Source organism: Protomyctophum parallelum (assembly GCF_964188405.1).
Source record: "Protomyctophum parallelum genome assembly, chromosome: 5".
Lineage (NCBI taxonomy): Eukaryota > Metazoa > Chordata > Actinopteri > Myctophiformes > Myctophidae > Protomyctophum > Protomyctophum parallelum.
The window spans coordinates 1,548,846-1,620,934 of NC_139702.1; the positions used below are offsets into that span (position 1 = coordinate 1,548,846).

At 42.6% G+C, this 72,089-nt stretch overlaps 1 protein-coding gene and 3 long non-coding RNA genes across 4 annotated transcripts in view; 3 read left to right on the forward strand and 1 right to left on the reverse strand.

Annotated features, from left to right (window-relative positions):
• Positions 1 to 17,338: 17,338 nt before the first annotated feature.
• Positions 17,339 to 21,826, forward strand: hmgb2a (high mobility group box 2a). The gene is made up of 5 exons (XM_083765257.1): positions 17,339 to 17,360; positions 18,919 to 19,078; positions 19,541 to 19,692; positions 20,355 to 20,529; positions 20,762 to 21,826. The coding sequence occupies exons 2-5, from the start codon at positions 18,932 to 18,934 to the stop codon at positions 20,936 to 20,938; spliced, it is 651 nt and encodes a 216-aa protein (XP_083621383.1). The 5' UTR covers positions 17,339 to 17,360; positions 18,919 to 18,931; the 3' UTR covers positions 20,939 to 21,826.
• A 6,913-nt stretch (positions 21,827 to 28,739) lies between these two features.
• On the forward strand, positions 28,740 to 37,375 carry LOC310858950. Its single transcript, XR_014569255.1, has 3 exons — positions 28,740 to 28,807; positions 33,728 to 33,826; positions 37,274 to 37,375. It is a non-coding gene; the product is annotated as an uncharacterized lncRNA (long non-coding RNA).
• A 7,527-nt stretch (positions 37,376 to 44,902) lies between these two features.
• LOC310858949 lies at positions 44,903 to 56,205 on the reverse strand. Its single transcript, XR_014569254.1, has 2 exons — positions 56,136 to 56,205; positions 44,903 to 45,871 (listed from the first exon to the last, which is right to left on the reverse strand). It is a non-coding gene; the product is annotated as an uncharacterized lncRNA (long non-coding RNA).
• Positions 56,206 to 67,581: 11,376 nt separating this feature from the next.
• The window catches only part of LOC310858951, a 6,199-nt gene continuing 1,691 nt past the window's right edge, over positions 67,582 to 72,089 (forward strand). The window contains exons 1-2 of the long non-coding RNA XR_014569256.1: positions 67,582 to 67,674; positions 69,344 to 69,428. This is a non-coding gene — a long non-coding RNA (uncharacterized lncRNA). The remainder of the gene's footprint in view (positions 67,675 to 69,343; positions 69,429 to 72,089) is intronic.

The following is a 72,089-nucleotide window of genomic DNA, read 5'->3' on the forward strand; positions in this document are numbered from 1 at the left end:
CAATCATAATGTGTATCGAATGTTTCATTATATATATCATCGCTGTCAGGCAAAAAACTCTTATCTCCACTTGATCATACTGCAGCATCACACAAAAGCATCAAAAGTGTTTTGAGCTTGTAGATCTGCTCCTTCTTTGCGGCCTGCTTGCTCAGGGGATGAATTGAATCTTTACATTTGGATGGGCGTGCACCTCTTGACCACTTCGAGATTAATTGAAACTTGATCTTCAGTTCAAAATCTGTGTCAGATCCTGTGTCTCAGTGAGACATGACCTTTGACACCATCTAAGTGTCACAATAGAAGTGCATGGAGACAAAATACAATCGCCCCGATTGTACAGTATGCACTATTACCGCTATATTGTGCTATAAGGAATATTTCACTTTCAAACATGTTTGGGGTCGTTTTAACATTTAAATCATATTTGCTGTAAAAAACACTGCTTCCCATGGGGCACGGTGGCACAGTTGGTAGTGCTGTCGCCTCACAGCTAGAAGGTCCTGGGTTCGATTCCCGCTCGGGGCGCTGTGGGTGCTGGCGGCGTGTTTCCTCCTCCGCGCCATCAGTGCCCATACCCGAAGGTGGGGTTGGCGAAAGGGCCTTTCTGTGTGGAGTTTGCATGTTCTCCCCGTGTCCCCTAGGGTAGGTACCCTCACAAAAACATGCAGTAATCCTGGTCTCTATACTGCCTCCCCCTGGCCAGCCGGGGCGCCTGATGGAGGGGAAAGGAACTGGTTGGAATAACGTGTTCCTTCCAAGTGCTACGTCCAACCAGGGAAACTCCCCCCTGTCAGGTGGAAAGGAGCAACTTGGACACTCAAGCATGAAGGAAGCATGAGTTAAGTCCGTTGCTCTCCCCAGGTTGGCGGAGGGTGTGTAGAGCCCAGGATCACATTAGATGATTGACACAGGGGTGAAAAATGGGTTACAAAATCGTGGGATAAAAAATATATAAAAAAAAAAAAAACACTGCTTCAATTGTTTGCGCTCTCTCTCTCTGTCATATTCCCAGCAGGTCTCTGAGAAGCTGTATCAGTACTACCAGTCATCATCATCCTTCGAGTGCCCTCGAGATCTGCGACACAAGCTGCTTCCACTGGTCTCTGTTGCTCATCGCCACACCAAGTTCATTCACAGTCAGTCCTGTGTCCCTACTCAGGACATCTGGAAAAGTGAGAGGTCGTGTTCCTCTTGATGGGCAGGGTAGTCTCCACAGAAGAATATCCGAAATGACCTGGTCTTTTGCTCTGTGGCAGTGTCCAGCAAAGCGGAGTCTTCTTTCTGCCACCACAACTGAGATGGGGGGGGTGCCTCCATAAATCTGAGCTTTTGTGGGATGGTCCTTCCATGAGAGGTTCTGGACACGCATGAGGAGTCTTGTGTATGTTCCGTCAAGACGATCCCGAAACTCCTTATTCATTGTCCATGTTTCGGCACCATAGAGAAGGATACTTTCCACACAGGCTTTGAACAGGTTGATCTTGGTAGCTCTTGAGATGTCTGACTGCCATATAAGATGTAGCTTATTACAAGCACTCCAGGCCTGTCCTTTCCTTGTCAGGAAGTCCTTTCTGCTACTGACTACGTATGATCCAAGATATTTGAAATCCTCAGTTTCTTTGATTTCTTTGATGTCACTGCCGTCCATGGAGCGGATGGTTGGGTTGCGCTCTCTCTCTCTGTCATATTCCCAGCAGGTCTCTGAGAAGCTGTATCAGTACTACCAGTAGTCAGACGGATGTTGGACAACGACAACAGTGTCCACACGTACAAGAGGAACAGATGGACCTCGGCATCGTTCCAGACCAGGACACAAACGGTACGAACTAATTCAAGGCTTCAATGCATTACACATTGACTGCCGGTTATTATTAATTATTCCGCCACTGCCACAGCCTGGGGTTTTCATTGATTACGTTAATAAATATGATCGCGTTGTTTACTTCCGGTTCAAGGTCCGGGACCCGTTGACCTTCAAAATAAGGATCTGCAATGAAAGGATACAGCCGTAACTGCATGCACGGGAGCTGCGCATGTTCGCCCGCATGTCCGACCGTTGTTTCATGTCGGTCCATTGGTGAGTCTAATCTGCGTGTGCATCCCACATCAATGGCTGTTAATTTAAAGGTATAGTTTATAGGTTATTTCTATTACTATTTCTATCAATAAATAAATAATGTTTTTGCACAGGTAATAAAATAATAATTAAACTTTATTTGTATAGCACCTTTCATGACATGAAATGCAGCTCAAAGTGCTTTACAGAACAATGGAGAATAAAAGAAAAGCAAGGCAACGACATTAAAAAACAAGCAGTAATGCAGTTCAGTGAGGACATGAAAAAAAAAAAAAAAAAGATCAATTAAAGGCAATGTTGTAGAAGTGGGTCTTGAGCTGAGCTTTAAAAATGTCTACAGAGGCTGCCTGACGAAGGTACAGAGGGAGCTTGTTCCATGCCGATGGCCCATAGAAGCAACTTGAGGTGAGGGGACATAGGCTTATTAGGCCCACCGGCAGAGCCTGACCAGAGCATTTCGTGTCGGTTCTGGAAAACCATGGGTCCGACCGACTCGATACCTGGCGTTCTCGAGTTACGTGCATTACAACCGTGCACACACACACGCACACACACAGACACACAGAGACGGGGCGCATTTCTAGTAGGATTATGGATTTCTGTCTAAACGGACATATGATATACAGAATATGAAGACATGATAAGAGGAAAACATGGAGAAATATAATTCATAACTGATCTCAAATTATTTCCATTAATAGTTCACCCCCAAAATGCCTTTGTTTCCCTATTGGTAGGCCTATAACTATAACAAAATACATACATAAATGGATGCACCTGGGACGTATCCTCAGTGATGTATCCCAAGGTCATCGGGGTTTCGGGTCTCGCAACATCATACCCCTCACTCAGGTGACCCAGCCGGGAGTGATCAAGTCCCGACTTACATCCCAGTAGCTACCCTCGATAAGTCTCATTAGGGAAAAACCAGGGCCACACAATCCGTTCCTCCTGAACTACTCTGCCGGGACTGGGAGGTACCATTCTGGCACATGGAAGGACTAGGCTCTGTGGGTTGACACCTGTCCGGGCCCCTCCTACGTCTCACCAGGTCCACTCCTGCTCTCACCCGGTCAGGCCCTGTGCGTTGCACCAGACTCCCAGCACCAGGCACTTTATTCAGGAATGGTGGATTCTCAAGCCGCAACGGTTCCGCAGGCTCCACCTTGCCCTTGGTGGCTTGCGGCTTGCATGGCCCTCCTAAAGGCCTCACCGTGGGTTTGTTGGGCTTCTTCCTCACGGAAGACACAGACTGGGGCGCTAACCCATACTGCTCCCGGGTGCCGTCTAATTTCCGGCTGCCACCCGTCTCTCCGGTGGGACTAAGTAAGTTGTCACTTAGTCTATTCCTATGAGTCACTATAAATGGTTATTCACTCACCCCATGTGGAGACTTGAATTGATGCAATTTTTTGTATTAAGCCAATTAACTGATGACCACACAAATAGTCCCATTTGTGTGTCTATAGGGAACCGCTGCTGGTCATATATATCCTACCATACTATTTAAAAGGCCAACTAGAATAAATGTAAGCACTTCATATAGTCTCACTACAAATAATGTGCAAATAATAGAGCACTATTAATCTAATATGACTCAGTTAATCTGTCATGATTCAGTTCATCTGTCATGATTCAGTTCATCTGTCATGATTCAGTTCATCTGTCATGATTCAGTTCGTCTGTCATGATTCCGTTCGTCTGTCATGATTCAGTTCATCTGTCATGATTCAGTTCATCTGTCATGATTCAGTTCGTCTGTCATGATTCAGTTCATCTGTCATGATTCAGTTCATCTGTCATGATTCAGTTCGTCTGTCATGATTCAGTTCGTCTGTCATGATTCAGTTCATCTGTCATGATTCAGTTCATCTGTCATGATTCAGTTCATCTGTCATGATTCAGTTCATCTGTCATGATTCAGTTCATCTGTCATGATTCAGTTCATCTGTCATGATTCCGTTCATCTGTCATGATTCCGTTCATCTGTCATGATTCAGTTCATCTGTCATGATTCAGTTCATCTGTCATGATTCAGTTCATCTGTCATGATTCAGTTCATCTGTCATGATTCAGTTCGTCTGTCATGATTCCGTTCGTCTGTCATGATTCAGTTCATCTGTCATGATTCAGTTCATCTGTCATGATTCAGTTCGTCTGTCATGATTCAGTTCATCTGTCATGATTCAGTTCATCTGTCATGATTCAGTTCATCTGTCATGATTCAGTTCATCTGTCATGATTCAGTTCATCTGTCATGATTCAGTTCATCTGTCATGATTCAGTTCATCTGTCATGATTCCGTTCATCTGTCATGATTCAGTTCATCTGTCATGATTCAGTTCATCTGTCATGATTCAGTTCATCTGTCATGATTCCGTTCATCTGTCATGATTCCGTTCATCTGTCATGATTCAGTTCATCTGTCATGATTCAGTTCATCTGTCATGATTCCGTTCATCTGTCATGATTCAGTTCATCTGTCATGATTCAGTTCATCTGTCATGATTCCGTTCATCTGTCATGATTCAGTTCATCTGTCATGATTCCGTTCATCTGTCATGATTCAGTTCATCTGTCATGATTCAGTTCATCTGTCATGATTCAGTTCATCTGTCATGATTCAGTTCATCTGTCATGATTCAGTTCATCTGTCATGATTCAGTTCATCTGTCATATTGATTACCGTCCTTAATGTCTGTGGCTACTAATCGTGCAGTGGCCCTCTGGCCTGTGGTGTCTCAGGTTGTGCAACTGGGATGATCACTATTTGACCGTAGACCATCTACAATGTGTTGTGCCAGGGACCCCCAGAAACAATGATTTGAGTTAAAATGTTTGCTTAAAAAGTTACAAAAACTTTAACTTGCGTCACAAAGTTTTTGAACGTATAAAATATGGTGATGATTGTGATACTTTTGCTGGGAACACTGTAAACCACCCCAAGGTCCCCTGGGGGACCCGGACCACAGAGATCACACGAGAATTTACAACACGTGCAAAGCCTTATTTTTGTTTATTGGATTCACGTTAATGTGTAATTTTCAGACATTTAACCACTTACTACCTTTCGCTCTGTACTTGGTCTGCTCTTTTCTCCCTTCTCTCCGGAAAATAGCTGATTTACAAACTCAAAACACGTTGCGCTGCAAGGCTAACTAAGGCCCTTAAAACAAGGCTCCAGACATCCCAAAACAAATTATCATCTTTCTATATGCAAAGTTTATGTTTCATAAAAATCCACTGTAGACATGTTATGAGCTACTTCCTGTCAATTAGTTTGGAAGCGCTCGTTGAATATCACTCAACGGCCCAACGGCCCAATATGTACACATAATGCAGGAGGCAGCAGGAGGTTGCTTTACCGATAACGAGCACTTCCAATAATCATCTGCAAGGAATTTCTTGACAGGATGTAAGTCATAACATGACTTGTGGATTTTTATGAAACAAACACTTCAAGCTTTTCGTACAGCTGCAATGCTGGTGATGTTGATGTTGTTTAATACAAGCATAATTATAGGACTTTTCTGTTTGGATGAATGGTTTGTCAATAGGATATTGCAGTTACCACCTTGCTGGCTAGATGGCAGTGGTGTGCATAAGGTCAATGGGCCTGGTTTACAAGATTCGCTACACCACTAAGATACCCACTAAGCCAGGGGTACCCACACATTTTTGATTCGAGAACTACTTTTAAGCTGACCAGCTCAACAAGATGATCCCATAGTTTAAACGTTTACCTGATATGCGTTACATATAAAACAAACACACTTGGAGTGGGAAATAAAATAAAATAAATTAGGGGCATGTCATGTGGTCTACCTGCACAGCCTTTGTGATCTACGGGCACCGCTGCACCAGCTAACCATATAGCACTCTGGGACTTCTTGTGAATGAAAAGTGCAATACATAGAAAAAGTCATTATTATTTATGTACCTGTCAGGTCCACAACACCAGAGGGAGTTCAACTAACCACTTGCAAGTCAGATTCGGCTCAAACAAGGGGTTAAATTAATTTTGCTCCTATGCCACTAAACGGCCATTTAGAGACTCCTTCAAAACCACTCTCAAAGTGCACTTACGGGCGGCTGTAAAAACATTAAAGTCCCCCTTTCATGGTTATATCCTCAATAGCAGTTTTTGTATTGACCTGTATACTTTCGTTTGAACTGTACAAATTGTAAATGAAATGTTCAATCAATCAATCAGCTTTCAGATGAGCAATTTTCTGCGAATGTTGCCCCCGTGATAGGGATGCTAGGGTTCAAGTCTTTCATGGGTAAAAAATCACACCTGTGTGAAGCAAGTTGTGCAACTCCATGTGGGGGTCCCCGTAACTTCCAGACCCACAGAAACGTGTGTGTGTGTGTGTGTGTGTGTGTGTGTGTGTGTGTGTGTGTGTGTGTGTGTGTGTGTGTGTGTGTGTGTGTGTGTGTGTGTGTGTGTGTGTGTGTGTGTGTGTGTGTGTGTGTGTGTGTGTGTGTGTGTGTGTGTGTGTGTGTGTGTGTGTGTGTGTGTGTGTGTGTGTGTGTGTGTGTGTGTGTGTGAGATAGAGAGTGAATAACATCTCAGCAGTAGGTGACTGCAACAACTGGCAGACCCCCCAACACACACACACACACACACACACACACACACACACACACACACACACACACACACACACACACACACACACACACACACACACACACACAGCTCATCTCATATTCATTGTTTTCCAGTTTGAGTCATTTGCATGTTTTGTTACCATGCTCCTTGACCATCATGAATATTTAACAGAAGGTACTGTGGAATATGTTAATATACATGAGATGAAAGGATATGCTGACATTCTATGACACTTTCTATTCTAGGCCTTAACCACGTGAACCACATGCCGGGGAAATGCAGATCTACACGCTTGCAGAGTTTTTCAAAAGTATTTGATAAATCTAATCAAAACACTAAATGCATTCATATAAATAAGTATAAAACATATTAAGAAGTAGTGAAAATAGCATTTACAAGCTCACAGTGCGATGCGTTGTGAGCTTGTAGATCTGCTATTTTCACTAGTTTGGGTCCTGTTTGGGTCTTTTTAGCTAAAACGTTTGGGCGCTGCTGGGGGTCTACATTATATCTTGACATCATTGGTACCCAGGTAGTCATTTAAAAACCAAAAACACATTCCAAAGGTGTTGTTTAAAAAATATGACCCTGTAAACAAGTCTCATAATTGTTGGTTTTATCCTTGACATCTACTTAAGTTTGAACTGTAGGCTACTCATTCTACATACTATGAATGACAATTTCAATCAATCAATCAATCAATCAATAAATGGCTTCAATTTCAGAAAGCTAACTTGACAGGATGATCGAGCAAGGTTGTAGTTTCTATTAGCTTGGAATCCCCATCGATGATGGCACTCATATACAGGTAGGCAAGTTTGTGAGCCGTCTACAGTCCACCAATGAGCAATGAGCATTAGTCATATTAACATTAGGTTGAAAATGCTCATTAAATGTATCTTTCTGTACGTATACACTTTCAGAGTTCCATTTTGTTTGGCAATTGTAAAAGCTGGACTCAAAATAGAAAAACTTCAAATTAATATGATGAGGTCAGTCTGATGAATGAATATGATGAGGTCAGTCTGATAGGACCGATCTATGGCTGTGTATTTGGAATACATGATGAATGAATATGATGAGGTCAGTCTGATAGGACCCATCTATGGCTGTGTATTTGGAATACATGATGAAATGTATGTAAGATCAAACATTCTAGGCCAGGGCTTTTAAACTGATAACTATTATATTTAAACATTCATAACTCTGAGTGTACAAATTAAAACAAATATGGAACCTACATGTCTGTAACTCTGAGAGTGTACAAATGGAACCAAATGGAACCTACATGTCTGTAACTCTGAGAGTGTACAAATGGAACCAAATGGACCCTACATGTCTGTAACTCTGAGAGTGTACAAATGGAACCAAAGGGCCGATTCATACTCCTATTTTAGAGCCGAATAAAAGTCGGTTCGGCGCTGAAGAGCCTACAATTTGACGTCATTTGAGGTTCGGGGGGGCGGGTACCATCCTAAAGTCGGCTCTTCGGTGCTACTAAAAATTTCTGACGAGCCGAAATCATTTCGGCACTACAGCGCCGAAACAGCGGTAAAATAGGAGTATGAATCGGCCCCAATGGACCCTTTAACAGGTCTGTAACTCTGAGAGTGTACAAATGGACCTTTAAAAGGTCTGTAACTCTGAGAGTGTACAAATCAAATGGACCCTTACAGGTCAGTAACTCTGTATGAATTTAACCAAATTGACCCTTACAGGTCTGTAACTCTAAATGTCTACAGATGGAACCATTTGTACACTCTTAAGAGAACACACAGTACTCTACAGTGTGTAAGCTATAGCAGAGCAACAGGCATGTGGTTGTGTGTGTGTGTGTGTGTGTGTGTGTGTGTGTGTGTGTGTGTGTGTGTGTGTGTGTGTGTGTGTGTGTGTGTGTGTGTGTGTGTGGTTGTGTGTGGTGTGTGTGTGTGTGTGTGTGTGTGTGTGTGTGTGTGTGTGTGTGTGTGTGTGTGTGTGTGTGTGTGCGTGCCTGCGTGCGTGCAGAAGGGACAGCAGTCAGTGAACAAAGAAGGGGCAGGTGACAGCTGTTCACTGGCATGGCATGGGACACTGGGGCAGCATGCAGGGACTGGACGGGACTGGATATTATACCAAGTGACTGCAACATCTTGGAACTAGAAAAAGTGCTCCTCGGAGCCCAGGTCAAGTTATTGTGGCCTTCTGGTAGCGCTATAATATGCCAATGTGGAAAAAGGTGTCATTTTTATGCCTTTAACAGCAATTGGATGTTCAAATTGCATGATGAATCAGCCTGTTATAGTGCTACCATGAGGGTTATTCCAAAATCCAAGTGGCATTTCAGCCTCTGCCTATAGTGCTAATGAGCGTGTAAAAATGTGTACCCTGCGTTCATCATGGTTCGAGGCATTTTGTTCAAAACAGACCAATCCTGCAAACTTTGGAAGCCAATCTTAGCCAATCGGGATGGAATATGGAAATTTGGATGAGAAAAGGTTGAGAACCACTGGAATATAAGCTCCCCATTTACACATGAGAACTGTGTAATAGGTAAAGGATTGCACACACCAAGAATGCATTTTAAATGATTTATTCTCTACCCTTCATCAGCCTTCATCTAGCCTTCATCAGTATGAGGAGTTGTAAGTGTCAGTTAAAACCCATTCTGACCGGGCACCCATTTTGGTGTCAGCATCATGTTATGCTTTAGCTATTTAAAAATAGCAGATCTACAAGCTCATATCGCGCCGCGATACGAGCTTGTAGGTCTGCTATTTTTGAAAAATCGAAGAGCGACTGACATTTTTAGAATCTGATCTCAGGTCAGAATGGGTTCATCAAACCAGTGTGTGTCCGGCGGAAACCTCGTATGAATCTGATCTCAGGTCAGAATGGGTTAAGGGAGTGGTGACAATTTTGTGCAGGTGCACATCTTCATTGCTGATCACCTCACGGTCACACCAGAGGGGTGATTACAGACTGGGAGTAATAATAGCTGTATAGAGAGTATCTGTCAAGAAAGCAATACAATTGCCAAATATATCTCATCATACAAATATAAAAACACGATTATAAAAAATAATTAAACAAAGCTAACAAAAGGCGACATCAGACATCGCTGCCGTTCATAAATCAGTTTCAGTCATTAGAATATAGAGCAACTTATTTTCTACCGCCAATAATAAAATAATAGGGGTGGTGGTGGCTCAGGGGGGTAGAGTGCCTGGATGGTAACCGCAAGGTTGCCAGTTCGAACCCGGGCTCCCCCAGAGTTAGTGTCGAAGTGTCCTTGAGCAAGACACTGAACCCCTAATTGCTCCCGATGTGCTGGTTGGTGCCTTGCATGGTTTCCGCCGCCATCTGTATGTGTGTGTGAATGGGTGAATGTAATGCACAAACCATCTGTATGTGTGTGTGAATGGGTGAATGTAATGCACAAACCATCTGTATGTGTGTGTGAATGGGTGAATGTAATGCACAAACCATCTGTATGTGTGTGTGAATGGGTGAATGTAATGCGCAAACCATCTGTATGTGTGTGTGAATGGGTGAATGTAATGCACAAACCATCTGTATGTGTGTGTGAATGGGTGAATGTAATGCACAAACCATAAGTGCCTTGGATAAAGGCGCTATATAAATGCACCATTTACCATTTAACCAACAGACTATGTGGATGGCATATGAGGGGAATGACAATGCCCAGATATCCGTATTGTGAGATTATTTTAAATTGTTTTTAATTTTTATATATTTAACAGCCAGTAACACATTCCCTCGCAGCCCGATCCACACCAGAACGTGCCAGTGAAATCTGCAAATGAAGCACAGAAGACAGGTCACTTCTGCCCGCGCCGGAAGTGATGTTGTATCTGTAATGTAAGCAGGGAAGAAACGGACGGTGGCCCCCAGAGCAGCGATGATGATGATGAAGTGTAAATAACACTATTAACCCTGTGCGTGTGCACGTGTAATCGTGTATGCTACCGCAGATTATCATGTAGGTTGTTTCTACAAAGAGAGGCCTATCCTATGGATGCTAGCGGATGCTAACAAAAATATAAATTATCTCGTTATGGCATAGGGCCGATTCATACTCCTATTTTACCGCTCTGAGAGGAGACGGTTACATTCCACATTCATGCCCAGGGAAAAAATAGTTTTTAAACCGTGTATCCAAAAACATTCCCTTTGTAAGAGTAGTCTTTCATGGTTACCACCTCTGCTGTCGACCCATACCTTCTCAATGCCTAGACATTTGAAGTCTGCAACTTTGTGGTTGTGGCTAAGTTCACAGACGTGGCGTGCCACGGGTGACATAATGTCAGCTCTTTTAATGTGACTCCATGTGCTCATTGAGCCTAATTTAGAGTTTACGGTTATGTTACAGGTTATTATTAAAGATTTTATGCGATAGTTTTTGTCTGTGTGTTTATTGTGAAAGGTCTTAATCATATTGGCACATAAAGAGGCGCATGATCTACAAGGGAAACTGCCTAAGGTTATTGGTTAATATATCAGTCAGCCTTGGACATCTTTAAAATATAGTTTTAAGACTCACCAAGCAGGCCTTTAATTACACCGCTCTTTATGATTACAGCTTTTGTGTTGTGACATATCCTGTATTACTTTCCTCAATTTCACCAGTTGATTGGTTAAATGGAGATTTGTTTTATTTTTGTCTTTATTTTGTATTATTTTATAACAGAAATGTTATACTTCATTGTTGTGAAGCACTTTGTGACTCTGAATGTTCTGTGAAATGTGCTCTGCAAATAAACTGTATCACTTATACCTGACAAGGATAACATGGTGTAAAGCTTTTGAAACACATTTTTGCAAGATGTTGTATCACAGCTCTTGACCCATAAGCAGCAGCAGTTGTTCAAATGTAGTTGAAACAGCAGCCAAATAACAGCAGGTTTTCAAGTGTATTTAAATCACTCGTCCACAATGTCTCTTATCTCAATGGTTCTCCCAGTGAGGTTTGTGGGTGGACCCCCCAGGCAGGGGGTCCACAAACCTCCCCCTTGGGGAGGTTCCAGGATGGCCCCAACATGTGCAGCAAAATGTGTTAATACAGCATCACAATCATTAGAAGCACCTTATTCTGCTTTATACGATGCAGGCTATTCAAAAATCTTGAAAGTTTGTTTTGAATCATTTTGATCAATTGTCTTCTTCTTTACTATTATTACACAATTATTTTCTTCTTGGGGCCCCCTGGCAAAAAAACATTTTCAGAGGTGGGGATCTGTGGCCACATCTCTCTCTCTCTCTCTCTCTCTCTCTCTCTCTCTCTCTCTCTCTCTCTGTCTCTCTCTCTCTCTCTCTCTCTCTCTCTCTCTCTCTCTCTCTCTCTCTCTCTCTCTCTCTCTCTCTCTCTCTCTCTCTCTCTCTCTCTCTCTGTCTCTCTCTCTCTCTCTCTCTCTCTCTTATCTCCCCCCCCCCCCCCCCCCCCCAGAGAGACACAGACACAGATAGGTCCATACATTCTTCCCCCCATAGAGACAGATAGGCCCATGAACACACACACACACACACACACACACACACACACACACACACACACACACACACACACAGGTGTCAGCTCACTTAATTTAAGAAGCTGCCTATTGTTTTAGGTGGAGTGCTGCAGTGCTTTGCTTTTCAAATGCAACAGCACAGCAACAGTTCCACCAGCATTTAAACGCCTGCGGTTCTTCTCGCAGTATTTCCATGTCAAAGACCCTATAACCCCCCCACCCACCCCCCCCCACCCCCCCGTCTGAGAATCAGTGGTGGAAAAAGTACTCAAATGTTTTACTCAAGTAAAAGTGTCAATACAACATTGTAAATTGTAAAGTAGAAGTCTGTTTAAACTGATAAAGGATGAAAATTACTCAAATGAAGAAAGCCCAAATAAGCAACTGCGCTTATGCCCAAAAAGCATGCAACGACATTTGCATGCAACCTTACAGAAAAACACGCCCAGAGTTGCTTATAATAAGCAGACTTAATGGCAACGACATTTGCATGCAACCTTACAGAAAAACACGCCCAGAGTTGCTTATAATAAGCAGACTTAATGGCAACACAGGGGCTGTTGGTAACAGCACACCGTCAGTAACCAGGGGTTATTATGGGATGTCATTATGGCATTTAAATATACAATCATTTCATGACCTGCTTGCTGTAATCTGCACCTATATAGCCTACATACTCTAAGCATTTCATAACCACACACAGCACTTCTTCACTGTGTCTGCATGCCTCAAACACACACACACACACACACACACACACACACACACACACACACACACACACACACACACACACACACACACACCACCCCCACCCATGCCATTCCCTGTTCAGCTAGCTGTTGTAACTAGATCTGCGCTGCTCTAACCGGTTCCCGACTTGAGTGAGAATGAGAGAGAGGGGGAGGAAAACACACACACACACACACACACACACACACACACACACACACACACACACACACACACACACACACACACACAGACACACACAAGCCCTATACTGTGAAAATAGCAGATCTGCAGGCTCAAGCTTGTAGGTTTGCTAAAATAAAAATAAAAATCATGTAAACAATGCCCCAGAATAAGCTTGCTGTGAGCTTGTAGATATGCTATTTTCAGCAAAGTAGATTTTGTTTCCAGGGGAAAAGGAGGGGGCCTAATAGACCCCTAGTTGGGAGACCCGGGTCAAGAGTTAAAAAGTATTAATGTGCTTAATACACATATCCAGAACAAAAGGGTTTTTCATCTTTTTTCCTGCGGTTCACTGAATATTTCGGCTTTTACGCCACGGACAAGAACAAGTCTTTGCCGTGTACGGACATATATGACCCCTGCCCTGGACATGATGTAGCTATGGGGTTCAAGGTTCCCAGTTTGATCCCGGGCTTCCCCAGAGCTAGTGTCGAAGTGTCCTTGAGCAAGGCACTGAACCCCTAATTGCTCCCGATGTGCAGTTTGGTGTCTCGCATGGTTTCCTCCAGAGATCGAAACCCGACATCCCAATCTCAGGGTGGACACGAACCACAATGCACCATTTACCTTTTTTTTCCTTTTCTTCTTTTTGCCATATTTTAAATGCATATTACTTGCATGTTTACTTCTCAGAACATGGTTAGCACATGCTCAGAAAAACATCCACCATAATGCAATCACTAATAGACTTGAAACTTCTGACATATGACTTGATGTGAACGTCTGAGTGAGTGTAAGTTTAACTCATGTGCCAAACAGAACCAGTGAGTGTAAGTTTAACTCATGTGCCAAACAGAACCAGTGAGTGTAAGTTTAACTCATGTGCCAAACAGAACCAGATGGAAGTTGAAAAACAAACTAAGACGTTGCATGTTAAAGAGGACAGCATGTGTTTGACAAGTCTCAGTTTCTACTTAAAGGAACATAATATGTACATATTATGTACCGTGAGTGTGTGTACCTACTACCCACCAGGGGAATTTGTGCATGTGAGAAATGAATGATGGGAAATTAAGTCCTTCTAGTGGAAACTGATGAAGGCTGGATAGCCAAAACCTCGAGGCATAAATTTGGAAAAGGGAAAAATGGGTGATCTGTTGATTCTGTTCCAAGTGCAAACTATATTATGTCCATTGCAAGAAGTTTTCACTTTTAATCAAACCCACACTCCTATCTGTACGTCACGGTTTGCTAAATGGTGAACCCAAAAGCAGAGCCAAACACAGGGGCAAGTATATGTATTCACAATAAGTGAATAGGAGAATGGGGAAGGTGGCGTACAACAAACATGGGAGGCTGAGGTGGTGGAGTGAAGGGCAGGTGGCAGGCAAGCAAAACAAGCAGGCAGTGGAACAGGTGAGCCGGGTTCTGAGGCAGAGGAGGAAGGTTCAAGTTGCAAGCAGGAATCTATGAGAGCAAAACTAGATAACAGCATAGGGAGCACTAGAAAAACACTAGATCTAGAAACACTGGAAATAACTGTTGCAAAATATGCTACAGACACTATAGTACCCTAACTATACCCAGGTAAGAATCTTGAGACCAAAACTAGATCTAGAAATAACTGCCATGACTCATGCTACAGACAGTAGGCCTACTAGTACCAAGGAAGGCTTTGCAATGATCTGGCAATGAGTGAGGACCAGGGTTTAAATACTGTGAGGGTTGACGAGTTGATGGCCGGCAGGTGTGTCAATTGAGAGTGATGAGGTGAACACGGGCAGGTCAGACAGAGTTACGACAACTCTGTTCACTTCATGGGGCTTCAGTCCAATGGCGGCTCTTCTACATACGGTAGGTAGTCTTATATTGGCACATAATTATAGATTATATTAGTGACAAAGGCCCTGAACCGGAAGTTTACGAAATGCATTGGGGTCTATAGGGTTTACAGTGACAAACAAGTTACATGAACCACGTGACCAGGCTGTTTTCTGCCCCCCTCAATGTCGTAACTCTTTCTTACTCTATGGCTCAGGGACAGGTGGGTACCAAGGCTGGAAGCTGGGAGGCAAGCCCAGAGAGAGAGAGAGAGAGAGAGAGAGAGAGAGAGAGAGAGAGAGAGAGATATGACTTCTGTGGATAGGAAGAATGTCATTGGGGATATGTGAAATGTTAACTTTGACTTTAATTGAATTACAGATATCTGCAATAGGCTTACATATCCAGTCAAGATAAGTGTCCAATAAATACGTACGACCAGATCCTCAAAGTGCAATGATGTACCAAAAAATGTATCTTTGATTAACTTGCCAGTTACCAGTTCAAGGTTGTACTTTATTGTTACATTACATCTTGTACAGGTACATAAGAGTAAAACTTATTTTTGTTTGGCTTCCTTCAGACAGCAAAAACAGCAAATAAAGGGTAAATAATGTGAGAAGAGGGCGAATGCGGGGGTGGCTAGCGTTGGCCTTTTCCCTGATTCGCTCGATTTCTTACTAGTGGTGTTAACTATAAGTGCATCTACCCGAGTCACGTGCAATTTTGAGATAGGCTATTCATTATTCAGTATTTATGATTTCCAATACCTTTAGTTCTACTCCACTACATCACAGAGGCAAATATTGTACTTTTACTCCACAACAATTATACTATTATACTTTAATTGCAGATACTTTTGTACTGTAGTGTACTGTAGCATTTTGAATACGGTCCTTCTTCTTATAATAACAGAGTATTTTTCTACATTGCAACATTGATACTTTTACTTGAGGACCACTTCACCACTTTTCAACCTATCTTGAATTCCTGTTCTGTTCTTTAGCTACATAGAAGTGTCTATTTGTATGTCTCTAAATGTTTTGATGAATTGAACAATGTGGACCCTGTTGTAAACAAGTGTAATGCTTAATTGGGTCGTCCACTCACAGTTGACAGTCTTTGTATTGAGTTTGTGCTTAAAATGTACTGTAAATTCTACAAACTGTTAATAAATATTTCAATCAATCAATCGATCAATCTTCATATAATTGGTCCTTAAAAGTAAAAGTGGGCAAAGGCTAATTCATTTATATAGGAGCCACACAGTGGAAGAGTCTAGAAACCAGTGTTAAACTGACATCCAATTTGAGGACTTAAACAGAAGACTAAACAATGGCTACTGGAAAAGGTTCCCCTAAGGGTCATCTTAGACTTAGAGGGATGGTTAGGGACGTACTTGTTGTGTATGTAATGTATATGTACTGTTATGTATTTGTGATGTATTTTAAAGTATTGTTCTGTTCAGTGTGAGAGGACCTCAGTGGAAATAAGTCTTTGGACTTCACTGAGAAATCCTTGAATCGCTGATTATAATGTTGTATTATGATTGCTTTTCTAAATAAATCAAATCAAATCAAATCAAATCAAAACTAATAATCATGATAAAATAGCAAAAAGCTAAAAGTTCAGAAACTATATAGGCCTATATACTATATATAGAATAGAATAGAATACACTCTTTCTTAACGTCTGTAAGTCTGGGGACCAACATGGTTTCAAAAGCACCATCTGAGAGTGTAAGCGGAATCAAAAGGACCCTTTAGTAGTCTGTGTGTAATAATGGGTTAATTTGGTTCAATGTATCAATATATAATGTTTTAAAATCAAATGGGAGATCATGGCCTGCCCTAATGCATATTAATTAACCACTGATATAATACTATAATTACAAAATTATATAGGCCTATATATGGTGTAGTTTGTTCCATAAGGATCATGTAATTTGACAGGGTCTACTACTGTGTGTGTGTGTGTGTGTGTGTGTGTGTGTGTGTGTGTGTGTGTGTGTGTGTGTGTGTGTGTGTGTGTGTGTGTGTGTGTGTGTGTGTGTGTGTGTGTGTGTGCGTGTGCGTGTGTGCCAGTGCGCCGTCACGTGACCGCCAGTGTGTGTGAAAAACACGCACACTGGTTTTACATTCCTCACAAAGAAGAGGGGCTTGCTTCTCTTTTGGCGCCGTTCGTTTAAAACTTCCCCTCGGCCAATCGCGTCACAGCGAGCGCACACGGACATGCTGGTCACTCTGACGCGGCCTCCCGTCCCGCCCCCCGCCTATCGCCGCGTTCCAAATGCCTCTCCGCCAATCGCCTCGCGGCCGGTGGGCGGGGCGCTTTCAAGTTGGGTTGCGCCGCAGACGGTAACAAAACACGGAGAAGAAGTTCAGTATTCAGACATTTACACCTCGTGAGGCAGTGGAGACAGGTTGGTCACGATTCTTCCCCTTCTTTCTGCTTATTATATCCTTTTCTGGGTCTGTTTAACCTTCTAATGGTGATTTGTGTTGTTCGCATCTGCTTTGACGACGCTAACGCACGCTTTGTGTCGGTTTTTGCCCGTGTTTGTTGAGCTTAATGTCGGTATTTGAGTCTCGAGGCCTTGCGTTACACAGCAAGCCGAGGGAAAGGGAAGATCTGCAAGCCCACAGAGCGTCGTGCCCGCGACGCGCTGTGGGCTTGGAGCTCTGCGGTGAGTCGCTTTGCTCGACACCAGCGTCCAACTGACATGTAAATCCCCCCCCAAAGGTTTTAGCGAGCAGCAAAACTTCAGCTTTCGACGATTCTATTGCTTTGATTTGTAGTTGAAATAGTTAAACGGCCACGTTTTCTATATTCTTGTTTTACTTTTGATGGCGTCGTATGATTTTAATCAGTTTTAACCTTTTATATAGGGGGTGTTTATACGACTCTAGTTTAAACCAGTTCAGGTCAAGTTAATGAAGCCTGATTTTAGATTTAGTTCGTAGGAGGAGGGCCTCGGGTTTAAAAAGTTGCTTTTATAATAATGATGTAAAATCTTTGTCTTTATATATAAAAGACGGTTTTCAGCGCGAGCTAAAGGCGTCCGTGCGGTAGATCTGCAAGCCGCGGCGCACCGTGTGTCCGCAGGCCTTGTGCTAATGCAGATCTGCGCTCCGAGGCTCTCTCCCTGTCTCGTGCTAACCAGCTTGTGTGAACAAACGCCATTTGGTTCTGCTAGCATTTATTAGCCACGTTAGCTTCCTGTGTCGGACTTTTTCAAACCGAACTAGGCCTCCAAAGGCTCCACCGGGGGTGAGTGTGTTAGAAACGGTAATGGGTTTAGTGCCCGGTGTCTCAGTCTGGTTCAGCAGCCGGTACCAACAATGAGCAGTGAATTATTGGTTTGTTATAAAAGTTGTGCTTTTTTGTCTCGGTTTTTGGCGCTGTGTGTGTGTGTGTGTGTGTGTGTGGGGAGGGGGGGGGGGGGGGGGGGGTTTAGGCGGGAGACGAGACAAAATGGGAGCCAGTGTCTTTTTGTCCCGACGGGTTGAAAATGGCAGATCTGGTGTGAGCTTGTTGTAACTCGGGCTATTTTCGACGCACAAACAAATCCGATTAAAGTTTATTTGTTTTTGTTGTCCTGAGTGGGGCCTGTGGATTGAAAAGCCTCAACCACACGACTTGATGAATTTAAACATTTTAACTTTTAACGTTGTTTGGAAGGTTATTGGACGTTTATGCTCGGATAGGAGGTTTAAAGTGAGACAGTCGCCCCCCTTTTTTTTGCTTTATGTAACTTTATGACTGTTGCCTCTTGTCTTTGTTCACATATTAATTTAGTTTTGCCATGTTCACTTTTATACAGACCCTTGAGTCAACTTTTGAGCTTATATGGTTATTTTGTCTTGCAGTTTACATTAACCTGCATTAGTTGTATTAACTTATGTCATTTATTACCATTTTGCCTTTTATATAAAAATGTCTGCCTTCCATTTAAAACTAACTTATATTCTCTTTCATAGATATTTTGCAAACATGGCCAAGGACCCAAACAAGCCTCGTGGAAAGACCTCCTCTTATGCTTACTTCGTCCAGACGTGCCGTGAAGAACACAAAAAGAAGCACCCAGGGACATCTGTCAACTTTGCAGAGTTCTCCAAGAAATGCTCTGAGCGATGGAAGGTGTGTTTGTTTACTGTGGCTGTGTAAAGGCTTCTTGGGTTGTACAGGAAACCCTGTATTGAAAAGTGGTGAAATGGCTTGTAGATTGGCCATAACGCTCTTTTAAACAACACTTTTGGGGCTTAGTTTACATAGAGATGCATGGTTTCGGCCATCAGTTTGAACAAGCAGTCTTCTTTACATCAGTGGTAGAAACTAATTTCACTTTCTCAAGTGCTGTACAATTTATAGGCACATTCCTGTTAAATGCATTTATTCTCTGCTATTGTCAGATGTCTGCCCTACTTTATATACTAGCTTGTAGACCAGCTATTTGTACACTTGTTATGATCAGTCCAGCACTGGTTCAGTGGTTTGACATGTAATTACTATGAGTTTGCATTTCCACTTAGTAAACATCCAAAGTTGGTTTCTCAGTTGATTTTCTTTATTCATAACCCAAATGTATTCTCCCTCTTGTAGACCATGTCTGCCAAGGAGAAGGTGAAGTTTGAGGATTTGGCCAAGACTGACAAGGTCCGCTATGACCGTGAGATGGTGGGATACATCCCCCCAAAAGGTACCAAAGGTGCAGGGAAGAGAAAGAAGGACCCCAACGCACCCAAGAGGCCACCGTAAGAACCACATTATTATTTATCCCATTCTGACCTGAGATCAGATTCATACGAGGTTTCCGCCGGACACACACTGGTCTGATGAACCCATTCTGACCTGAGATCAGATTCTAAAAATGTCAGTCGTTCTTCGATTTAAAAAAAAATAGCAGACCTACAAGCTCGTATCGCGCCACTCGGTGGCGCGATATGAGCTTGTAGATCTGCTATTTTTTAATAGCTAAAGCATAACATGATGCCAACACCAAAATGGGTGCCCGTTCAGAATGGGTTATACTTGAACACTACATCACTATGGGCTGAAATGTGTCAGCTGTGCGCCGGCTTTAGTACAAGAGGGCTTGTGCCTGAACGTTTGCTGCTGATTAAATGGAAATGGTTTCTTTATTCAGCAACTTCTGAGACTTGTGTGGCTCCACAAACTCATTAGCCACCTCCCCTTTAGTTTTACATTGTATGTGTGCCATTTGCTTGTAAGATTCATGGCCTTTGTATATTGCGGCAAATAATTATTGCAACAAATGTATATGGGTCATTTTGAACTTAAGATAAACGTATGATCCGTCGCCAAATTAGTTTACAAGGCCTTGTGATGACCTGTTGGACAGCTGTAAAATGGTAGACTTTGTTATAATATATTCAATCTCTCCTCTTTCCCCCAGATCTGCATTCTTCGTGTTCTGTGCTGACCACCGTCCTAGGATCAAGGGTGAGCACCCCGGTATCGGCATCGGTGACATCGCCAAGGAGCTGGGAAAACTCTGGGGCAAGCAGGGTCCCAAAGACAAGGCTCCTTATGAGGCCAAGGCAGCCAAGCTCAAGGAGAAGTATGACAAGGTATGTACACTACTTTTTCCTGTTAGGGTGACGCTAATGTAGTTCATGTGCATTGGAGTTACATTATTAAACATCTACATTACTACAAGAACTCTACACAATTGGAAATCTTATTTTTTGGATCGGAGAAGTTAAATCTCAAATGGTGTTTATGACTCAATGATGGCTCTTGATGTGAAAGGCAGAGTACGTCCATTGAACCTACACTCACTCCTCTCTCCTCCCTGCACAGGACATCGCAGCTTACCGTGCAAAGACTGGCATGGCGGCCAGTGGCCCTGGCAAGAAGAGCGGCCCCGGCAGGCCCGCCGGCAAGAAGCCGGCACCAGTCATGGACGAAGACGACGATGATGACGATGACGACGATGATGAGGAGGAAGACGATGATGACGATGAGGATGATGACTAGATCCTCAGGGTGTTGTAGGGGGGGGGGGGTGGTGTGACCTTGTTCTGGCGTTTATTTTTACAAGGATGTGAAACCTGCAATGCAAAATGCTTGATATTGACACGAGTTGGTTCATGTTCTGGACTATGTCTCCTGTATGTCATTTTATAGGATATTGGGCCCCCAGCATCTTAATTGCAACTTTTCCCCCCTTTTTTTTGTCTTTAATACCTCTAATGATTTGTAGGTTCTGAAACAAACAGGTTTAAAGTTCTAAGGTTAAAATTTGTTCACCACCATAGTTCGATGTTAAAGATGGAACCTTGGGTAACTGGCTACTAAGTCCAAATATTTTCCTTATCAGTTCTCGATGTTTGGAGTTAAATATCACAGCCAGATGTCTATCTATTATACCCAGGGTTCTACAAAGCAGCCGACATCCAAGTTCGAGCCCCGGTTTATGCCGCCGTGTTGCGCACTGAAAATTACCCCCTATAAGTTCCAAGTCTGCGCACGTCATGGCCCAGTACATGAGCATAACTACTCTACTCACCTGTTTTGGATTCGCACATGGGGCTTATAGATGGTCTGGTTTCGGCTGACGACTGAGCATAGATGGGTTATCAGGGGGAAAAGACAACTTAGCATTTTTTTTTGTCCAAGTTCAGACACATGGTGACAGCAGTAAGACTTGTACATTTTTTTTTTTTTTTTTTAAAGCCGTTTGTTTTTCTCTCCTTTGAAAGCACTGCTTATGTTGTTTTTAGTGGTGTTTACTTTTTTACAAACCAGGAAATGTGTAGTTCAATGAGAAATAAAGTTTTTTGCAGCCATCTTTAATGTGGAGCTTTAACTTTCTCCATGTAGAGTGAAAATGTTTTTTTGTAATAAAAAGTTTGTATATTATGACTAATTCTCGTGTTGTTTAATCATTCTCTGGGTTTAATGGTGCATGTGGTATATATGTTATCAATGCTAACATTCAGTTTATCAGAATATTGAGCTAGCTGTTTTCCCTGTGTTCTCATATTGCTGTAATGTGAACACTTAATTATTATCACAATAGAGCTATTTTAATCAATCATGATCTAACTGCAGGGTGACACTAGTTCCATGCATCGCACGATGAAAATGTCTGATCTACATGATCACAAGTCAAATGCGAGTGAGCTTGTAGATCAGCTGATTTTGATACACTTTCGAAAATGTGTGTTTAATATTGACGTTGAACCAATAAAGTATAGTTTGACTTACTCCTATCTGAAAACTAGTTGGTAGATTTTGATTACAAAACATTAAGCTTCTGCTCTTTGAAAAAGTAACCCATCTTTCAATGGATTCTATTGAATTGTGTACATTGGGGTCCCTAGCCTAATAATGCATGTCAAACTGGAGGTCCCTTTATATTAAAACGTCTTCTCTCCCTGGCATATCTTTTCAAATGGGGGACCGTGGGCTAATTTTGGGGGTCCTTAACACGAAAACGTTAGAACCACTACTTCAGAGTTTCAGCTGACACACAATGAGGATTTGTACTTAGTAGACTGGCTCTATCTGGTGGACAAAGTGCAACACCACACATTCATGGAGCAGAAGTACAAATGTTTTCAGAGTTATGTAAAAGTAGCAATACCACGAACAGATGAATACACTTTCAAGTCAAGGACAAAAGTATTGACATGTAGTAAAGTACTCTATGCAGAATGACCATTTCAGAATCTACCGGTAGCATATCATTTTATTGGACTAGCCTATAATTTATTTATTTATTATGTTGGTTAATGAAAAGTAGCAGATCTACAAGCGCACAGTGTGCTTTGTGCATCTGCTATTTTTAGATTTAGTTTAAAAAAAAAAATCTTGAATGTTTTTTTAACACAAATCTCCTCTGGGGGTCCCTGGCACAAAACATGTTCAGATGGGGGCCTGCAGCCATGCAGATAAATGTGGGGGTCCTTCACACAAAAATGTTTGAGAACCACTGGTAGGCCTATAATGTATTTCATTGTACATGGCCCTGGCCTGGACTAGTGGACTAGCTCACCTGCAGACCACAATACATCAGACTGCAGGGCAGCCTGTCCGATGTGCTGCGAAGCAGTGATGGGAAGTATTCAACATACTCAGGGCCGGTTCATCAATATGTGGTCTTGTCCGTGGACAATTTTAGATTTTCACCACTTACGCTACTGAATTTCAAGTCTCCCAAGTTTTTGTCAGAACTGTATGACACTTACTTGCTATATGATAGGCTACTATGGCATATTAGGAGTCCAACTAGTAGGCCTACTAGTGGTTCTCAAATATTATGTTTGCAAGGACCCCTTAACGTTGAACACTCTCAGAGAGGGCTATGTCTCAGAGAGGGTCTTTATGTGACCACTCATTTTGGTATATACAGTATCCAGACATTGCCGACTGACTAGTCTAGTGGATTCTCCAGGTTAGTAGACACATTGCAATTTTACGGGATTGGGGAGCTGCTTAAATAAGAATAATATACTGATTTCAGTGTCCTATGTAGCCTCATGTGCTCTTCGGATGATTTTGTCTGACTTCTTGTTATTGTAAAGCTCACATATTCTTTTTTACTCGTGGATGAGTGCAGCCAATCTTTCCTTTCCAACCAAAATAAATAAATAAATCTCCCTACACTCCACTATGCCACATGTTCTGGCCATCACTGAAGAGCCAGGTTGCTTTGGTGGAGAAAGAAACTCTTGACCTGGCTTCTAGTTCTAATGACAGCTGCCATGGAGGGCAGGCCGCACCACTGGCTCAACCGCACATATTCAGTGTTTGTTACGCACCAACATAGCCAAATTCCGTCATGCTCAAAATGTGTAAGCCTGCATCTCAACAGCTCCGCAATGTATATCTGCATTGAGGAAGAAAGAATGAGCAGCATGCCGTCCAGACCAACACCCATGCCCAAGGACTTAGTCCACATGACGAAACATCAAGACAGCTGTATGTTTCTCAGGGTGTCAGAGGTCATTCAAATCTCAGTGTGAAGTAGGTTTTCACATTAATTTTGTAAAAAATAAAATGGGTGTGTCCTGTGATAGCTATAGCCTACTGTTGTGGGAAAGGGGTGCTGGAGGTGAAAGGGGATTGATTGATTGAAATATGTATTAACAGTTTGTAGAATTGACAGTACATTTTAAGCACAAACTCAATACAAAGACTGTTAACTGTGAGTGGACGACCCAATTAAGCATTACACTTGTTTACAACAGGGTCCACATTGTTCAATTCATCAAAACATTTAGAGACATACAAACATTTAGAGACGTACAAATAGACACTTCTATGTAGTTAAAGAACAGAACAGGAATTCATCATATAGGAAGCAAAAAGGGAAAAGATACATATACAGTGAGGGGGAAAAAAGGGGGGGGACAGGACACAAACCTGACACTGAATATCCTCGGTACCAGGCTTTCATTTTTGTTGGTGCAAAAAATTGAATGACACTGAATGACTGGCTAGGCAAGGCAAATAATTCCTATGGTATTTACAAGTACATCAGCCTAGTATGAATTTATGTCATATAGCAATATGGACAGTACCCGAGACCAACAGTGGGGGGCAGCAATACGCCAGCTGACGTTTACACCTTCTACATATTATGCCAGAGCACTCCTCCCCTCTCTCTCATCCGGGTTGAAAACAACACACACACACACACACACACACACACACACACACACAAAAACACATCCCCATTCCCCAAGTCCTCACGCATGGCCCACATAATTCCCAATTCCCACAACGTCCGTGGTGAACGACAGCCAAACAAGCAGCAGAGAGTGAACGTGAAGTTTGTGTTATATATGTTTGCAGTCAGTGTACATTACAAGCATGCCGTATTGTGTCTGATATGGTCGTTGTACCGAGTACGAGTAAAGTTGTGAAAACAGGAGGAATTTCCACACGGAGTTCAAAGACTGTTTCTATTATTGCTAATGCTAAGGTAGCTTTAGCTTAGTCTAGAGTCCGTTGTTAGTAACCTGCTGCTAGACCTGACCTCTGTGGCGGTTGGAGTACTGACTGGGACGTCCAGGAGCGTTAACTAAGGTACCACGTTTTTACGGTAACAAGAAGTCTCACCCCGTTTTTCCTCCCGGAATTTTCCTCAGTGAGGGGGATAACTTTGTAATATGCTATTGGCTGTTTCTGTTTGTATTCTTTTTGGAAAAACATAAAAAGATACTCCTGTGGAAAGGCTATATTATATTACTTATATTGACCCTATAAACAATTTAGTATTATTTAGTATATGTAAGGTTTTGCCCCCTCAAATGCGTCAGATAATCCCCACATATCCTACAACAACTTCTGTGAACAGACTTCACTGTAGTAGCTTTTCATAGATTATATTTGTACTTAGGCTGTTCTGCTGTCATGAAAGTTTATAGTTTATAGAGAAATTCAAAGTCCAGCCGTCTGCTGTCCAGCCTCTGCCATCCCTCACTGGGGAAAATTCTGGGAGGAAAACCGAAACGGGGTGAGTCTTCTTGTATTCATTTTTACTCATCCAGGACCAGGAGTGAAGTGTCCGTTGACGTTTTAATCCACAACAAGCAAGCACCTGCATCTACCACTCTCATGAGCCATACCCCATCTCCAAAAACAAGCCAACGTACTAGCTCTTGCTAGAGAAATAAGCCAAATCTCCCCTCGAAAAACAAGCCCAATTATGGCCTTATTATAATCCTAATAAACAAAGACTAATTTATCATTATAAATAGCCTACTATGTATATATGCCTATGCTAGTTTATGTTTTGGTCTTTTATCACACACACACACACACACACACACACACACACACACACACACACACACACACACACACACACACACACACACACACACACACACACACACACACACACACACACACACACACACACTTGAGAGACACCAGACCGATTCTGTCACTCAGTGGCTCCATTTACATGCAGAAATTAATTCTGAATGAATGGATTCATTCCAGTCATCAGAATAAAAATGCTCATGTAAAAACACCTCAATTGGAATAGAATATCCCATTCTTTTTTTAATATATATATTTTTTATCCCACGATTTTGTAACCCATTTTTCACCCCTGTGTCAATCATCTAATGTGATCCTGGGCTCTACACACCCTCCACCAACCTAGTCCCCATATATGGGGGACAAGGGGAGAGCAACGGACTTGAACTCATGCTTCCTTCATGCCCGAGTGTCCAAGTTGCTCCTTTACACCTGACAGGGGGGAGTTTCCCTGGTTGGACGTAGCGTGTGGAAGGAACACGTTATTCTAACCAGTTCCTTTCCCCTCCATCAGGCGCCCCGGCTGGCCAGGGGGAGGCAGTATAGAGACCAGTTCCTTTCCCCTCCATCAGGCGCCCCGGCTGGCCAGGGGGAGGCAGTATAGAGACCAGTTCCTTTCCCCTCCATCAGGCGCCCCGGCTGGCCAGGGGGAGGCAGTTTAGTGACCAGTGCATGTTTTTTGTGAGGGTACCTACTATAACCTGAATGAATTTTCATTCTGGTCTGGGGGGGGGGTGGTATATAGCCTACCGTTGAATCGGATCACCATATAAACACTTTATTCCGAATGCTACTGGGAGTTTGGAATACATGTATTATTTTACACATATGTCTGCTCTTATAGTAGACTATAGTGCTTTATGCCCATGCCCAAGCAGGGATGGCCATTTGGAGACATTTTATTAGCCCCTTTCGGAACCCTCCGTAAAGCTTTTCTGAAGTTTGGACCGAGCTTTACGTAGGGTCCCTGTGCATTTATTCCACGTATACCCATTAGAAAAATACAAATACACCAGGTTTCTTTCCCCATAATAAAATGCGCTATTTACAAACCCATCAGCAAATTACAGTGCTATTGCCAATTGCAGTGTATGGGTGTATGGATGCTGTGTTTTTTAGTTCTGGGTTGTTTTGGGTGGAGGAGGTCGCATGTGGTTGCAGGGACTGCGCTTCAAAATATATTTCATTTCTTAAGCCAAGGGATAACGGTTATGGGTTGGCCATCTCTATAGTCCAAAGTTATATTCCGAATTAATTCTTTGGTCATGTAAACAATTGAGGAATAGGAATACTTGTATTCAGGTTCCATGTAAACAGTTGGGTATGAATCTCTGTTCGGAATTAATTCATTCATTCTGAATACATTTGTGCATGTAACTGAGGCCAGTGTGATTCACACTCCCCCAAACCTATGGGGAATTATAGTGTATATACGCCAGTAAGAAGTGACCTCGCGCTGAAACAACAGAGCTTCTTAATACGGCATATTTGAGAAGCAGTTTTAATCTGGTGTCAGTGAGGTCAGATGTATCCAAGTGATGATAGTCAGCTCCACATTTGCCGCAATTTGCAACTCTAGATCTTTTTATAATGGGATGAATCTAAAGTCGAAATACCCTCTATTGACTCCCCACTCATCCAATTTGCGAGACATGTTATGAGCTACTTTCTGTCAAGAAATTCTGTGCAGATGGAGTTTGGAAGCACTCGTCGAAGTCACTGAATGGCCCTGCGTACTACCTGTTTCGCATTTGCACATAATGCAGGAAGCAGCAGCACGACCCGTTAATAAAAACGACTCGAAACGAGTGCTTCCAAACTCCAACACTTGGAAAAATAATCACCTGCACAGGATTTCTTGACAGAAAGTAGCTCATAACATGTCTACGGTGGATTTGTATGAAACAAAAGCTCGGCAGATTGAAAGAGGATAATTCAAGCTTGGCCTAGAGCTGCAATGTTGGTGTTAACGTCGTTTAATACAAGCAGATCGCAAACGCAAATTGGATGAGTGCTGAGTCAATGGAGGGTATTGCAACTCTAGATTCATCCCATTATAAAAAAATCTTATCTAGAGTTGCAAATTGCGGCTAGCTCCACATTATGGATATGGACTATGGAGATCCATTTGCAAGTGAGACTTGCGTCGCGGCAACCACACTGGTTATCATGACATTCCCATATTATTCATCCTAAACTCCTCTAGGATTGTAATTGTTTCATTCCAGAATCCAGACTGTGTGGAGATGAACTCTCCAGACCCAGCCAGACCCGTATCAATGAAACAGAACTCTCCAGACCCAGCCAGACCCGTATCAATGAAACAGAACTCTCCAGACCCAGCCAGACCCGTATCAATGAAACAGAACTCTCCAGACCCATCCCGAACCGTATCAATGAAACAGAACTCTCCAGACCCAGCCAGACCCGTATCAATGAAACAGAACTCTCCAGACCCATCCAGACCCGTATCAATGAAACAGAACTCTCCAGACCCAGCCAGACCCGTATCAATGAAACAGAACTCTCCAGACCCATCCAGACCCGTATCAATGAAACAGAACTCTCCAGACCCATCCAGACCCGTATCAATGAAACAGATGAACTCTCCAGACCCAGCCAGACCCGTATCAATGAAACAGAACTCTCCAGACCCAGCCAGACCCGTATCAATGAAACAGAACTCTCCAGACCCAGCCAGACCCGTATCAATGAAACAGAACTCTCCAGACCCAGCCAGACCCGTATCAATGAAACAGATGAACTCTCCAGACCCAGCCAGACCCGTATCAATGAAACAGAACTCTCCAGACCCAGCCAGACCCGTATCAATGAAACAGATGAACTCTCCAGACCCAGCCAGACCCGTATCAATGAAACAGAACTCTCCAGACCCAGCCAGACCCGTATCAATGAAACAGATGAACTCTCCAGACCCAGCCAGACCCGTATCAATGAAACAGAACTCTCCAGACCCAGCCAGACCCGTATCAATGAAACAGAACTCTCCAGACCCAGCCAGACCCGTATCAATGAAACAGAAGGAACCTGAAGACAAGCTAGACCTCAGTAACTATCTCTCTTTTCCAGGTTCAAGGTGTTCACAACAGTTGCTAGATGCACTATTTAACAGTACAAGAGCTGCTTCAATTAAAACATATTCAATATTTAGTGGAATAAAATATCACACCTGTGTGAATTGAAGGGCACTCTTATTATCATACATCATATATCATCTCATTCCGGCCAGTCACTTACAAATTTGTGTCCTCACCTTCATCTTCAGTGTTTGTGTTTACACAATGTTTGCATTTACACAAACAGTCAAAGCTGGCCATTCATTGTCAACGGCATTCAATGTTTGCGTTAAGACAATGTTTATGGGGCGGCGGTGGCTCAGGGGTAGAGTGCCTGGATGGTAACCGTAAGGTTGCCAGTTCGAACCCGGGCTCCCCCAGAGTTACTGTCGAAGTGTCCTTGAGCAAGACACTGAACCCCTAATTGCTCCCGATGTGCTAGTTGGTGCCTTGCATTCATACACCGATGACGCTGTCATCGGTGTATGAATGTGTGTGTGAATGGGTGAAAGTAATGCACAATCTCTGTTAAGCGCCTTGGATAAAGGCGCTATATGAATGCACCATTTTTTATATTTACACAATCCCTCAAAGCTGGCTAGTGCCCCTCAACAATATGTTTTTCACACTTTTAGAGCATATCTGTGGTCATCATAGGGGCTAGACCTAGAATGTCTGTGATCTTTATTACTGTACATACATTTCTTGTATTGCAAATACACAGACATAGATCGGTCCCATCCGTGAGCCGTTAGCAGAGTAACATGCACAACATAAATCTGCTCCGCACAGCATGTGTAGTCACCCAATAATTATTTCCCAAGACTTGGAGTCGGATATTTTCCTCTAGTTTCATATCCATTTGAAAGTTTTGGCAGAAAACGTGTGTTTAGTAAAATATCGCTGTGCACGGACGACATTCTGTCAGGGCGAGAGTCCCTGAATTATTGCAGGACTGAATTGATCAAAACATATTTTGTTGTATGTCTAGTTTATTGAACTAATGTCATGCACATTTGTCCAGTGCATAGCCTACTGCAGGCCTGGTTGACTAGATTTAAAAGACATTTTGAATCTCTTGCTACTGAAATGATCGATTATTTATATACCGCCATTTAATGTGCATCTCAATGGGTGAGAAGGAACGCTTGCCAAGTGTCCTCTCTTAGTAAGCGTTGCTGACTGGTTGGGGAGAGTCTAATTTGTGATGACGTTTGTGCTGTGCTCAAAGGAAATGTTGATAAATTCAGTCCTACAACAAGTAAGACGCGAAAACGCGGGAAGCGAACGCAGCTCGTGTGTGTGTGTGTGTGTGTGTGTGTGTGTGCTACAGCTGCGCCCTGTGTGTGTGTGTGTGTGTGTGCTACAGCTGCGCCCTCTGGTGGCGGGCGGGTGGTGTAACAGCGGGACACACACACACACAGACATTCAGCCCTTGCTGTCATAGTAAGTGGCTCACTGCGTTCGCAATCAGTGGTGTCATGCTCGTAGAACGCAGTAGCAATAGTAGTAGTAGTAGTAGTACAATCAGTAGCTCGTAGAACGCAGTAGCATGCCGTGGTATCAAAATGCAGGTATGGAATGGTGCACGCTAGAACGCGTCCCCCTAGATTCAAGAGAAGTCGCACCTAAGCCCGGGTCACCACACAGGTACCCCTTTTCCACCGGTTGGTTCCCAATGGGAACCGGTTCAGTTCTTTTTGGTTTTTAGTCCATGAGCCAGGTCCAACATTTGTGGACGAACTATACACTATATTAAATTGTTTATAGGATCAATACAAGTAAATAAATACATGATAACCCTTCCACAGTAGTAGCTTTTTCATATTTTCGATTATTTTGCATATTTTCCTACATAATGCCTCATTTGCATATTAAAAAATGTAAAATTTGTAATACAATAAATCATTGTCTTCGTGTAAGTACTCAATTGGGGAAGTTTCATGGTGATAACAATCTAATATAGGTATGGTTTTGCCCACTCAATTCATAATTAACGTTTCAATTTTGGAGATCTGGCTCATGGACTAAAAACCAAAAAGAACTGAACCGGTTCCCATTGGGAACCAACCGGTGGAAAAGGGGCCAGGGTGTGTAGAGCCCAGGATCACATCCTTCACATTATCACTATTATCATTATTTTAAGTCTACTTTTGTGTTTGTGTGTCATGTTTAGGCGTGTGCGTGGGAGTGTGCATGTGCGCACTGCGCATGTGATGTCATTAAAAGGCTGTGGTACAGGGGGGGGGGGGGGGGGGGAATCACCATTACACCACTGCCTGCAATCATTCAGGGCCCCTCGCCCTGACAGAATATACTCTGTGTGCAGCTTGTGGAAATGTGGAGATATTTTTACTAAACACACATTTTATGCCAAAACTTTGCACCCCGACTTTAAACGGGAACCCCTTTGGTGTTTTAAGCATTATGTTATACTTTAGCTATTGAAAAATAGCAGAACTACAAGCTTATAGCGCGGCACTGAGTGCTGCGCTACGAGTTTGTAGGTCTGCTATTTTTGAAAAATCATGAAAATGTGGCACAAATCTTTTCATATATTCCTTGCGTTTTTAATTCTCATCTTTGCTTCTGGGGGGTCCCTGGAAGAACATATTTTCAGATGGGGGTCCACGGCCATATACAGATAATTCTGGGGGTCCTTGACATGGAAAACTTTGAGAACCACTGACATAGAAACATAGGTTTAACCCTTTGAGAACCACTGACATAGAAACATAGGTTTAACCCTCTGAGAACCACTGACATAGAAACATAGGTTTAACCCTTTGAGAACCACTGACATAGAAACATAGGTTTAACCCTTTGAGAACCACTGACATAGAAACATAGGTTTAACCCTGTGAGAACCACTGACATAGAAACATAGGTTTAACCCTGTGAGAACCACTGACATAGAAACATAGGTTTAACCCTGTGAGAACCACAGACATAGAAACATAGGTTTAACCCTGTGAGAACCACAGACATAGAAACATAGGTTTAACCCTGTGAGAACCACTGACATAGAAACATAGGTTTAACCCTGTGAGAACCACTGACATAGAAACATAGGTTTAACCCTGTGAGAACCACAGACATAGAAACATAGGTTTAACCCTTTGAGAACCACTGACATAGAAACATAGGTTTAACCCTCTGAGAACCACTGACATAGAAACATAGGTTTAACCCTTTGAGAACCACTGACATAGAAACATAGGTTTAACCCTTTGAGAACCACTGACATAGAAACATAGGTTTAACCCTGTGAGAACCACTGACATAGAAACATAGGTTTAACCCTGTGAGAACCACTGACATAGAAACATAGGTTTAACCCTGTGAGAACCACTGACATAGAAACATAGGTTTAACCCTGTGAGAACCACTGACATAGAAACATATGGTTTAACCCTTTGAGAACCACTGACATAGAAACATAGGTTTAACCCTGTGAGAACCACTGAGATAGAAACATAGGTTTAACCCTTTGAGAACCACTGACATAGAAACATAGGTTTAACCCTGTGAGAACCACTGACATAGAAACATAGGTTTAACCCTGTGAGAACCACTGACATAGAAACATAGGTTTAACCCTGTGAGAACCACAGACATAGAAACATAGGTTTAACCCTGTGAGAACCACTGACATAGAAACATAGGTTTAACCCTGTGAGAACCACTGACATAGAAACATAGGTTTAACCCTGTGAGAACCACTGACATAGAAACATGAGGTTTAACCCTTTGAGAACCACTGACATAGAAACATAGGTTTAACCCTGTGAGAACCACTGAGATAGAAACATAGGTTTAACCCTTTGAGAACCACTGACATAGAAACATAGGTTTAACCCTGTGAGAACCACTGACATAGAAACATAGGTTTAACCCTGTGAGAACCACTGATATAGAAACATAGGTTTAACCCTGTGAGAACCACTGACATAGAAACATAGGTTTAACCCTGTGAGAACCACTGATATAGAAACATAGGTTTAACCCTGTGAGAACCACTGACATAGAAACATAGGTTTAACCCTGTGAGAACCACTGACATAGAAACATAGGTTTAACCCTGTGAGAACCACTGATATAGAAACATAGGTTTAACCCTGTGAGAACCACTGACATAGAAACATAGGTTTAACCCTTTGAGAACCACTGACATAGAAACATAGGGTTTAACCCTGTGAGAACCACTGACATAGAAACATAGGTTTAACCCTGTGAGAACCACTGACATAGAAACATAGGGTTTAACCCTGTGAGAACCACTGACATAGAAACATAGGTTTAACCCTGTGAGAACCACTGACATAGAAACATAGGTTTAACCCTGTGAGAACCACTGACATAGAAACATAGGTTTAACCCTGTGAGAACCACTGACATAGAAACATAGGTTTAACCCTGTGAGAACCACTGACATAGAAACATAGGTTTAACCCTGTGAGAACCACTGACATAGAAACATAGGTTTAACCCTGTGAGAACCACTGACACAGAAACATAGGTTTAACCCTGTGAGAACCACTGACATAGAAACATAGGTTTAACCCTGTGAGAACCACTGACATAGAAACATAGGTTTAACCCTGTGAGAACCACTGACATAGAAACATAGGTTTAACCCTGTGAGAACCACTGACATAGAAACATAGGTTTAACCCTGTGAGAACCACTGACATAGAAACATAGGTTTTTCAGAAAACGTTCAGGATTTAGAAGACATTTGTAGAATCGTCCTCGGGTCTAAATGGCTTAAGATGTTGTGCAGCTTGAAAAAAGTAAAAAACAAATAGTTACTCCTTCCTTATTGTCTGTTATTTTTGTAGTTTAAAATAAGGAGTTTCTTTTTGTTCTTAATTTATCCTAAACGCCTAGGATTTTAATTGTTTCTTTCCAGACTGTGTGGAGCCCAGACAGCAGGCTCAGATGAACTCTCCAGACCCAGCCAGACCCGTTTCAGTGAAACAGGAGGAGCCTGAAGACCAGCCAGGTCTCAGTAAGTCTCTATTTTCCAGCTTCAAGGTGTTCATTGTCACATAAAAGAGTTGCTACAGCTGCACAATTGGCAGTGAAATAATTGTGCTTCAACAGTGTGGAACAAGACACAATTAATTCAATGTGATTTAAAGGTAACATGACAGGTGACAACTCTGACCTCACTGACACCAGATTAATAGTTTAACTCAGGGGTACTCAACTGGCGGACCGCGGTCCGCGACCGGACCGCGGACCACCTCTTTGCGGACCACCCAAAAAAAAAAAAAGTGAAATTGCTGCAAAGGCCCCCAAAATGTCCCCCAAGGGCCCCCAAAATTCTGGCGCGCGCTATGCGCGCGCACAGTGTGGCCTGCCAGGGCGTATAACTCCCGGCCTGATTTGGAGTTCCACTCCGGGCCTGCACTCTGCACCCCATTATTGGTTGGGTGGAAGGGGATCTGATTTGTATAAGCTTGGCTTGACCATACTAAACGGGCATAGAGCCCCGCTCTCCGATGGACGCTGCGCATGGGACCGGACCTCGGTCTTATTCAAAAAAATATTTGTGGACCTTCATCATTTCTAGTTGAGGACCCCTGGTTTAACTCCTGCTTCTCAACTGTGCCGTATTAAGAAGCTCTGTTGTTTCAGTGCGACCTCGCCCTTTAACCCATAATGACCGGGCACCCGTTTTGGTGTTAGCATCATGTTATGCTTTATCTATTGAAAAATAGCAGATCTACAAGCTCATATCGCGCCACCGAGTGGCGCGATACGAGCTTGTAGGTCTGCTATTTTTGAAAAATCGAAGAACGACTGACATAGAAACATAGCTTTTTCAGAAAACTGTCAGGATATAGAAGACGTTTATAGAATCTGATCTCAGGTCAGAATGGGTTAAGGCGAGGTTGCTTCTCGCCCTCAGGGCGCCATAAATGTTATTTCTTATAAACAGTATTTCTTGTTGTGTTCCTCACCTGACTTCTTGAAAGTAAAATGTTTAAAAAGAAATGAATTGCTTTTATTTCTCCCTATGCGGGAGCTAACTATCTCCGTAGACAACGCCCTGGTAACGTCTGTCCAAACAGCCAGGAATCTCTGTGTTGTCCTGGACAGTCAGCTCTCGTTCAAAGCTCACATCACAGCTGTCACTCGATCCTGTAGGTTCACACTCTATAACATACGACGAATTAGACCGTTTCACCCAGGAATCAGCCCAGCTCCTAATCCAGACAACAGTCTTGTCAAAACTCGACTATTGTAACTCCCTCCTTACTGGCCTACCAGCATGTGCACTTAAGCCTCTCCAGCTGATCCAAAATGCCGCAGCTCGCTTGGTCTTCAACCAGCCAAAATTCTCACATGTCTCCCCCCTGCTCCGCTCCCTCCACTGGCTCCCGGTCGCTGCGCGCACAGAATACAAAACTCTGATGCTGGCATTCAAGGCAACCAAAGGTATGGCTCCCCCATATCTTGCAAGTATGATTGAACCCTACAAACCCTCCCGCGCACTCAGATCAGCCAAAGCAGGGAAACTGGAAGTACCCTCACTAAAAACGCCGGGACAACGCTCCACACGTCCCAAACTCTTCTCCCTTCTGGCTCCAAAACTGTGGAATGCACTTCCCATTGCAGTCAGAACTGCAGCATCACTCCCAATCTTCCGCCGTAGTCTGAAAACCCACCTTTTCAGACTCCATCATGGCCCATAGCACTTACCCTACCCCCTTAGATAGCATTTCTGTAGACTTAGATAGCATTTGATACAGACTTATAGCATGTTATGTAGACGGCACTATAATTGCATTGTATGTAGTCATAGCACGCCATAGTACATATGTATAGCATAGTAGTATATATATAGTTTATATGTATAGTCTCATAATATAGATATTCCACTGTTACTTTCTTAGCTTACGCATGTTTTATGATAAATGCTTTTGTGATGTATTCCCATGCTTTTGTTCTTGATTATTGTAAGTCGCTCTGGAATAAGAGCGTCTGCTAAATGCCTAAATTGTAAATTGTAAATTATACCATTCTTGTTGACCGATGGCTTACTTTCCATCATGTTGGCTACATCTGAACTGAACATCTCACAGTCTAGATTGAGTTTGGGATTTTTGTGACCGAGGATCCGTACTGATGAACATGAATTGTAGTTTTAGCCTTGTTGGTGTGTTTTGCTATAAATATTAAGCGAGATGTCTATCCTAACATATCAATCTCGTTCTCTTTGCAAGCAAGGTTCATATGTTGGAGAGTTAGGCTTAGGTGTCTGCAAATCTTGTTCCCAAACCTTTTTATCTCAAGGACCCCCAAACATTTATTTTTCTATAATTTTTATCCCACGATTTTGTAACCCATTTTTCACCCCTGTGTCAATCATCTAATGTGATCCTGGGCTCTACACACCCTCCGCCAGCCTAAGTCCCCATATATGGGGGACAAGGGGAGAGCAACGGACTTGAACTCATGCTTCCTTCATGCCTGAGTGTCCAAGTTGCTCCTTTACACCTGACAGGGGACCCCCCACATTTACACTAATTAGCTTGCAGACCCCCATTCGAAAAGATATGCCAGTGACCCCTGTGAGAGAAGATTTTGACGTCTCTAGCAGTGATTCTCAAACCATTACATTTCAAGGACCACCCCAGTTTGACATGCATTAGGCTACGGACCCCCTTTTGATGGCATTTCTATCTCTGGGACCCCCACTTTATATGGTAAAAAATGTTAATTTAACCATCACAAATGGAACTTGGTTCTCAGAGTTACAGACCCATAAAGGGTCCATTTGGTTCCAAACTATCATTTAGGTGGGGACCCCATGGAACTCCCTCAAGGACCCGTGGGCGTCAAACACTTTCCAGGATTTCTTATATGTGTTTATAGATATTTTAGTCCTGACGACCATGTTCATGATAAAAAATTGTCATGAAATGTAGTCCAGGAAGAAAGAAATTCTCCCTGGACTACAAGTCCCACGTCCATGCAGCCTCCCCCTCTCCACAAGGAGGTGCAGCTAGCACACCAAAGCATATTATGGTCATTGTAGGAATTCAGCAATCCAGCCAAACCCTAGTCAAAAGCGTCATTATGTTTCTGGCCATAGGGTGCAGATTTCAAATAGTGCTACTGTTATTAATATTGGGTTTCTTCCATCTGTGAAATGTCCCTTTAACCCATTCTGACCGGGCACCCATTTTGGTGTCAGCATCATGTTATGCTTTAGCTATTGAAAAATAGCAGATCTACAAGCTCATATCGCGCCACCGAGTGGCGCGATACGAGCTTGTAGGTCTGCTATTTTTATGAAAAATCGAAGAACGACTGACATTTTTTTAGAATCTGATCTCGGGTCAGAATGGGGTTAATCAGACCAGTGTGTGTCCAGTGGAAAACCTTGTATGAATCTGATCTCAGGTCAGAATGGGTTCAAATCCTATTAATGTTTCAATTTCAGACCATTGTGTGGAGTCCAGACTGCAGGTGAAGACGAACTCTTCAGACTCAGCCATGGACGTTTCTATTAAACAGGAGGAACAGGAAGACCACCTACAACTCGGTACACATTTTCACTGAACAATACTCTAGGGCTACAATGATTATATAGCCGGTTATTATAGGACCACAATGGAAACAAGTCCCTAGGACCTTTTGTGTTATCCTTTTGGCCTAAATGTACCTCCATGTTATTGACATGTTTTTGACTAACAAAGGGTTCAATCAGTCGATATGCATCGGGTCAGGCGGGGGTATAATTGGTGTACGGGCCGATTCATACTCCTATTTTACAGCCGAATGAAACTCTGTTCGGTTCTGTAGACTAGTCTACAACGTGACGTAATTCGAGGTTCGGAGGGCTCTCCTCTCCTCTCCTCTCCTCTCCTCTCCTCTCCTCTCCTCTCCTCTCCTCTCCTCTCCTCTCCTCTCCTCTCCTCTCCTCTCCTCTCCTCTCCTCTCCTCTGCATCGCGACAGCGTTCTTTTAACAAGCCATGTTTCTCACACACATACACACACACATGAACTGACTTTTATAGAGCCTAACACATTTTCGTCCCTAGGACCTTTCCAGAGCCATATGATATATTTTGACTCTAAAATATCAGTGTGAATGGGCCCTAAGGGTGGGGGACGTACTTTGTGTTAGGGTGGGCGGCGCATCAGGATGCATGGCTGCAGAAACGCATCAGGATGCATGGCTGCAGAAACGTTAAAAAGAAAGTGTTTGATTCCCGATCCAGGGACGGGCACACGCCGTAGCAACCGAGTTCGACGTCCTCGTTTTGATCTTCGTGAACAGGTATTGAATTTTGTCATTATTCATGTCATGTCTATGACGGTGTTTACTGAGACGCTACACTGTCTCTCTGCATTCTATGATCCTATAGTTCACTGAGACACTACACTGTCTCTCTGCATTCTATGATCCTATAGTTTACTGAGACACTACACTGTCTCTCTGCATTCTATGATCCTATAGTTTACTGAGACACTACACTGTCTCTCTGCATTCTATGATCCTATAGTTTACTGAGACACTACACTGTCTCTCTGCATTCTATGATCCTATAGTTTACTGAGACACTACACTGTCTCTCTGCATTCTATGTGATCCTATAGTTTACTGAGACACTACACTGTCTCTCTGCATTCTATGATCCTATAGTTTACTGAGACACTACACTGTCTCTCTGCATTCTATGTGATCCTATAGTTTACTGAGACACTACACTGTCTCTCTGCATTCTATGATCCTATAGTTTACTGTCTCTCTGCATTCTATGATCCTATAGTTTACTGAGACACTACACTGTCTCTCTGCATTCTATGATCCTATAGTTTACTGAGACACTACACTGTCTCTCTGCATTCTATGATCCTATAGTTTACTGAGACACTACACTGTCTCTCTGCATTCTATGTGATCCTATAGTTTACTGAGACACTACACTGTCTCTCTGCATTCTATGTGATCTTATAGTTTACTGAGACACTACACTGTCTCTCTGCATTCTATGATCCTATAGTTTACTGAGACACTACACTGTCTCTCTGCATTCTATGTGATCCTATAGTTTACTGAGACACTACACTGTCTCTCTGTATCTATGATCCTATAGTTTACTGTCTCTCTGCATTCTATGTGATCTTATAGTTTACTGAGACACTACACTGTCTCTCTGTATCTATGATCCTATAGTTTACTGTCTCTCTGCATTCTATGATCCTATAGTTTACTGAGACACTACACTGTCTCTCTGCATTCTATGATCCTATAGTTTACTGAGACACTACACTGTCTCTCTGCATTCTATGATCCTATAGTTTACTGAGACACTACACTGTCTCTCTGCATTCTATGATCCTATAGTTTACTGAGACACTACACTGTCTCTCTGCATTCTATGATCCTATAGTTTATTGAGACACTACACTGTCTCTCTGCATTCTATGATCCTATAGTTTATTGAGACACTACACTGTCTCTCTGCATTCTATGTGATCTTATAGTTTACTGAGACACTACACTGTCTCTCTGCATTCTATGTGATCTTATAGTTTACTGAGACACTACACTGTCTCTCTGCATTCTATGTGATCTTATAGTTTACTGAGACACTACACTGTCTCTCTGCATTCTATGATCCTATAGTTTACTGAGACACTACACTGTCTCTCTGCATTCTATGATCCTATAGTTTACTGAGACACTACACTGTCTCTCTGCATTCTATGATCCTATAGTTTATTGAGACACTACACTGTCTCTCTGCATTCTATGATCCTATAGTTTATTGAGACACTACACTGTCTCTCTGCATTCTATGTGATCTTATAGTTTACTGAGACACTACACTGTCTCTCTGCATTCTATGTGATCTTATAGTTTACTGAGACACTACACTGTCTCTCTGCATTCTATGATCCTATAGTTTACTGAGACACTACACTGTCTCTCTGCATTCTATGTGATCCTATAGTTTACTGAGACACTACACTGTCTCTCTGCATTCTATGATCCTATAGTTTACTGAGACACTACACTGTCTCTCTGCATTCTATGTGATCCTATAGTTTACTGAGACACTACACTGTCTCTCTGCATTCTATGTGATCTTATAGTTTACTGAGACACTACACTGTCTCTCTGCATTCTATGTGACCCTATAGTTTACTGAGACACTACACTGTCTCTCTGCATTCTATGATCCTATAGTTTACTGAGACACTACACTGTCTCTCTGCATTCTATGATCCTATAGTTTACTGAGACACTACACTGTCTCTCTGTATCTATGATCCTATAGTTTACTGTCTCTCTGCATTCTATGTGATCTTATAGTTTACTGAGACACTACACTGTCTCTCTGTATCTATGATCCTATAGTTTACTGTCTCTCTGCATTCTATGATCCTATAGTTTACTGAGACACTACACTGTCTCTCTGCATTCTATGATCCTATAGTTTACTGAGACACTACACTGTCTCTCTGCATTCTATGATCCTATAGTTTACTGAGACACTACACTGTCTCTCTGCATTCTATGATCCTATAGTTTACTGAGACACTACACTGTCTCTCTGCATTCTATGATCCTATAGTTTATTGAGACACTACACTGTCTCTCTGCATTCTATGATCCTATAGTTTATTGAGACACTACACTGTCTCTCTGCATTCTATGTGATCTTATAGTTTACTGAGACACTACACTGTCTCTCTGCATTCTATGTGATCTTATAGTTTACTGAGACACTACACTGTCTCTCTGCATTCTATGTGATCTTATAGTTTACTGAGACACTACACTGTCTCTCTGCATTCTATGATCCTATAGTTTACTGAGACACTACACTGTCTCTCTGCATTCTATGATCCTATAGTTTACTGAGACACTACACTGTCTCTCTGCATTCTATGATCCTATAGTTTATTGAGACACTACACTGTCTCTCTGCATTCTATGATCCTATAGTTTATTGAGACACTACACTGTCTCTCTGCATTCTATGTGATCTTATAGTTTACTGAGACACTACACTGTCTCTCTGCATTCTATGTGATCTTATAGTTTACTGAGACACTACACTGTCTCTCTGCATTCTATGATCCTATAGTTTACTGAGACACTACACTGTCTCTCTGCATTCTATGTGATCCTATAGTTTACTGAGACACTACACTGTCTCTCTGCATTCTATGATCCTATAGTTTACTGAGACACTACACTGTCTCTCTGCATTCTATGTGATCCTATAGTTTACTGAGACACTACACTGTCTCTCTGCATTCTATGTGATCTTATAGTTTACTGAGACACTACACTGTCTCTCTGCATTCTATGTGACCCTATAGTTTACTGAGACACTACACTGTCTCTCTGCATTCTATGATCCTATAGTTTACTGAGACACTACACTGTCTCTCTGCATTCTATGATCCTATAGTTTACTGAGACACTACACTGTCTCTCTGCATTCTATGATCCTATAGTTTACTGTCTCTCTGCATTCTATGATCCTATAGTTTACTGAGACACTACACTGTCTCTCTGTGGTGTCTCTCTGGTGCAGACTGGGTGCCATGCGGTGGTGGTGGTGGTGGTGGTGGTGATGCAGACTGGGTGCCATGCAACAGAGTAGAAGACGACGCCTCCAGGCGTCATGCCTGGAGCAGACGTAAGAATATTTGTATTGTGTTTTAGATGAAATGAAATCAAATTCATAAATTTAATTATTTATACTGTATCTATGCATGTGGTGTATTTGATGAGGAAAGAAAATACTCCTGCCTTATTGTCTGTTGTTGTTGAAGTTTAAAATAAGGAGTTTCTTTCTATTCTTAATTCATCCTTCATACCAGACTGTGTAGAGATGACCTCTGCAGACCCAGCCAGACCCGTATCAATGAAACAGGAGGAACCTGAAGACCAGCCAGGTCTCAGTAAGTCTCTCTTTTCCAGCTTCAAGGTGTTCATTACTCCAGGTTAATGTCGCTGCCAACCCCGCTAATACCGCCTTTTGTTTTATGTGTTTAATCCGCCGTAATGTAATAAATAAAAAGAAAATCCGTCTTCGCCGCGGAGAAAGAGAGTAGATGCATTTGTTTTGATGACGAAACCGGAAATCGTCACATGCTGTGGGCTGCTAGGGCTTCTGGGAAATTGAGGCCAATGCAAACGAATGGGGTTCAACGCCTCATGGAGGAGGGTCCTGTGCTGCGTCTTCCGGGTGTACCAAGATGGCGGGTGGTGCGATCGTTCATAACAAACGTGGGAAGCTTTTTTCGCTAGATTTTCGCGGATTAAAAGCCCAAATAATTCAGCGTATGCTCTAAAGGTAATACAACAATCTCGGCAGTGAAGGGGGGTTGATTCAAATGCGGCTTAAGCGTGTAAAACAGTCAAACTGTTAACAGTTGTTGTATTGAGTTGTACTTGAAATGTACTGTAATTCTGCAAACTGTTAATAAATCAATCAATCAATCAATCAATGCTAGCTGCACTATTGGTAGTGAAAGTATTGTGCTTCAACAGTGGTCAGGTGGAGGTATAATTGGTGGACATACTTTGTGTTAGGGTGGGCGCAACATGACGCATGGCTGCAGAAACATTATCCTGTACAGCGAAATAATGTAAATGTGAGCAAAATGCGAATCAATTTGGGCCAGCAAACTCGTAACAGCGTCTGGAAACCCCCTCCTCCCGTTATAATGGTATGCTCCATTGTCCCAGCAGCAGCATCGGGGAAGTTGTAAGGCTGGGACCGAGGCTACTGTACTTGAGTTCTCAAACTCTGCCCGAACCCAATCGTTCCAGGGCCAGGCTGGGCCTCGGGCTCCATGAAAAAAAATAATTATAATATATATATATATATATATATATATATATATATATATATATAAGCGAAAGCCAGTAGTGCTCATTGCTCAGGTCTGCTCTTTCTTTTTCTTTTTTTTTAAGATATTATTTTGCGGCTTACGCCTTTATTGATTTTTTAAGGGATAGAAAGTAGGCTGACAGGAAACGGGAGAGAGATGGGGGGATGACATGCGGTAAAGGCCGTGTCGGGTCCGGGAGTCGAACCCGCGGCACACCGCGACTGGATCACCAGTCCGGTGCCCAGACCGTTACGCTACGGCCTGGGCCAGGTCTGCTCTTTCTGTATATATTCTGTTTAATTCATGCCATTTTCTATTACATGAAAAATACTTTAAACTAATCGAAAGATTAGTAAGAATGTAGAAATGTCATTTGATAGGATCATTGTGTATGAAGTGGGGACCTTGTCTTGGTGTTATGTATTTCTGTGCTATGTGTTTTGTCTGTAAATATAAAAGGCCTGAGAAAGTTCTGCTTGAGCTTTTCTTCCTTCACAAAATGCATTCAACTTTCTGTCTACAGACAGGGATTTTTGGTGAAAAACAAACGGTACTGTCTACTCTAAATTAGAGATGTCCCCATACTGTATCAGTATCACATCGGCCCTTATTTGGTCATATCGGGATCGGCGAATATGCCAGTCTAACCACCGATCCGATGCGGTTGACACTATGGCAGGTAAATACAATGTTGAGGCATGTGGAGTTTGCTTTCGAGTTGCCCAAACTGCAAGTGCACATTTCTCTGTGCAAAGTCTTTATTTTGACATGGCATATTTTTTTTTAAAGTTCTGTTTATTGAATAGCACTTAATGACATGGCATAATTTTATTCCTAGTACAAAATATTCTGTGGGTCTTCAAAGATGAGTAAAAATGGGCGAAACCTCTGGCACCAGCAGAAGACCTTACTGAAAAAAGCTGACATGTTCAAGTTAAAAAAAAGCACCAAGATATCTTTACATATAAAACAACATATTCATTGAAGAGTCTAAATTATGATCTAAAGTCTAGACATTTATTTTCATTTGTGCTAGTTGCGACTGTAGTTCGCAAATTACTGTGAAAACCAGCACAACCTGTCAGTCAGTCTGTCCGTCCGTCACGCCTCTTGACATGCTCCATATATTGCCGTCAATCCGTCACGCCTCGTGACACGCTCCATATATGGCCGTCTCCATATATGAAGATCACAACACTGACTTCATCAAACCCTGCATAGCCAAACATGCCCCAAAGTTATTAGCGCAGCCGGCGAGAACTAGAGTTCTCAACAGGCCTGACAATTATGGCCTCGCCCCACCTGGCCTTACTAATTAGCACACGTTCAGTCAATGTGTTAACCCATTCTGACCTGAGATCAGATTCCTACGAGGTTTCCACTGGACACACACTGGTCTGATTAACCCATTCTGACCTGAGATCAGATTAAAAAAATGTCAGACGTTCTTCGATTTTTCAAAAATAGCAGACCTACAAGCTCGTAGCGCGCCACTCGGTGGCGCGCTATGGGCTTGTAGATCTGCTATTTTTCAATAGCTAAAGCATAACATGATGCTGACACCAAAATGGGTTCCCGTTCAGAATGGGTTAATATTGTTTCATGATTAAATGATTCAAATTAAATAGTTGCTCTAACAACATTATTAATGTATTGGTAAAGTAACTTAATTAAAATTACCCTTCAAATAATGCATTTAGCTAAAAACTTGCCAAAACATAATGTTTTTAGCGACACCTGTAGTAACCTGTATAGTTAGTTCAGTCAGATAACTCACAAATAGATTTAACCAATATCTATTATAGAATGAGAATATAATGTGCATATAATATTTTATCTTGGTGTTCTGCTACATTTTTTTCTCCCTAGAAAAATAGATATACAATAACAACCCCTCATGGGGAACAGAAATAACCCACTGGTGGTGCTGGGGTGGCGATGGGAGCAAACATCACGTAACAACCAGGAACCATATGCAGAAGGAAGGCAGGACGAAGCATTGTATTGTTCAGCTGACTGCCATTATCAGCAAACGACATGTGGGTCTTGCACATTGAATACACCCACATAGTAATGCAGCATATTAACCCCTTGGGTATATGGATGCACCCCTCGAGTATATCTGACTGAACTAACTCCGCAAGCTACGTATCATTTAGTTAAATATCTCCAATGTTCCCATGGAATCCAGTGTTTACTTTCATATTATTTTTCTCCTCCTAGGCATCCTGCACATGGTTGTGTGTAAAGAGGAGGTTTCTCCTGAACAGGAGAGGAGCCCCAGTCTGCTCCAGGAGGAACCAGAGCCTCCACACATTAAAGAAGAACAGCAGGAGCTACTTCAAATACCAGAGGAGCCTGATGGGTCAATTTTGGCATTACTAGCAGTGAAAAGTGAAGTTGATGAAGACATGATCTCTTCGCACTGCTCTGAAGTTGAAGTTGAAATTGAATATGACACTGAAGTCACTGAAGACAGTGACGATTGGGGAGAGACAAGTGCAGGTATCCACAATGGAGAAAAACCCTTCCAGTGTAAACTGTGTAACAAGAGTTTCCACCTTTCAGCTCTGCTTAAGAGACATCAGCGTATCCACACCGGAGAAAAACCTTTCAACTGTAACCTTTGTGACAAGAGTTTCAGTCAACCATTCAACCTGAAGAGACACCAACATGTCCACACTGGAGAAAAACCTTTCCACTGTAAAATTTGTGACAAGAGTTTCAGTCAGTCAACTCTGCTGAAGCGACATCAGCGTATCCACACTGGAGAAAAACCTTTCCAGTGTAAAATTTGTGACAAGAGTTTCAGTCAGTCAACTCTGCTGAAGAGACACCAGCGTATCCACACTGGAGAAAAACCTTTCCACTGTAACATTTGTGACAAGAGTTTCAGTCAGTCAACTCAGCTGAAGAGACACCAGCGCATCCACACCGAAGAAAACACCTTTCAACTGTAAACTTTGTGACAAGAGTTTCAATCAGTAAACTAGCTCTGCTGAAGAGACATCAGCATATCCACACTGGAGAAAAAACATTCCAGTGTTAACATTGTAAAAAGAGTTTTACTCAGTCAGGTGACCTGAAAAGGCACCAGCATGTTCACACTGGGGGAAAAAAACCTTTCCACTGTAAAACATTGTGACATGAATTTTAGTAGGTCGTTAATTATTTCTGTGCCACGAGGTGGCAGCAGAGTGTAGGTATACCCTGCCAGAGCTTTTTGCCTATATTTCCCCCTCGAGGAAAGCCTGTTTCTAAATCGCTGTGTGATACGGTCTAGGCCGGATGGTAGAGGGTAGCACGGGTCCATAAAATTGGACCTGGTTCGAAACGGTACCGGTGATATCTGGACAGATCCAAAAGGATTCGAGAAACATTAAAATTTTCCGCGCCCGCCCGGAAACGGCGCCGTGAAGGATTGGATACAGTCCGAAACGAAGCCGAGAAGGATTGGATGGTTTGGATCCGGTCTGAAATGGCGCTGATTCAATTTTGATCCGATCCTAAATAGATTTGGACGCATAATGTGTCCGATGCTATTATTATGCTTATTTTCACCATGGCATGAGACTGCTTGACTATGAGCAATATCACCCCTGCCTCTCCGAGGCAGCTGAGCGGAGGGTTGCATAATATTAGTGCATTTAGCAGCACCGAAACCCCCACCTCTCTGAGGCAGCGAAATATTTAGCAGCACCGACATTCTTACCGGAGCCGTCGACATTCACAACAAAACTGTCTCACATTACTCACCTTGATTTGTAGTTTTATTCGTGTTTCACCTCACTGGCTGGCTCGCTCAAGACACACACACATACAAATGACATCCTGCACATTCATTGTCTCCACCAGGCCGAAGGCATGTGGGGAGAGTATGTTTTGCACTCCGTCCGTCCGTCCGTGTGTCCGTCCGTCCGTCCGTCCGTCCATGTGTGTGTCCGTCCGTGTGTCCGTGAGCAGCTAATCTCGGCCACCGTTAACCCGGTCGATGCCAAATTTTGCACACACACACTCCCTGGATGCCAACAATGAACCTCTGCCCCAAACTTTCAAGAACGGCCTGTTATAGCGCCACCAGGAGGCCGCTTTGTGCAAAACAAGTTTTTGCACAGTACACCTACAGATTTTGTCCAAACATCACGCAAATTGGTACACAGTCTCTCTAGAGCCATTCAACGAAACCGGTCTTTCAGATTTCTCAGACTCCATCCTGATTGGTTAAGATTGGCTTCCAAAGTTCACAGGAGTGCTCAGTTTCAAACAAAATGCTGCAAATCATGAACACATCGCGTGATTTCCGTGAAATTGTGCACCCACATTCCCACTAGGCCGAGGACGAAATGCCACATGAACAATTTCAACTCAGCCTCAAGGTGGCGCTATAACAGGCCAATTCCTGTTTTTAGCTATAACTGCATGCACACATGGAAAAACATTGTACCTGCATCCCTCCAACACGAACCTCCGGCCCAAATCTTCCTCAACAGCCTGTTATAGCGCCACCATGAGGCCACAACCTGACCTGCCCTGGTGGAGACCTGTGCCGATTGGCACTTTATCTAGTTCAAATTATGAACTCTAACTGGGGAGGGAGTCTGGGAGATAGCCCACCTATCTACTGTATTGTTATTGCTGGAGTCATTACTCTGTGTGTGTGTGTGTGTGTGTGTGTGTGTGTGTGTGTGTGTGTGTGTGTGTGTGTGTGTGTGTGTGTGTGTGTCCAGGGCAATCAATATGTTTTTATTGATTACATTAATATGATTTTATTTTGTTGTGGTGTCATAATTTAATTTTATGTTGGCAATAAAAATATGGCACCCGTGCTATAAATGACCATATATACCACACATTTCTTATGATAGAACTGTGTTTATAGAATTTTACAGTTTTAATGTTATGATTTAATGTAGGCTACTCATACTGTGTTCCATTCCATTACAACATTTTGTGTTGTTTTTGTAACTACCAATGTACTTTTTTTGCAAACTGTTAACGTATTTAATCAATCAAGCCATTTAAATTATTATACATTGGTTAACTGAGTGCATGTATTTTGCATGACTAATTATTACACTTATATGGAATGGCTATGATCACTATGGAGACTGCCCTTAAGTCAACCTCACTCGCGCTGCGGGATACAAATCACCCGTGGGCCGTGGCTTCCTGTGAGGTTAGGTTAGTGTTTGGGATAGTGTTAGTAATGGTCGGACTGACGGGTGGTCGAACCAATGCCACGCTAACATCACTAATACATCATATCACATTATTACAGTCTGATGTGATAGCAATTGAAAGCCTGTGCAAAGCCCTATAGCACCACCCGATTCGACTGTTATCAATAGACAAGACCGCAGTGATCACTTAGGATCAGTACGATTGTTTTTGACGAGTATGGGCATGCTCTGCCGACTGATAAAAAAAACCCGACAGGATTAAGGTTGGCGAACATGCATTAATATTTAGGACCGCGCTGCGACATGCTTGCGGTTACATTTAGGGGAGGGTATGAGGAGGCTTGTCGTTTTTAGTAGGCAGTAGACCAAAACGACAGGATTAAGGTTGGCGAACATGCGTTAATATATATTTTCATTAGGAGTTCTAGGAAGAGTTAAAATAGATAAATAATAGAAGAAGTGAACACAGAACAATTTATAAAAAGGACGATTGTATGCAACTGTGTCTGTATTCTATAACATTTGTTAATATACCAACAGAGACAGAACTGATGAAATAGGGTTGTGGCTGTGAGTTCCCACAATATTCAGAAAAACATGGCATGTTTTGGACATATTTAGAATGGTGATTCATCATGATTATTATTTTTTAGCTGGGATTAATCTGATTAAAATTTGTAATCGTTTGACAGCCCTACATCAATCTATCTCCCCGTTTCCCCAGAATATTCTGGTACCCACGGAAACACTTTGGCCATGCCTCATTCTGCCCAATGAATGGGGCACTATTTAAATTAGAGATGCACGATATAATCATTTGTTTATCCATAAAATACCATATCGGTATCGGATTGGTCTAAAAAATAATCCAGATTTCTTTCACCGATAGGCTATTGATGACACAATAATAATGTGACCGTCAATGGCTAAATTCTACATTTAATTTAAGTATACTCATCTCATTCAGGAAAAATAGTATATTTATTGATTGATTGAATACTTTATTAACAAACTTTGGGCCAAGCCCCTATGGACTAAGCTTGTTTCCATTGTGCTCCTCATATAATATCGGAATCTCCCAGATAACCGTCAGATAACCCTGCAAATCGGATATAGGTCATAATTTCATTAATTTAAATCACTTTACTGAGGGAAAATAATGTGCATGTATTCATTTAAAAAATATATATGACAGTAATTATTACAGTTAATGAAGTGGCTATGATCATTATTTTGCATTATATCATTAGATTGTGAAGTGATAGCAAATTAAAGCCTATGGAAAGCACTATAACACAGACTCACACAATTACACACTGTGTAATAATTACACACTGTGTGACACAGTGTGTAATTATTATTGTAATAGATTATTATCATGAAGGTGATTTACAAATATAATATGGTATGGTCTCAAACATGAATACAAACAAACCCAGATTTGACTCCAACAAGGGGTTAAATTAATTTAGCTCCTATGACACTAAAAGGTAGGCTACCAATTCTGTTATTTGTGAAATCATACTCCTTCAAAAATGCTGCAATTCCTGTTGATCTATTTTTTTTTAGCATAAGTGTATATTTTGTGTACGTCTTTAAATGTTCCGATGAATTGAAAATGGAGGACCCTGATCCTGATGTAAACAAATTCAAGTGCCTTTTCTGGTTGTATCCTTGATTGATTGATTGATTGATTGAAATATTTATTAACAGTTTGTAGAATTTACAGTACATTTTAAGCACAAACTCAATACCTTTCTGGTTCCTCCTGTGTGTGTGTTGCAACACGGATGAGAGAGAAGGACGGTTCGTCCCTCCTCTCATCCGGGTTGAAACACATCCGCTGTGAATGACAGACAGCGTCACAGCAGAGTGAACGTGATCCAGACAGTTTGTGTTATATACGTTTGCAGTCAGTCAGTGTACATGATTACAAACCTGACCCCTGTATAACGAATTAGTATTAACGTGTCTGATATTGTCGCTGCACGACAGTTTGTATAAAGACGTGAAAACAGGAGGAATTTCCACCCCCTGCTGCCTACTCTATGATTTCCACACGGAGTTCAAAGACTGTTTCGTGGGCTAATATACTAAGCTATAGCTTTAATAAGTTCACATTTCAAGTGAACATACGTTTTATACCACGTTAACCTGCTGCTAAAGCTGGACCTGCAGTGACGGTCGGAGTACCGAGGGATGTCCAGGAGCGTTTACTAAGGTGGGCCTATACCACCACACTTTGATTTTACTCATCCAGGAGTAGCCTTTCTGGCATTTTCAATCTACGGTATCATGCCCCATGAGGCTGAGCGCAGAACCCGCTGCCTCCGTAGCTACTCTGAACATGTACAGATGCAAAAATATTTAGGCTGCGCCTTACTGCCCCTCTTGTCAGGTTCGCTTGTGTATAGCGTTTTAAACCGGCCGTATACAAAGTGTTTTGATCTACACTCTCGGAATCTATCATCCATCTTGGATCTCTCCTCGTCTCCCCTAATGAGTGCAACTGGCTCATGTAGCATGGCCGCAAATTTGCGCCAAGGGGCGCTATTGCCCAGTTACAATCGAGGAAAGATCCAAGATATATTCCGAGACAGTGGATTAAAACATTTTTATATTGAAAACTAACTTGAGTTGCAATGCTGGGGCCTGGGGGTATTCAATATTTTTACTTCATTAGACCTACCATTAACCCTAGAAGACCTGCATGGTGATTTTCACCCGGACAATTATGTTTATGTGATTTTTATTTAACCATTTACTGGTTAAATAAAGAAAATCATAATGTTTCTGATGTCTGAGGTGGGTGTGTCCGGCTCACGTTTACACCCGACACCATCGGAGTCGTACGATTAAGTAAAGCTTGAGGGTAGACTTGCCTTCTGCCTAGCCCTCCAAGCAGAACCCAATGGTACTGAAGTTTCTGACATTTTGTTCGACCCAGTCCATGGGGTCTTGTTGCACTACTACCATGCCACCTGGTAGCCTACACAGCCATTCTTAAACATAAACAACATGTTTAGCTCCTGGCCGCGCTCTGTGACGACGTTTTTCCTTGTGAGGCTTTCTGAATATGTTTAGTATAAGTACCCATACATGCCGCTGCGAATATCTCCTGTGGCGCGGAAGCCGTTAAGTATTTTTAATCTATGTTTGCCCGATTTGGAAGCTTGGATTAATCTCTTCCTTCCTTGTTTATTGACACCTCATTGTACCGCCTATCTGGCTAGCTAGTGGCGCTATAGCTATGACAGAGCAGATCAGAGGCAGGGACGTAGCCGCACAAGCCAACCGCACACCGGGAGGCGGTACAATAAACGGTAAACAAACAAGAAGAAATAAAGCGACCAAATCAGTCAAACAAAGCATCGCAGCGGGATGTATAGCTACTTAAAGTTACCGAATTCAGAATAACTCAAGGAAAATAATGCCGTCACTTGGCGCAGATCCTATTTTAGAGAGAATTTCTACATCCGCGTACTGGAATTCCCATACGAAAATATAGTTCTGAACAGGGACCCAACATAAAACTCATCAAAATTTCAGAAAAGCTTTATGTAGGGTCCCGAAAGGGGCTACCTTCTGCCCTGACTGATAGACTTCTGGCATTATATTACATTCATTGGGGGTATAATATACCCGGGTTTAGTGATGGTTTGGCAAAGGTTTGGCACTTTTTATATCCACATATCAAAGACTGCAACAAACATTTTTATGTTAGGCTAAGTTACTCCTTATTGTCGGTTATTGTTGAAGTCTAAAATAAGGAGTTTATTTCTGTTCTTAATTCATCCTAAACTCCTTTTATTTGAATTGTTTCATTTCAGACGTGTGTGGAGTCCAGATGAACTCTCCAGACCCAGCCAGACCTGTTCCAATGAAACGGGAGGAACCTGATGACCAGCCAGACCTCAGTAAGTCTCTCCCTTTTACACTACATACACACAGAGGCGACTTTGACTGAATGCAACCAACAATAAATGGGACTCCTTTAATGCACCCAGCAAGGATGAATTTGACAGATTCTGGTGCCCAATAAGAGCCTTAACCTTAGCCTTGGCTATCTCCACCTTTAGGCCACTCAAATGTCTCAAACTCTAATGGGCAGATTGCCATGATTCTTGCTCTGCGTGTGCATGCTCCCTGGAAGATCAACCCTAACCGAGTGACCCCATGACCTATCTTGCACCATTAGGCTAAACGTTTTGCACACATTTGGGGATTGTGATTGGGGCTCCCGGTATGCGCTCATGCAAAACACTATTTAAATGGCTTAAAGCATTGTTTTTAATTGCGCGATTTTAATAGCTTGCACACTTGGTAATATCCTACCAATTTCATATGACATGCCTTTACAAAATATATTTTTTTCACATGTAGGCTATTATTAGTTTTATACATTTTAGGAGTGAATACATATGTTTAGATGCCTGTGACAGCCTCTCAGCTGGTCAAACAATGCTGCTCCGCTGTTCTACGACAGAAAAACAGGTGAGGACAAAGCGTACGACAGCTCCCGACCAGACGTCACGTGAGTTTTGAACTTTATCAAGTTCAATTTCAAGCTTTGGCGGAAATGGTAAATGCTGAAAATGTCGGTAATTTCGGCGTGCACCCATATTTTGGCGTACGCATGGTTGATAAATGAGGGCCTATAACCATATAAAATGAAATGGGAGTTAAATGCTGCAATTTGAAAAACTGGCAAAATATGACTCCTAACGTCGTTGAAGTCATAAAATGTTCACTGCAAATCAATGGAATAACCCGATAATCAAGAAAATGTCCCAGTATGTGATAATCAACATACTGGGAAATCCAGAAGAGAAACTATGGGAGCGTTTGCTTTTTGTGTCAATGACGGAGGCTCGCCGTCTCTGGTGGCCTTGAGCCACGTGAGGCACCGCCGAGCGAGTCGCCGTGCCGAGCATTGCGAAGGCCACCAGACCCGACTTAGCGCCGTCCGAGTAGGCAGAGAATATGCAGAGAATAGTACATATTAGAAGCCCCTAGTTACCAATCCCTGACAATAAAGTTCAGCAGGGGGAGTCTGCACCGCACCCTGCTGGGGGAATACAGCCACAATGTCTAGTATGCCAGTATGGCCATTTTAGGCCATACTGGCATACTATTAGCCACATTCCAACGTCCTGATAACGGTAGATTTTGTATATTTAATACAGTGATAACGGTAGATTTTGTATATTTAATACAGTGATAACAGTAGATTTTGTATATTTAATACAGTGATAACGGTAGATTTTGTATATTTAATACAGTGATAACGGACGATTCCGTTGATATTTCCCACCAGGGAGCAAAGTCAGGCCGTCTTGTCCTCCTGGAATAAACGTGTTACGCGCCAATGGCAGGGAATGAGTTTTAACATGTTCAAACAAGACTGATACTTAACATTTTTGTATTTCAAAGGCTATTAAAGTTTGTCTATCTCTCGATAATGATAGAGGAACTTTTTTTCTTTTCTTTTTTAAGATATTTTTTTTGCGGCTTACGCCTTTTATTGATTTTTTAAGGGACAGACAGTAGGCTGACAGGAAACGGGAGAGAGATGGGGGAAGACATGCAGTAAAGGCCGTGTCGGGCTCGGGAGTCGAACCCGCGGCACACTGCGACTGGATTACCAGTCAGGTGCCCAGACCGTTACGCCACCGCCTGGGCATGATAGAGGAACTTAATGTTGAAAGTTTAGAGTATAGATGAACACAAGACATATTGTGGGAGTTATCTAGCCCCCATCATGTAAAACTCCAAAATGTTCATTTTTCAGGAAATAAAAAATATAGATTTACAGTATCAGGAAATGAAGAAAACCTTACAGATATTTTGAAAACGAAGCAATACTTCCTCATCAAAGTTGGTGTTGTGACCTTATATATTGCCAATTATACTTGCATGACAGGGGGAGAGGTGGTGGAGTTAGCAGACAGTCTGAGGGTCCAATGGTTTTGTCCAAAGCGTTTTTTTACTACTTTCCATTGGTTCAATATTTTCAAAACACACAGACGTAAAGGGTGTTCAATAGCACTGATTTATGCAAATACAAAAATCCCAAAAATGAGTTAGGGGGTTTACTCCCGACAGCAACGATCTATAACTATCAACTCTTATTGTGTCTTATTCTAGAGTTCCTGCACCTCCCTGTGTGTAAAGAGGTTTCCCCTCAACAGCAGGAGAGGAGCTCCAGTCTGGTCCAGGAGAAACCACACATTAATTTGAAACATGAGAAGCTTCTTCAAAGAGTAGAGGAAACTGATGGTTCAACGTTGACGTTACCAGCAGTGAGGAGTGAAGATGATGATGATGATGAAAACAGACAGACAGAGCCTGTAGCCGGCACCTCAACTGAACACATGAAAACACAAGCTTATATAGAGTACTGGGTACGATCACAACCAACTAGCGATGATAAGCTCCCCTCTTCACACCATTCTGAATCTGAAGACATTGATGAGTGGGAGGAGACGGAAGGTCAGTCAGTTTTTAAAACACTGAGATCACAAAAGAAACAACATGTGGAAGGACAAAGATTGTCTTTGAGCAACAAGCTGTCCCAGGACCGGAAATCATCAAAACAAACTCGCCCCAAGAGTAAGGTCAGTCTGAAGGCACACAGTCGTACTCATGGGGAAAAACCCTTTACGTGTACAGTTTGTGGTAAAGGCTTTGGTAAGTTATGTGATGTAAAACGACACATGATGACTCATACAGGGGAAAAACCCTATATTTGTACATTTTGTGGTAAAAGCTTTCGATACATGGGTGATAAGAAAAACCACATTAGGATTCATACAGGGGGAAACCCCTATACGTGTAGAGTTTGTGGTAAAGGCTCTGTTAAGGTGAGTGATCTGAAAAAACACATGATGGTTCACACAGGGGAAAAACCCTTTACGTGCACAGTTTGTGGTAAAACCTTTAGACAGATGAATTCTATGAAAACACACATGAGGATTCACACAGGGGAAAAACCCTATACGTGCACAGTTTGTGGTAAAAGCTTTCGTAACAAGTGTGATTTGAAAGAACACATGAGGATTCACACAGGGGAAAAACCCTTTACGTGCACAGTTTGTGGTAAAAGCTTTAGACAGATGAATTCTGTGAAACGACACATGAGGACTCACATGAGGGTTCAAACAGGGGAAAAACCATTTACGTGCACAGTTTGTGGCAAAGGCTTTAGTCGAATGAGTCATGTGAACCGACACATGAGGACTCATGAAGGAGAAAAACCCTATACATGGACAGTTAATGGAAAAGCCTCTGTTAAGATGATTGACCTGAAGACTCATGGAGGAGAAAAACCCTATACATGTGCAGTTTATGGCAAAGGCTCTGTTAAGATGAATGATCCGAAAAAGCACATGATTCATACAGGGGAAAAACCCTTTACGTGTACAGTTTGTGGTAAAGCCTTTGGTAAGGTGAGTGATGTAAAACGACACATGATGACTCATACAGGGGAAAAACCCTATACTTGTACATTTTGTGGTAAAAGCTTTCGTTACATGGGTGATAGGAAAAACCACATTAGGATTCATACAGGGGGAAACCCCTATACGTGTACAGTTTGTGGTAAAGGCTCTGTTAAGATGAGTGATCTGAAAAAACACATGATGATTCATACAGGGGAAAAACCCTTTACGTGTACAGATTGTGGTAAAAGCTTTCGTGATATGAATAATATGAAACAACACATGAGGATTCACACAGGGGAAAAACCCTATACGTGTACAGTTTGTGGTAAAAGCTTTCGTAACAAGTGTGATTTGAAAGAACACATGCGGATTCATACAGGGGAAAAACCCTTTACGTGCACATTTTGTGGTAAAAGCTTTAGTCAGATGAATCACGTGAAACGACACATGAGGACTCACATGAGGGTTCATACAGGGGAAAAACCATTTACGTGCACAGTTTGTGGCAAAGGCTTTAGTCGGATGTATCATGTGAAACGACACATGGGGACTCATGAAGGGGAGGAAAAATGTAAACAGTTTGAGGGAAAGGAAGTTCCAGATTGATGGATAGCGCTGGTTGACTGCAAAACAATGACTACAAAACAATGACTACAACATGACGTAACGATATCATCCACTCCAGACCGGTTCACACTGCAATTTTGTAACACAGACCAGGAAAGCCTGGTGACACGAGGTTACTTCCAGTTAGGCAGTGACGTGGGGGCCACGGGGCCTCGGCCCCCATGAGGAATTAGACCATATTGAGATCACCCCATGTTATTCTCCATAAAGAAATTACTTCTGTGAACCAGGTGAATCGAGAGTATGAGCGAGTGACGTCAGGACTTCGGCGCTCTATTGTTAAATGGCATTTAATGTTTGTGTTAGGGACAAGATGATGTCAATTTTCCCTTCATTGTCAATGGCGTTTTTTAAAACAAACATTGAACTAAAAACAAAGTATATAGGAGGGGCTAGCGCCCCTCAAAAATACACAAATGAAAATGTCCCAATTTATTTTTCCATTTCACTTGGTCTTTAAACACATGAAACAAATCTGAGGTTTTTGAGGGCTTCCTATATTCCGCAATTTTCGTCTTAAACAAACATTAAATTGGCCCAGGCCGTAGCGTAACGGTCTGGGCACCGGACTGGTGATCCAGTCGCGGTGTGCCGCGGGTTCGACTCCCGAACCCGACACGGCCTTTACTGCATGTCATCCCCCCATCTCTCTCCCGTTTCCTGTCAGCCTACTATCTGTCCCTTAAAAAAAAAAATCAATAAAAGGCGTAAGCCGCAAAAAAAATATCTTAAAAAAAAAACAAAAAAAAAAACATTAAATTCTCATTGACAATGAATCGAGAATTTACGTCGTGTCTGAGCAAATCGGCAATTTACGTCCTGCACAAACGGCTTAGTGTCTATTTTTGTCCTACACGCAGATTAACCCATTCTGACCTGAGATCAGATTCATACGAGGTTTCCACTGGACACACACTGGTCTGATTAACCCATTCTGACCTGAGATCAGATTCTAGAAATGTCAGTCGCTCTTCGACTTTTCAATAGCTAAAGCATAACATGATGCTGACACCAAAATGGGTGCCCGTTCAGAATGGGTTAAATTCCCATTGACAATGAATGGAGAATTTTACGCCATAGTGTCTGAGCAAATAGACACAAGATGTGTGAACGCAGGAAGCGAACGCAGCTGTTGTGGCAGTCTGACACAGACCTTTTGTTTCTCTTTTTTTTTACTGGCCGTGTGTGTGTTTTGTGTGATACAGCTGCGCCCTCTGGTGGCGGGGGGTGGTGTTACAGCGCGACAGACAGACCTCCAGACAAGCCAGCCAGGCTTCCATAGTAATGACTCACTGGCGTTCGCAATGACGTCGTCAAGATGTACGATGATAAGAGCACTCCTCACTTCACACAGGTGTGATTTTTTTGTATAGACTTTAAATAGTCTTGAGAAAATATGCTGCTACTTTTTTTTTAAATGGCTTATAATATAACGATATGTGACGTAGTCTATTTACAAAGCGCTGTACCCCCCTGTTTTTATATTTTTACACTTGCTTTGGCAATGTAAACGTATGTTTTCTCATGCCAATAAAGCTCCTTTGAAATTAAGTTTAATTGTGTTGTAGAAATCTAGCTGTGTCAAACATATTCTGAAGAAGACTGACATTCAGTAATTGGGTAAAAGATCAAAATAAGAACATTATAATGGTCATTAAAACCAGTAAAACAGAAACTCTAACTCTTGCCACATTTATCCGTGTATGGACATATTGATAAGAGATGACCCCTGACTGACCCACATTATGATTACATCATCAAGAATTAGCTTAGCTTTAACCCATTCTGACCGGGCACCCATTTTGGTGTTGGCATCATGTTATGCTTTATAGCTATTGAAAAATAGCAGATCTACAAGCTCGTATCGCGCCACCGAGTGGCGCGATACGAGCTTGTAGGTCTGCTATTTTTGAAAAAAATCGAAGAACGACTGACATTTTTTTTAATCTGATCTCAGGTCAGAATGGGTTAATAATGAAACTGTCAGGATGTAATAGACATTTTTAGAATCTGATCTCAGGTCAGAATGGGTTAAAGTGGGCTTAGGAGCAGAAGCGTAGCGTCCATTGGGCCACTCGGGCCCAGTCTAGCTTCTAAAAGAAGTGGGCGAGGAAAAAAAGCAAAACATCAAAAGATAATGATTGGCAGCCCCTCACCCCTGTGTGCATGCACATCTCTACTAGCCTGGGTTCGGCCAGACATATTGTGGATTTACTGTACTCCCCCCCCCCCCCCCCCCCCCAGTACTGTCAAACAATGCATTTTCAGACACTATAGGTTAAAGTGTTTGGACGAAAATAGAGCCCTTAATCACCACTTAATCCTCGATACAAGCTCACAACGCCTCGCATTGCAAGACTTTGTGAGCTGCTTGTTCTGCTATTTCCGGCTAAAGTTACCCTCAGAATAGGGATGCTATAGGTTTCAAGTGGTTAATGTACAAAATGTGCACACGGGACGCAGTGGCGGAAGGTTCCTATAACGGCAGTGGGTGCAGCCACGCATATTTGAGCTTATTATTTTGCCAGTGGGTTCTTCTGCTCCTGTGCACCCCCGGAGTTGACGCCACTGCACGGGAGAGAGAATGAGAGGGAGAGAGAGGGGAAAACTGACAGGGGGCACGAGGGAGAGATCATGGAAGTTAGTTTACAGCGTGTTTGTATGACTGAAAGCCAACACAAGTTTCTAATGTATTATAAAACATAATTGAATAACAAATATGAATTATGATGTTTCTTATAGACTAAAGATGCCTGCTTTAAAACATACAAACACAAATCAAATGAATGATGAATACAATGCAAAAACAGCAGCCAAACAAGGGTGCTAAATCACAACCATAAGCATACTGTATGAAATGGAAGTCAACAAGATGGCTCCCATTCACTTTCAAGTGCTAGAGGTAGCAGTGAATTGTTTCCCCAGGACTTTGTTTGTGTTATCCTTTTAGCCTTAATGAATTTAATGTCTGACTGTATCTCTGTGCTGTTTACATTTTGTGATTAACAAAGTATTCAATCAATCAAGGAAATGCTTCAAGGGTGACATTTATTTTCAAACCCCAAACTGGGACCATGAAATTTCATAATATTCATCAAACATTTTCCATGCACATTGAGTACTTGTGTATTGTATAGACGTATTTCCAGATGTATCTGATAAGAACCTGTATGCGTGCGCAGGTCGGGGGCAAAAGAAACGGATCGCTCATTGGATGCAATGTACATACAGTACACAAAAAGTGGTCACAGCACAGACGTGTAGAAATGCATCCCATCAAACTTTCGGATGCTGTTTAATTTCCTTCCAGTGTGGAAGAAGAAGGTGTAGGGTGCATGTTTACTGTGATTGCTTGGTTTATGTTGTCAACATACGTGTAAACAATAATAGCGATTCTCAATGCATTTGTCCCCCAAACAAACCACCCCCACCCCACCCCCAGGCGCTCCCTATTATGATCACGGCCGCTTGATCGCACAGCTGCAGAATCCCCTCAAACCTAATGTATGACCCGGCAGACCCGCCACACTCACACTGAGGGAGTGGCCTCCGTATTCATGTACGTATTTCACTGACCATGATGATTGATGACTTCCAGAGTCCTACTGGGAATCAGGATTGGAACTATAAACAAAGCAACTCAGTTTACATGCAGCCCAGAGGAGAATCACTATTACGCATCACTCCACACACAGACACACACACACACACACACACACACACACACACACACACACACACACACACACACACACACACACACACACACACACACCCTCTCACACACACACACACACACACACACACACACACACACACACACACAATGCTTGTTCATTTACTTTTCCTGATCATCTTCACAGGTAAGATGCTGTCAGGCAGAAACCTTGTATCTCCATATTCTACATAGTGTTTTTGGTAAATCAACGACCTACTTGATCATATTACAGCCTCACAAATGTAGCAGAAAGGTAGATCTGCTACTTTTTATGCTTTTGAATCTGATGAAAAGTAACAGTTTTGGACATAATGAGATGTTCCCCCAACACAGACAACATGTAGAAAATAATGTGTGCATGCACTGTGCATTCCTTCATCCTGTTTATGTGTTATGTGTGCTAGCGTGATGTGATGAAGTCTGCTGTATAGCTCTGTCAAATCAATCACCTTTGCATGTTCTGTGTATTAACCCAATAATCTAGAACTCTAGATTATTTGTCAGTGAAGACATGTGGAGGAAAGATTTGAATGCTGGTCTTGATTTGGAAATAAAGACGCTCTAGACGGAAACTGTGAAATATCTAACCGTCTAGTAATAAACATCCTTCATATTTACTGTAGCTCTTGTTAAAATGCAATCAACGCATGTAGGCTTAATAGTAGGACTGCTGAATACATGTGTACAATGAGTTACAGTAGTTCAGTCGAGAGTACAGTATATGAAGGCATGAATTGACATCTTCAATTGTTTAGGGGAGATAGGGTTTGACTTTGATAGGGTGACCTTGGCTAAGAGTTGGGAGGGGAAAAATGGTTTTCACAATAATCTGTTTGTCGAAAGCAATTGCAAACTCTCCATACTAGGACCACAATGGAAACATGTCCACAGGACATTTTGTATTCTCCTTTTAGCCTAAATGTCTGACTCTACCTAATGCTATTTACATTCATGACTAATAAAGTAATCAATCAATCAATCAATCAATCCATACTAAACCAAATTCTGCCAGGTTCAGCAGATTCCTTCACTGCAGCACCCATGCCAACCCAGACCCCACCCGATGACCTGGATCCAACTGCAGGAGAAGGTGAGTACAATTGTGTTCAATAACAGTTAAACAGAAATGTATACTGTAATGTTTGGGCTAATATAGGCTCTATGCACAGCAGCCATATTGGACAGAAATTGGGCCTCTTCCTTACTTCCTTACATTTGCAGGTTTACCAATTATACTGATTAAGGCTGTGTTCTATTTAGTGTAGCATAGTGGTTCTCAAACTTTTAAATTTCAAGGACCCCCATAACTCTGAGAGCTACACGCCCGTAAGGGGCCATTTGGAACCCCTCAAGGAACCATGAGGGCCGGCCCCTGTAGCACACTTTGAGATCCGCTGGTGTTTCCTTCCAGTGAGCCAACATGCACCCTGATTGACCTGAACGGAGCAGAGCCTTCGTTATTGGCCTATTGGCTCAATTGGGGCACGACAACCGCCTATCCCAACCGACTCGATGCCGGGCACTGCACTCCCTCGGGTCTTTTGCGATGAACAAGGCTTATGCCTCGTTCAGCAGTCTGACGGCAGCCCGGTGAAAACTGCTCCAGAATCATGGTGGTGCTACTCTTGATACTGCGGTAGGGGGCCATGCCCGGGCTTTGACTACACACCACTTTTTGTACAGTTCCTGGAGTGTGGGGAGCTCGCTTCCCATGATGCTCTGCCGATCACACTACATTCTGTTTCTGCGGCAGTACAGTTCCTATAGTACAGTACAGTACAGTACAGTTCCTATAGTACAGTACAGTACAGTACAGTTCCTATAGTACAGTACAGTACAGTACAGTTCCTACAGTACAGTACAGTTCCTATAGTACAGTACAGTACAGTACAGTTCCTACAGTACAGTACAGTTCCTATAGTACAGTACAGTACAGTACAGTTCCTATAGGCCGCAATGCCTTCAACTGAGCTATTGTCGTGCAGGCTGAGGATGTAGTGTTCTCACGTGTGGTGTGTGTCTCCCATTTGAGCTCTTCCTCGATGTGTACTCGTCTCAGTGCCATCGATAAGGATGGGTGCATGATCTCTAAGGATGGGTGCATGATCTCTCCGCGGCCTCCTGAAGTCCACCATCAGCCCTTATGATGGCGTTTGAGTCATGTGTGGCTGTGCAGTCATACGTGTACAGGCAATAGAGGAGAGGGCTCAGCACACATCCCTGGGGTGCTCCAGTATTGAGGGTCACATGTGATTCTCACCATCTGATTCCACTACATCTCAGATCCAAATATTGTACTTTTACTCAGCTACATTTATTTAGATACTAGTTACTTTGTAGATTTACCCACTTCGGCCCTATTCACCCATTTCGACTATTTGAAAATAGCCGATGTACAAGCTCACAATGCATCGCATCTGCATCGCAATGCGCCGCATTGTGAGCTCGTAGTTCGGCAATTTTCTAAATAATTTTATACATTTGAAAACTTGAAATGGGACATTCTGCACAAAAAGTACTTTCTACTTTTGGTACTTTAAGTACATTTTGATACCAATACTTTCTACTTTTGGTACTTTAAGTACATTTTGATGCCAATACCTTTCTACTTTTACCCAAGTACATTTTGAATTCCAGACTTTTACTTGTAACAGAGTATTTCCAGTAAGACCTTATAGGGCCTAGTGGAGAAGAGATCCAGTAAGACCTTAGGGAGGGCCTAGTGGAGAAGAGATCCAGTAAGACCTTAGGGAGGGCCTAGTGGAGAAGAGATCCAGTAAGACCTTAGGGAGGGCCTAGTGGAGAAGAGATCCAGTAAGACCTTAGGGAGGGCCTAGTGGAGAAGAGATCCAGTAAGACCTTAGGGAGGGCCTAGTGGAGAAGAGATCCAGTAAGACCTTAGGGAGGGCCTAGTGGAGAAGAGATCCAGTAAGACCTTATAGGGCCTAGTGGAGAAGAGATCCAGTAAGACCTTAGGGAGGGCCTAGTGGAGAAGAGATCCAGTAAGACCTTAGGGAGGGCCTAGTGGAGAAGAGATCCAGTAAGACCTTAGGGAGGGCCTAGTGGAGAAGAGATCCAGTAAGACCTTATAGGCCAGGGCCAGGGCCTAGTGGAGAAGAGATCACTACCAGTAATCAGTCATCTTTTTAAGGCATTTTGTTTACTCTAAACCAGGTAGATCCAACCATGTTTCTTAAACTGTTAATAAGTGCATTAACGTCTAATATATCTCTGCTGTCGGGAGGAAACCACCTAACTCCAAAATGTTCATTTTTCAGGAAATGAAAAATACACATACAAGGAAATAATAATAATAATAATAATGTATTTTTAAAACAAAGCAATACTACCTCATCAAGGTGATGAGGTTGTGATTTTATTCATCGTCAATTACTTCCATGAGAGGGAGAGAGGTGGTGAAGTTAGCTGCTTTAGGAGACAGTTTGAGGGTCCAATGGAGTTAAGAGGTTTTGTCAAAAGCACTTTTTACTACTTTCCATCAATATCACTGATTTATGCAAAGAAATAATCAAAAGCCTCAAAAATGGAGTTATGAGGTTTCCTCATATGTCGCAGCAACAAAACAGCTTAGAGGAGAACTTAAAAGGAGTCCTATAGACCGATTCCGTACCGGTTTCATGGTCGCAGCCTACGTATTTCCTGTAGGCGGACTCGACGTAGCTGCGGGGATAAAACCCTCACCAGGCGCACATCTTCCACTACAGTGAACGGCAGAGTGACTGATGTTAGTTTGCCTCAAACTTTACTCCTTGACCTGCTTTTTTACTAACACTAACATTACAAAGATGCCCAGAACATCGAGATGAACCTGTGTAGTTTATGGCTGCTCCAACAGTAGTGGCAACATAACAAATAAAATAAAACGGAATGTCTAATATCCACCGCGATGGCTGAGACCAGAGCCATTGAGTAATGGTTGAGACAAAGCAGTGAAGAATCCTGCAAGATACATAATTTCAGTCTTACCCAATACCCAATCTTTCTGTTTTATGAACACAAGGCTGCTGTATTTTATACCTCATACTAAGCATTTAAAGTATGAGGTATAAAGTACAGCAGCCTTGTGTTAATAAAACAGAAATATTTGGTATTGGGTAAGACTGGCGTTATGTATCTTTCACTGATTTGTCTCAACCATTGCTCAATGGCTCTGGTCTCCGCCACCGCGGTGGATATTAGACATTCCGTTTTTATTTTATTTTTATGTTGCCACTACTGTTGGAGCAGCCATAAACTACACAGGTTCATCTCGATGTTCTGGGCATCTTTGTAATGTTAGTGTTAGTAAAAAAGCAGGTAAAGGAGTAAAGTTTGAGGCAAACTAACATCAGTCACTCTGCCGTTCACTGTAGTGAAGAGGTGCGCCTGGTGAGGGTTTTACCCCCGCAGCTACGTCGAGTCCGCCTACAGGAAATACGTAGGCTGCGACCATGAGACCCGCTACGGAATCGGTCTATAGACGCCTTAACAGACGACGTCACGCTGATGAGCAACAGCATGCGCGCGCATACCGGCAGCAGAAGAACAGCATGCGCGCGCATACCTGCAGCAGAAGAACAGCATGCGCGCGCATACCGGCAGCAGAAGAACCCTGCCTCTCATAAGATGCAATGGAAAAGTTCTAACGCCCCATCAAACTTTCCGATGCTGTTTTTCTCCCAGTGTGGAGGAAGAATGATTAGGATTTTTATTGTATTCTCTCACTCTTGAAATATATAATCCATTGGTTTCTGTTGTGCAGTTGTCCTCAAAACCACACCTCCAGTCGCTGTCATAAGAACGGGAGGTGTGCTCATGATCACAGCAGCAGCAGGGTCAACCACCCATCCACCCATCCACCCATCCATACATCCACCCATCCATCCATCCATCCACCCATCCACCCATCCATCCATCCACCCATCCACCCATCCACCCATCCATACATCCACCCATCCATCCATCCATCCACCCATCCACCCATCCACCCATCCACCCATCCATACATCCACCCATCCATCCATCCATCCACCCATCCACCCATCCATCCATCCACCCATCCACCCATCCATCCATCCATCCATCCATCCATAATTATAGAGTAAAAAGTACAATATTTCTGTGAGATGGAGTAGAAGTAAAAGTACTGCACATTTGGAAATGCTGTACTTAAGTAGCCTACAGTCCTGGACAGCTGCAGAAGGGGATTAGCCTAGTTGGGTTGGAACAGGAGAGTCTGACAAATGGATGGAGAGAGGAGGCCCTCTAGTGGCGGAGTCAGGTATAGCAGTGATGGACAGAGGGTGCAAACATTACACAATTTACAATTTACAATTTACAATGTAGGCATTTAGCAGACGCTCTTAATCCAGAGCGACTTACAATAATCAAGAACAAAAGCATGGGAATACATCACAAAAGCATTTATCATAAAACATGCGTAAGCTAAGAAAGTAACAGTGGAATATCTATATTATGAGACTATACATATAAACTATATATATATACTACTATGCTATACATATGTACTATGGCGTGCTATGACTATATACAATGCAATTATAGTGCCGTCTACATAACATGCTATAAGTCTATATCAGATGCTATCTAAGTCTACAGAAATGCTATCTAAGGGGGTAGGGTAAGTGCTATGGACCATGATGGAGTCTGAAAAGGTGGGTTTTCAGACTACGGCGGAAGATTGGGAGTGATGCTGCAGTTCTGACTGCAATGGGAAGTGCATTCCACAGTACACAACATTACACATCGTCATCATTCATCACATGATGAAAGGTCAGAGGTCAAAAAGGGAGCAGAGCATCTGAGAGTGATTGACGAGACAGGCTACTGGAAATCATTCAAATGGCACAAGCAGAATGAAAAGGATGTGTTGTCTACAAATGTGAAAACAGGGCCAAACATCAGTGCACTGATTCTATCAGCATAATAATGAATGATAATTAGGATGAAGTGATGTATGCTGTTGTTGATATGTTATGACAGTCATTGCGTATTAATGTTGATTATGATGTCTATTGAGCTTTTTCATACTTGTGTTGTCACTTGTCGCGCCCCTCATGAGCAGACGTGGAGCAGACCTGTCCTTCATCCAGGCCCCTCCTGAGCAGACGTGGAGCAGACCTGTCCTTCATCCAGGCCCCTCCTGAGCAGACGTGGAGCAGACCTGTCCTTCATCCAGGCCCCTCCTGAGCAGACGTGGAGCAGACCTGTCCTTCATCCAGGCCCCTCCTGAGCAGACGTGGAGCAGACCTGTCCTTCATCCAGGCGATAACACATATGCGTTAAATGCACCTTTGCCCTCTATGCCCTCACTACCGCATACCTGACTAACTACCTAAAAATGATCTATACACGTCTTTTTAATATTTTTTGTGATGATTTTAAATATTAAAATGTGTTTTAGTGTTGGGTCCAACGTAGAGTTCTCATCTGGCCCGAAAATTAAGGCCCGGCCCTAACTGGGCCCTAACTGATCAGGCCCAAGGCCCGGCCCGGCCCGGCCCTAAAATGTCGGGTCGGGCCTGGTCGGGTTTGTGCAGAATTTGAGAACTCTACACAGAGAAAAAGTGAAACGCCAGTCAGCACCATCTTCATAATAGATAAATACACAAACAGACAGAACAGAACTATTATTTTTATTATTCTAAACAAATTCAATATATATATTTTTTTTTCATGGAGCCCCAGGCCCGGCCCGGCCCTACTGATTAGCATACATTTTAGGCCCGGCCCGGCCCTAAAATGTCGGGTCGGGTCGGGTTCGGGCAGAGTTTGAGAACTCTAGTCCAACGTAAAACAGTCCGGCATTAGTCCGACTCCCCTACCCCAAACCTTAACCTAGCCCTAACCTCACAAGGAATTAAGCCACTGGTTAGTTTTAACCTGCCACTGGTCAGTTTTAACCTGTCATGCATGTCGGGAGATACAGGTTAGTTTTAACAATTTACAATTTACAATTTACAATTTAGGCATTTAGCAGACGCTCTTAATCCAGAGCGACTTACATTTGAGCAAAAACAAAAGCATGGGAATACATCACATAAAAGTATTTATCATGAAACATGCGTAAGCTAAGAAAGTAACAGTGGAATATCTATATAGTGAAACTATACATACACTTATACATATAAACTATACATCTTTACTACTATGCTATACATGTGTACTATGGCGTGCTATGACTACATACAATACAATTACAGTGCTGTCTACATAACATGCTATAAGTCTGTATCAAATGCTATATAATCCAACAGAAATGCTATCTAACCTGCCACTGGTTAGTTTTAACCTGCCACTGGTTAGTTGTAACCGGCCATGCATGTCGGGAGCAATGGTTTTGTCGGACTAATGCCTGTCGGACCAACCTATGCACTGGCCTATACTTGGTTGGGTGCGGCTGTCACATTCAGAAAATAGCTGATCTACAAGCTCACAACACTTCTGTGCTGCGTTGTGAGCTTGTAGATCTGCTAGTTTTTGGTAGCCATTTTACAAATCAAGGCCTTACAACACCATAAGACCCGCCAAAATTCGGTATATTTTAGTCGATTAAATCAATACTAGAATGGCGGTTGCGGGCGCGCGGTGACCATCCCGTGTCGGGGCCCATTGTTGTTGTCGGACCTGCTGGGGCGGGACGAGTAGGACGAATGCTCCCGGTTGGGGAGATAAAAGAGGCATGTTCGGTACCTGCTTGGTCCCGAGGTTCGGGACCCATCCCTATACAGCACAAAGTATTATTTGATGCAATGTATTAGCAAGGTAATGTATTTAGACATTATTATGATTGCACGTTATGCTTACACTCATCAAATTGTGTCCTGCTCACAGCAATGTACTGCTGTGGGAGCTTTGCCCTGATGTTGCTACGTCTGCTGGAGACGATTCTAGTGGTGTATCTGTTGGAAAAAGACTCCCAGAAGACAGAGACGGACAAAGACCACAACCTGAAGGAGGACAAGGCCCGAGGCCACAGCAGTGACAGAGGTGAGACAATACAACACTGTCAGGAACTCAGAAGCAAATGCTGGAAACCAAGGAGAACAAAACCAAGGTCAACAACGCCTGTACTAAGGAAATTGGCTAAGTTCAATGTCGACAAGACTCTGATGAAACTGTTTTACAGTACCTACATCGAGTCCGTCATTTCTTTCTCCATTATCTGTTGGTATGGTAATCTCTGCATCAGAGACAAAAATTCCCTAGGGAGAATTGTAAAAGTGGCCTCAAAAATCATTGGCTCACAATGAATGGCCTAGACCAGATCTTTAAGAAACAGGTACTTAACAAAGCCCTGTGTATCCGATCTGATGCTGCTCACCCACTATACGGAGAGTACATCCTGCTCCCATCCGGCCTTCGCTTGCGAGCCCCCTGTGCCACAAAAAACAGGCACAAACATTCCTTTGTCCCGGTCTCTATTCACACACTGAATGCTGCTGTGCGTAGATCGAGGATATAACCTTATGATGAGCACCTATGTCTCCTATGTCTATGCACACGCACTTTTATGACCTATCGCATAGCACTTTAAACGCCTGCACTTTAATGGTTGTGTGCACCTTTTACTCTGGTATCCGCTATGTGAACTGGTTGTTGTCTGTACTGTTTCATTCATTGTTTAATGTACTGTCTATGCTGCAACACAATTTGCCCTTCGGGGACACTAAATAAACTTGAACCTTGAACCTTGAAAACCCACATTAACACAAGCACACATCATAAACATAAACAACATCTCAACACATTCTGAACAAACGTGACAATGGACCCCAGGTGCACTGTGCACACCCAGGACCATAGTCCTTGCCTGGTCCCAACTGGCCATGATTCACATTGGCCTTGACTCTTCCACATCCGAGTACAGTATTCAATGCTTTCACATTGCATCGATCCGTATCCGGTCCCAAGACTATACCTCCAAGCAGTCCCGGGAATGGTTGGGTGATCCACTCCCGGGAACGCTACGCAATACCTACCGGCTACCGCAACATCTGTCAAGTGGTCCCGAGTGTGCACCCGGTAGCCTGGTTAATAAACCAGACCGAATCAGCCGTTGGCAAAAATGAATTGCCTGCCGGCGGATTTCGGTCTGGAGAGGCTCAATTGTACGCCCATTTCCTACACCAGAGAATGTGGGTGGCCAATCGGGACACGGTATGCAATATGGGCGGGCTTTGGTACAGTGACTTTCAATGCTTGAGACCTTTGACTGACAGTAGCTCTGACCAATTGCGTCAAAGAGAAAATGTTTCCCTGGAAATGAAATCCAAGCTGAGCCTCCCCAGACTAATATCCCGCGGTCCGTGAAGCTGAGCCTCCCCAGACTAATATCCCGCGGTCCGTGAAGCTGAGCCTCCCCAGACTAATATCCCACGGTCCGTGAAGCTGAGCCTCCCCAGACTAATATCCCACGGTCCGTGAAGCTGAGCCTCCCCAGACTAATATCCCGCGGTCCGTGCGATATTAGTCTGGTTTATTAACCAGGCTATGCACCCGGTACCACAGTGTGAAGCTGCCCTCAGAGGCACGTTACCCAACTATAGGCACGGCTGTAGGAAATCAGAGTCCAAAGTGGCAAAGGGGGGCTGGGGGCAACGTCACAATACCCTATTTGTAATATTGTGAGTCATATGTGGACTGTTTGTCGTTTCAGAGAGGAGGTGTAAGTGGTGTCCATGCTTTTACAATGTCCCTGGTGGTAATGATGGAGACACGAGCTTCAGACTGCAGCCGAAGAGGTTAGCATGATGCCACTATTGTTTGTATGTATGTCACCATGTGTGTAGTGCAGTGGTTTTCATCCAGTGGTCTAGGTCTAGTTTAGAAGACGCAAGAATTGAGACCACAACAAATCCTAAGGTTAGATAATTTAGTGAAGAATAATTCAATTAGAGAATTATGTTTGTGAGATTCAGAGTTTACAACCTTATAAGCTCACAACATGTCTGGTCTGCAACAGCTGTGCTTGTTGATCGGCTGTTTTCAGTGTGTGGCCCCGTCATTATGACGAAGTATACATTTGCGAAGTATACATTTGCATATAAAGCGTTCTTCTATTGATTAGTTTAGTTCAAGAGTAGCCTATTTCCTTTATAGTAGGGACTAGGGGTATTAAGTGAAAAATCCATGCGCAGCGGATAAATGCATGTAATTTGATACAGATGTCTGTTGGGTCATCATAAAACATCCTAGAAGAGGTGTCCAAACTAATCTTAAACAGGAACTGAGTTGTGGACAATATTAAAAATAGCCACGTAAACCGATGTAAAAAAACACCAATTATGAATTTTGTCCATAACTCAGCTCCTGTTTAACCCATTTTGGGCGGGAACTCCTTTTGGTGTTTTAAACATTGTTATGCTTTAGCTATTGAAAAATAGCAGATCTACAAGCTCATAGCGAGCCACCGAGTGGCGTGCTACGAGCTTGTAGGTCTTCTATTTTAGAAAAATCGTGAAGATATTTATTTCAGAAAACTGGATTTAAATTTTTTGAGGTCAGGCCTAAATGGGTTTTTTTTCTAAGGAAAACAGATTTCCAGCTGAATCTGTTACAGTAAAATAAAGAAACCAGTCAAATCAACGGGGCACCCTGTTTCAGCTTAGTTTTAGTTTTAGTTTGTTTTACCTCGTTGACCACTGTACAGCACTTTGTAACATTGTTTTACCTCGTTGACCACTGTACAGCACTTTGTAACATTGTTTTACCTCGTTGACCACTGTACAGCACTTTGTAACATTGTTTTACCTCGTTGACCACTGTACAGCACTTTGTAACATTGTGTTACCTCGTTGACCACTGTACAGCACTTTGTAACATTGTTTTACCTCGTTGACCACTGTACAGCACTTTGTAACATTGTGTTACCTCGTTGACCACTGTACAGCACTTTGTAACATTGTTTTACCTCGTTGACCACTGTACAGCACTTTGTAACATTGTGTTACCTCGTTGACCACTGTACAGCACTTTGTAACATTGTGTTACCTCGTTGACCACTGTACAGCACTTTGTAACATTGTGTTACCTCGTTGACCACTGTACAGCACTTTGTAACATTGTGTTACCTCGTTGACCACTGTACAGCACTTTGTAACATTGTGTTACCTCGTTGACCACTGTACAGCACTTTGTAACATTGTGTTACCTCGTTGACCACTGTACAGCACTTTGTAACATTGTTTTACCTCGTTGACCACTGTACAGCACTTTGTAACATTGTTTCGAAAGGTGCTCTATAAAGAAAATGTACTTACTTTGATTGATTGATTGATTTAAATATTTATTAACAGTTTGCAGAATTTACAGTACATTTCAAGCACAAACTCGATACAAAGACTGTTAACTGTGAGTGGACGACCCAATTAAGCATTACACTTGTTTACAACAGGGTCCACATTGTTCAATTCATCAAAACATTTAGAGACGTACAAATAGACATCTATGTAGCTTACTTACTTAGAATTGGCTTAGAAATTCCACAAAAACAAAAGAGTCTTGATGAATTTAAGGTTTCATGGGGTGAGTAATTGATAGGAAAAAAAAAACATTTTGTCGTTCAGACTTCATCGCACGAACATGTCACATGTATTGTAAATAGAAGATCTACAAGCTCACAATGAGTTGCAATAACGGGACACATTACGCCACCGAGTGGCGCAATACGAGCTTGTAGGTCTGCTATTTTTTTTTTTATCGAAGAACGACTGACATTTTTAGAATCTGATCTCAGGTCAGAATGGGTTAGTCAGACCAGTGTGTGTCCAGTGGAAACCTCGTATGAATCTGATCTCAGGTCAGAATGGGTTTAGTTGAAAATGTTTTGGAATGGGGTCCGCAGAACTTCGTCCAAACAGATGGGACCCAGACCAGTCAGTCCCAGACCAGACCCAGACCAGTCAGTCCACACACAGGATCAGAAGCTTCTGCAGGGAATAATGAAGGAGATCTTCGGTCCAAAGAATACATCTCTGAAAAAGTCAAAGACACAAATACACTTTTTTTAACAACCTGTTGCATTTCAAGGACCCCAGTTTGAGTTTGTTGCTGTCGGGCAGAAACCTCTCATCTCCAATGTTTTAACTTTTTACGAGGACCAGGAAAATGGCTCCTCGTCCATTTCTCATATTCCGCTATACTGTATGTATATTAAGTGTAGAAAGATAAAAGTATGCACACACACACGCACACACACGCACACACACACACACACACACACACACACACACACACACACACACACACACGCACGCACGCATGTGCGTTACCTGGGACAGCAGAGCAGTTGGTAGAGGTTACAGTAGCAGATGACGTCACAGCCATTTCCTTCCCAGTAGTGGTTGCGCAGAGAGCTGACCGGTCTGATCACCACCTCCTCTGTTCCCCCACTGGAGCTGACC

Excerpts from the sequence above, each read along its gene's own strand:
- hmgb2a (XM_083765257.1), top strand. The coding sequence starts at position 18,932 with ATGGCCAAGGACCCAAACAAGCCTCGTGGAAAGACCTCCTCTTATGCT. Across the intron at positions 19,079-19,540 it reads AATGCTCTGAGCGATGGAAG|ACCATGTCTGCCAAGGAGAA; the intron begins GTGTGTTTGTTT and ends TCCCTCTTGTAG. Across the intron at positions 20,530-20,761 it reads TCAAGGAGAAGTATGACAAG|GACATCGCAGCTTACCGTGC; the intron begins GTATGTACACTA and ends CTCCCTGCACAG.